The sequence below is a fragment of the Phyllostomus discolor genome, chromosome 5 (assembly GCF_004126475.2).
Source record: "Phyllostomus discolor isolate MPI-MPIP mPhyDis1 chromosome 5, mPhyDis1.pri.v3, whole genome shotgun sequence".
Lineage (NCBI taxonomy): Eukaryota > Metazoa > Chordata > Mammalia > Chiroptera > Phyllostomidae > Phyllostomus > Phyllostomus discolor.
Genome location: NC_040907.2, coordinates 103,058,633 through 103,130,721, shown reverse-complemented (window position 1 = coordinate 103,130,721; position 72,089 = coordinate 103,058,633). Strand labels below are relative to the sequence as shown.

Below are 72,089 nucleotides of genomic sequence, written 5' to 3'. Positions count from 1 at the left end.
TCCACCTCAGAATTAGGTTATGGTGTCACAATCACTGACTGGGTGTGGGTCCCAGCCCTGCCATTTACTGGCCCTGAGACTTCTCAAGCCCTCTGTGAAGCTTCCAACCTAGGCTTCTGTGAAGCAAGATGAGTACTGTATGAAGAGCCCTAGAGTGCTTACTGTACATGCTGGATCCCCCCTAAGCAGTACAGTAGAATCCCTAACTCCCCCACTGTGCCTGGAATTCAGACCAGGTACCAGGTCTTGGGGTACCACCTGTCAAATAGAAGCATTGTGAATTCCAAGGGTATGTTCCAACCCTCATGGTCTTGGACAAATTGGCCCACTCGACACAATCCATCTGGCTAGGAGAGTCAAAGATTGTATGTGATTTGACCTTAGTTAAATCACTACATAGGCCTGGATTCACTGACATGATTTGCTTTCAATCTCAGGGACCCTTTTCAGGTAATATCCTTTTTTTCTTTTTTTCAGATTTTTTTTTATTGTCGTGCAAGTACAGTTGTCTCCATTCCCCCCACCACCACCACTTTCACCCACTTCAGCCATCCCCACCTCCAACCCTCAATCCTACCCCTCTTTGGCTTTGTCTGTGGGTCCTTTTTACATATTCCTTGAAAACCCTTCCCTCCTTTCCCCCCATTATCCCCACCCACCTCTCCTCTGGTTACTGTCAGCTTGTTCTTAGTTTCAGTGTCTCTGGCTATATTTTGCTCACTTGTTTGATTTGTTAATTAGGTTCCACTGATAGGTGAGATCATAAGGTACTTGTCTTTCACTGCCTGACTTATTTCATTTAACATAATGCTCTCCAGATCCATCCATACTGTCACAAGAGGTAAGAGCTCTTTCTTTCTTTCTGCTGAGTACTATTCTATTGTGTAAATGTACCACAGTTTTTTGATCCACTCATTTACTGATGGTCACCTAGGCTGCTTCCAGCACTTGGCTATTGTAAATTGTGCTGTGATGAATATTAGGATGCATAGGTTCTTTTGAATTGGTGTTTCAGGATTCTTAGGGTATACTCCAGAGGTGGAATTGCTGGGTCAAAAGGCAGTTACATTTTTAGTTTCTTGAGGAAATTCCATAGTGTTTTACACAGTGGCTGAACCAATGTGCAATCCCACCAACAGTGTACTAGGTTTCCCTTGTCCCACAACCTCACCAGCACTTGTTGCTTGTTGATTTATTAATATTAGCCATTCTCACTAGTGTGAAGTGGTATCTCATTGTGGTTTTCATTTGCGTCTCTCTGATAGCTAGTGATGCTGAGCATCTTATCATATCTCTGGGTCCTCTGTATGTCCTCCTTGGAGAAGTATCTGTTCAGTTTCTTTGTCCATTTTTTAACTGGGATGTTTGTGTTCAGTGAAGTGGTGTGAGTTTTTTACACATTTTGGAGATCAAACTCTTGTCTAATGAATACTTTGCAAATACACTTTTCCAAATGGTTTGTTCCCTTTTCATTTTCTTGATGTTTTCTTTAGCTATGCAGAAGCATTTTATTTTGATGAGATCCCATTTGTTTATTCTTTTCTTGATGTCCCTTGCTCTAGGTGACATATCAATGAAAATATTGCTGCATGGAACATCTGAGATTTTCCTGCCTATGTTTTCCTCTAGATCTTTTATGGTGTCACAACTTATATTTAAGTCTTTTATCCACCTTGAATTTATTTTTATGTATGGTGTAAGTTGGTGATCAAGTTTCATGTTTTTGCATGTAGCTATCCAGATATCCCAACACCATTTTTTGAAGAGGCTATTTTTACTCCATTTTATACTTCTGCCTCATTTGTTGAATATTGATTGACCATAGAGAACTGGGTTTATTTCTGGGCTTCCTATCTCTTCCATCGATCTATGTGTCTGTTCTTATGCTAGTACCAGACTGTTTTGATTACTGTGGCCTTGTAATATAGTTTGATGTCAGGCATTGTGATCCTTCCTACTTTGTTCTTCTTTCTCAAGATTGCTGTGGCTCTTTGGGATTGTCTCTGGTTCCAAATAAATTTTTAAAATATTTGCTCTATATCTGTGAAATATGTCATTTGTATTTTACTAGGGATTGTTTTGAATCTACAGATAGCTTTGGGTAGTATGGACATTTTAATGATATTAATTCTTCCAATCCATGAACATGGTACATATTTCCACTTGTTTGTGTCTTCCTTAATTTCTTTCTTCAGTGTTGTGTAGTTTTCTGACTACAGGTCTTTTACCTCCTTGGGTAGGTTACACCTAGATACTTTAGTTTTCTTGTTGCTATATCAAATGGGGCTTTTTTTTTTATTTCTCTTTCTGGTGTCTCATCGTTTGTGTACAAAGATGCCTTCCATTTCTGAATACTGACTTTGTATCCTGCTGTTTTACCAAAGTCATGTATTAGGCTGAATGGTTTTTTTGGTGGAGTCTGTGGGATTTTCTATGTACACTATCATGTCATCTGCAATCAATGACAGTTTTACTTCCTCTTTCCCATTTGAATGACCTTTGCTTCTTTTTCTTGTCTGATTGCTGTGGCTAGAACTTCCAATACTATGTTGAATAAAAGTGTTGAAAGGGGCCATCCTTGTCTTATTCCTGATCCTAGTGGGAAAGCTTTTAGTTTTTGCCAGTTGAGTATGATGTTGGCTCTAGGTCTCTCATGTATGGCCTTTATGTTGAGGACTGCTCTCTCTACTCCCACTTTGCTAAGTGTTTTTATCATAAATGGGTGAACTACCTTATAAAATGCTCTTTTAGAATCTATTGATTTTTGTCAATAGATTTTTGTCTTTCCTTTTGTTTATAAGATATATTACATTTATTGATTTGTGAACATTGTGCCATCCTTACATCTGATGTCTCCTAGATGCCACCCCAAGGGTGGGGGGATGATGTCACCCTGGGGGGGTGAATCCTAATTGTTCATGGCGTATAACCTTTATAATGTATCGCTCAATGCAGTTTGCCAATATTTTGTTGAGAATTTTAGCATCCATATTCATCAGCAATATTGGCCTGAAGTGTTCTTTCTTTTTGTGTCTTTATCTGGTTTTGGGATTAGAATGATGCTGATTTCATAAAAGAGGTTGGGAGTCTTCTGTCTTCTTGGATTTTTTGGAGTAGTCTGTTAAGGATAGGGGTTAGCTCTTCCTTATATATTTTGTTAAATTCTCCTGTGAAAACATCTGGTCCAGGGTGTTTGTTTGCTGGGAGTTTTTAAATTATTGCTTTTATTTCATCAGCTGATATTGGTCTGTTCAGGCTTTCTGCTTCTTAATTCAGCTTTGGAAGATTATATTTTTCTAGAAATTTCTCCATTTCACCTAGGTTTTCTTTTTTATATTTTTTGAAAGATTTTATTTATTTATTTTTAGAGAGCAAGGGAGTGAGGGAGATAGAGAGGGAGAGAAATATGAATGTGTGGTTGTTTCTCACATGGCCCCTGTGGGAGACCTGGCCCACAACACAAGCAATGTTTTGACTGAAAATCAACCCAGCAACCCTTTGGTTCCAGTCTGCTCTCAGTCCACTGAGCTACACCAGGCAGGGCATTTCACCTAGGTTTTCAACAATCCTTTTTAAAAACATCTTTTTAAATCCTTATTTAACAATCCTTTGTATTTCTGTGGTACCAGTTGTAATCGCTCCTCTTTCTTTTCTCATTTCATTTGTTTTGGACCTTTCTCTTCTTTTCTTGACAAGTCTGCTTAAAGGTTGGTTGATTGGGTTTTTTTTTAATCTTTTCAAAGAATTAGCTCCTGGATTTATTGATCCTTAAAATTATTCTTTTATTCCCTATGTTGTTTAATTCTCCTCTTATCTTGGTTATTTCCCTCCTTCTCTTTGATATGGCTTTGTTTGTTGTTGTTCCTACAGTTCTTGTAGATGTAGGGTTAGTTGTTTATTTGAAATTTTCTGTCTGTTTTTTGGTGGGCCTGTACGGCTATGAACTTCCCTCTCAGAGCTGCCTTTGCTGTGTCCCAAAAGCTTTGGACTGTTGTGAGTTCATCTTCATTTGTTTCCAGAAACTTTTTGAATCCTTCCTGGATCTCATTCTTGATCCCATTCATTGTTTAATAGCACACTATTCAATCTCTATGAACTGGAGTGTTCTTGTATGTTTTTCTTGAGATTGGTTGCTATTTTCAGGCCTTTGTGGCCTGAGATGATGCTTGATATGATTTCAGTTTTGTAGAATTTGTTAAGGTTTGTTTTATGTCTTATCATGTGGTCTATCTTTGAAAGTGCTCTATGTGCATTTGAGAAGAATGTGTATTTTGCTTCTTTGTGATGAATAATTCCATGTATATCAGTTATGTTCATTTGATCTAGGGCATTGTTCAATGCTGCAATACCTTTACTGATATTTTGTTTGGGAGATCTACCCATTTTTGACAATGAGGTATTAAAATCCCCTAGTATAAGTGTGTTGCTGTTGATATTTTTCTTAAAGTCCTTCAAGATTTTCCTTATGTATTTGGTTCTCCTATGTTGGGTTCATATATGTTTATCATGTTTATGTCTTGTTGATGGATTCTTTCCTTGAGTATAATGAAATGCCCTTCTGAGTCTCTTTTTATGGCCTTTGTTTTGAAGTCTATTTTGTCTAATACAAGTATTGCTACCTTGGCTTTTTTTCCCCTGTTCATTTCCCTGTCCATATTGGAATATTTTCTAGAACCTTTCACTTTAAGTCTGTGTAGGCCTTTTGTTCTGAGGTAGTTCTCTTGAAGGCAGCATATGTGCGGGTTATGTTTTCTGATCCATTCAGCTACTCTATGTCTTCTAATTGGAGCATTTAGCCCATTAACATTTAAGGTTATTATTGATAGGTACTCATTCATTGTCATTTTATTCCCTTCATACCTGTATTCCTCTCTCTCTCTCTCTCTCGTTTTCTTCCTTTCCTTAAAGCAGTCCCTTTACCATATCTTGTAGTGCTGGTGTGGTGGATGTCTATTCTTTCAAACTTCTTTTGTCTTGGAAACTCCTCATTTCACCTTTCATTTTAAATGATAGCCTTGCTGGGTAGTTAGTCTCAGTTGCAGCCTTTGCTTTTCATTACTTGGAATATTTTTTTGCCATTCCCTTCTGGCTTGCAGTGTTTCCATTAAGAAGTCAGCTGCTAGCCTTATGGGGGTCCCTTGTATGTTACTTCTTGTTTCTCCTTTGCTGCCCATAAGATTCTATTTTTGTCTTGAAATTTTACCATTTTAATTAGGATGTGTCTTGGAGTGGGCCTCTTTGGGTTTCTCTTGATGGGACCCTCTGTGATTCCTGAATTTGTTCGACTTTTTCTATCATCAAGTTAGGAAAGTTTTCTGTCATTATTTTTTCAAACAGGTTTTCTATCCATTTCTCCTCTTGTTCACCTTCTGGTATCCCTGTTATATGGATATTATTCCTTTTCATGTTGTTCTGCATTTCCTGTAACCCCTCTTTGTTCTTTTTGAGTCTTTTTTTTCCTTTTCTTGCTTTTTCTGTTTTTTGTTCTACCTTGTCCTCCAGCTCACTGATTTGATCCTCTGCTTCACCTAGCCTGATTCTGAATCCTTCTATGGTGTTCTGCAATTCAGAAATTGTATTCTTCATTTCCTCTTGGCTCTTATTGATGATTTCTATTTCCTTTTTCATGTTGATATAGATTGAAGTATAGTTTGCATAATTTGAATTATAATTTGCACTAAGCTCCTCATAGTTTCTTTGTGTTGTTGGTAATTATCAGTGCGCTCATTGAGCTTCTTTATAACCATTGCTTTGAACTCAATATCTCATAGTTGACTTGCTTCTATTTCACTTAGAATTATTTTTGAGGCTTCTTCCTTTCCTTTCTTTTGGGGTTTGTTTCTTTGTCTTTCCATTGTTCCTGAGACTCTAATTGTTAGCCTCTGCTTCTCAAATTGATCTGTCTAACTCTCTAAGTTTGTGGTGTGAACTTCTACGGTAAGAGACCTGTGAGATTCAGTGGTGCAGTCTCCTTGATCTCCTAAACTTGCTACTCTAGGGGTGCAATTTTTGTTGGCTGTCTGAGTGTAATTGGGTTTTGATTGTTTGGTCATTCTTTGATGGATCCTTCCCTCCAGCTGGTTGACTGAGGGTGACTCCACCCACCACATCTTATATGCTGTTGTGCAAATGCTACCAGAGGAAAACCACAAAGCCCAGGGAACAAACTCGCATTTGCAAACTCCCCCACTCCCAATTTCAGTGTCAACAGCAAATTAACCAATATTAATAAGGGTGTAAAGAGATTAAGACTATTATGAAAAAGAAGAGAAGTAAACTATAGTATAAATTCTAGTGACTTAATGTGCACAACCTGTTGAACATGAAATGAATGTTGAAAAGCTATGCAAGAAAGAAAATATTCTCCTGGCAAGATGGAGGCACAGGTAGACACACTGTGCCTCCTCGCACAACCAAAATTAAGGACAACAAAAATTTAGAAACAAAAAAAAAACAACCATATTTGACAGAAAATTCAACTGTACAGAAGTCTGACAACCATTCATCCAGACCGGTATGAGGGGCGGAGTCAGCGGCTGGAAGAGAGGGGTTGCAGCAGGAAAAAGCAGCAGTTGGTGGTCCCGGGTGTGCAGGCAGTGGCTGGCAGACCCTAGGCATAGGGTGGCAATGGGCAGATCCACTTAGACACACAAAGCCATTGGCTGACTGGAGACACACATTCTCAAGCAGATAAACCAGGCAAAAAAGGGGAGCGGGACAGACCACCCGACCCAGGGCCCCAGAGCTAGGAAATAAAGCCTAGAAGCACCGATTGAAAACACATGTGGAGGTTGAGGTGCCAGGAGAGACTCCCAGCCTCACAATTCCTTGGAGAGACTCACAGGGTCCCAGAACACACACAAACCCACCCACCTAGGAACCAGCACCAGAAAAGCCCAGTTTGCTTGTGGGAAGTGGTGGAGGGACTGAAATGCAAGAGTGGAGCAAGCACCATTGTTCCCTCTCTGACCCTGCCCCCACATACAGCATCACAACCCATTGACTGGGTTGCCCTGCCCTGGTGAACACCTAAGGCTCCACCCTTCATATGTAACAGGCACTGCCAGACCAAAAAAAAAAAAAAAGGCTCAAATGGAAAAGCAGATCAAAGCCCCAGATCCAATACATCTAAGTGACTAAGAGATAGCCAACCTATCAGATTCACAGTTCAAAGCACTGATGATCAGGGTGCTCACAGAATTGGTTGATTTTGATTGCAAATTAGATGAAAAAATGAAGGCTACACTAAGTGAAATAAAGGAAAATGCACAGGAAACCAATAGTGATGGGAAGAAAACTGGGACTCAAATCAATGGAGTGGACCAGAAGGAAGAAAGAAATAACCAAACAGAAAAGAATGAAGAAACAAAAATTCAAAAAAAAAATGAAGAGAGGCTTAGGAACCTCCAGGACATCTTGAAACATTCCAACATCTAAATTATAGGGATACCAGAGGGGGAAGAGGAAGAGCAACAAGTGGAAAAGTGATCTGAACAAATAATAAAGGAGAACTTCCTCAATCTGGCAAAAGAAATAGACTTCCAGAAGTCCAGGAAGCTCAGAGAGTCCCAAACAAGTTGGACCCAAGGAGGAACACACCAAGGTACATCATAATTACATTACCCAAGATTAAAATGAAGGAGAGAATCTTGGAAGAAGCAAGAGACAAGGGGACAGTCACCTACAAAGGAGTTCCCATCAGACTGTCAGCTGACTTCTCAAAAGAGACCTTGCAGGCAAGAAGGGGCTGGAAAGAAGTATTTCAAGTCATGAAAGGCAAGGACCTACATCCAAGATTGCTCTATCCAGCAAAGCTTTCATTTAGAATGGAAGGGCAGAGAAAGTCCTTCTCAGATAAGGTCAAGTTAAAGGAGATCATCATCACCAAGCCCTCATTATATGAAATGTTAAAGGGACTTATCTAAGAAAAAGAAGATAAAAAATATGAACAGTAAAAAGACAGCAAACTCAAAGTTATTAACAACCATACCTAAAACAAAAGCAAACTAAGCAAACAACTAGAACAGGAACAGAACCACAGAAATGGAGATCACATGGAGGGTTATCAACAAGGGACTGGGAAGAGGAGAGAGGGGGAAAGGTACAGAGAATAAGTAGCATAGATGGTAGGTAGAAAATAGACAGGGGGAGGTTAAGAATAGTATGGGAAATGTAGAAGCTAAAGAACTTATGATACATGGACATGAACCAAAGGAGGATAATGTGGGTGGGAGGGGGTGTGCAGACTGGAGGGGAATGAAGGGGGGAATGAGACAACTGTAATAGCATAATCAATACAATATATTTTTAAAAAAGAAAATATTGCTAATCATGGAGAAGACCACAATGGATTTTGTCTCAGTAGCCTCTAGTGTTTACTACTGTTTTTTCTTTCTGGATCTACCTCTGGAGATATCAGATGTTGACAGCCTGCACTGAGACTTTGAGGGTTCCACTGTTTGTGGCTGTCTCCTTCAGTTGTTAATCTAGTCATTCTGCACTCAGCCGTCATGTTTAAGCCCCATAGGGTGGGGCAGAATCTCTCCTAGGGTGAGGGTTATTTTTTCTGCATACTTCTGCTGCTTATATGGGAGTTGTTTGTCTGAGCAGGATGGCTGCTGTCTTAGGGGTGATGTCTCAGCACCAGGATCCTGGCAGGTGCTCTCTCAGTTCTATCTCCAAAGCCTCTGTTCCCAGTCTCTCCTCAAGCATCTCTAGTTCACTCTATGCCACCCATTTGCCAGAGATCTGCCATCTGTGGCTACCTCCATCAGTTGTTAATCTAGTCACTGTGCACTCAGTAGTCAGGCTTAAGCACCACAGAGCCAGGGCAGAGTCTCTCCTGTGAGTGGGGCTGTTGTTTCCCCTCAGGCTGTTACTGCTCAGAGCAGAGTTCTCTTCCTGCTGATGCAGTATGGGGGATGACTCAGCACTGAAATCCCTGCTGCTACTCTCTCTGCTGTCTCCCCAAAGTTTCCATCTCCTGTCTCTCCTCAGGCATCTACAGCTCACTCTGCCTCCACCTTTTCTGGAGCCCAGGGCAAGTGGCTAGAAGTGAAGATTTCTGCATTAGTCCTTTAAATGGCTCTCTGTGTCTCCAACAATCCTTCTCTGACAGACACCAGCCCTGCTGCTTTTTGCCTCCAGTTGTTATCTATGTACTTTTGGGGGCTCTGGTGCTCTAGGCTGGGGATCCCAGCTTATGGTTTAGACCTCATTCTTCTCAGAGGGATCCAATCAGCTGCTTAGTATCCCTTTGGTACTGCCACCTGTGGGCACCTGACCAGCCTTCTTGAGTCTCCACCACACTCCTTACCAAACAGGATGTGCTGAAGCTGATTCTTCTATCTTTCCAAGACTATAAGTCTCTCTCACTATTGCTCACTTGTTTGTCCTGTGTGGTTTCTCCACAATTTATTTTTAATTCCAGATTGGTCCTACGAGGAGGTTAGTGTGGCTTCCATTCACTCCTCTGCCATCTTGCCTCCCAATTTCAGCAATGTTTAACTAATACTATAGCTACTTTGAACCACCTAGCATCTTAAGAATATAAATTATCAGTACAGAAGGCCTAGTTTTTCCCACAAGTGGTAAGGTTTCTTGGGTTCCTGCTTGAACTTGGCAAAAGGAGTCTTATTGAAAGCAGAAAAGAAAACATAATTCAAGTGAGAATTCCCAATACCAGGAAACAATTAAGAGGATTCCTGGGAATGGCAGGCTACTACAAACTTTTGGGGTCATTGTTAAACTTTTATATAAAGTTCTGAAAGGAAAACCTTTAAAGTGGATGAAGGAGTGCACTCAAGCTTTTGAATCCCTGAAGGCATACCTGGCTTCTGCTCCAGCCTTGAGTCTTCCAAACCTACTAAAGCCCTTTTAATTATATGTTCATAAAAGCCAGGGTATTGCCCTAGGAGTCCTCATCCAAATGCTTAGTGATGTTCAATAACCCATTGCATACTTGTCAAATAAAGTAGATCACAATGTCCAGGGGTGGCCAGCTTGTTTGAGAGCTGGAGTAGCCACCTGTGTGGGCGTTTACAGGAAACTGAAAAGTTTTCCATTGGACAACTATTCACTGTTTATAAACTTCACTGAGTGTTGGGCCTACTGGAGCAAAAAGGAAATTTGTGGCTCACTGCTGGAAGAATGAGCAGGTACCAAACAATTCTTGGTAATGCCAGTGTCTCCCTCAAAGCTGTAAGTAAGTTAAATCCTGATCCCTTCTCCTAGAGCCTGACTCAGCTTTGCTGATGCATGACTGTGCTGAAATAATTGATGAAGTGTATTCTAGCAGAATTATTTTACAAGACCATCCTCTACAAGAGGCAGACTGGACTCTATATGCAGATGGAAGGAGTCATATGAACATAAGAAACAGAAAGGCTATATGTGAATTATAATTCATATATATATATATATATATATATATATATATATATACACACACACTCTTGAAGGAATAGTAGAGACCAAGACCTTAATGCCAGGAACCTCTGCTCAGAAAGTAGAACTGTTTGCATTGATGAGGGTGCTAGATTTGTCATGTGAAAAGAGAATAAGTGTGTATGTTGACTCAAGGTATGCCTTCTCAATTTTGCATGCATGTGGTTCCTTCTGGAGTGAAAGAAAATTATTAATCTCCAATAAAAAAGAAATGAAGCATGCAGCAGAAATTTTAAAATTATCAGAAGTTGTCCAGGTACCTTTACAGGTGGCAGTTATGCACTTCCCGGGACATCAGAGAGAGGACACTGAAGTGGCTAGAAGAAAAAGTCCAGCTGATCAAGCAGCAAAAGAGACTGATAAAGGAATGTTTATAATGCCTTTGGTATCCGTCCTAGACTTGTCACAATTTTCACAATCCTGAATATTAGGCTGCAGACTTAGAGAATGCTAAGGGTTGGGGTTTTGGTGAAGAAGGTTGATGTGGACACCGGCCTGCAGTGTCCACAGTATTATGGTTGAGACGAGACATTCACATGGACTACTGAGTCCTGTGGAGGAAAAGGGATGGCATGGCTACTCTCTCAAGGCAAGAGCACCTTGGGACGACCTGGCCACTCTCTGAAGAGGAGAGAGCGCTGACTGTTGCCGTGACAGCTTTTTATTGGCTTTCAATTTGCACAGGAACACAGGTAAAGCTCATTAATCATTGTCAGGCAGTAAGGATCAAACAATAGATAGCATACAAAGAACTATGAGGGCTTATTCTGAGTCACACTTTGTTAGCTAAAGGGCTACAAAACTTTGGGAAACAAACTCATTTCCTGCTCAGACCCTTATTATTTAGTTGGTGCATTCTTAGGAAAGCATGTTTCACAGGATTTTATATATTCTTTCTTAGGCCTGATCACCCTAGAGAACCCGCCCTTTCCAGCACAGGCCTGTACCACCCTCTGTCATTGTCCCAGGCTTAAGCCAGGCAGGAGAAGTAAGGGAGACTTCTTGCAGACAGAATGAGGACTCAGGCTATGTCAAAACTGAGGGGCAAGAGTCCATCACCTTCTTTTGCTATAGCCCCCCCAAGTCCTTCCCTGGGGCTTCCTGTGATTGTACCTGTCTTAGGTTGTTCCTCCCTTGAGGAATCTTACACATCATTGGCTAATCGATCAAACATTGGGGGCCAGGCAGGGTGATGTAAAAGGAGCAGAGGCGGCACCCCTGCCAGGGAGATAAGCTTTGTCTCCTTAGTGGCTTATGGTCCAAAGGTCACTCACTCAGCCTTAGCCATTGGAGGGGTGGGAGGGTACAGCTTCTGAAACCAGGCAGGGCAGTTCCCAATAGAAGGTCCTGAGAGTGTATGGGAAGAGAATAAGAAAGAAATTATACTGCTTTCCTAAACCTTTAGTAGAGCCAGTCATGAAGAATTTGCAGACACTACGGAAGAGACTCATTTGCAGACACTACGGAAGAGACTCATTAACCACCTATGTCAAACTGTGACTCACAGGTCCTGGAATTTCTAAAGCCATACAAAAATCAATTGCTAGATTTATTGTGTGCCAGAAGAACAACCCCAGAACAGATCCCCATCAAAGTAGAGAAAGAAAGCAATACCAAGGACTGCCCATTTGAGGACTGGCAAAAAGACTTTACCAGATGCCAAGGGTCTAAGGGTGGGAATATTTGTTAATCTCTCTTGACACCTTTTCAGGATGACTAAAGGCCTATTCTACTAGAACTGAGAACTCCTTGGAGGTAGTGAAAGTCTTACTGTATGAAATAATTCCTCATTTTGGCCTACCCAGCAACACCCAGAGCAATAATGAACCTGCTTTTATTTCAGAAATTACACAGAAGTTCAGTAAATATTTTAGGAATCAAGTGGAGACTTGACATGCATGGAGGTATTGGGCTTCTCAGAAGGTGGAGAAGATGAATCACACCTTGAAGAAAAATATAGCAAAGCTGTATCAAGAAATTCATTTCCATTGGGTTCAAGCTTAACCTATTGCCCTGCTCAGGATAAGGGTGGCTTCTCAAAGTGGGATTCAATGAGCCTTATGAAATTATGTGCAGGTGGCTATTTCAGGCTATGATTGGTGTGGAAGATATGTATATAGAACAAGAAGTTAAGGTAAAGAGCTATGTATAACATTTAAGTCAGATCTTTGCTATAACTAATGGCCTTGCTTTTATTAGGGACCTTTCCCCCATAAGTTCACTGTATTTATTTGAATCTGGAGATAAGGTGCCACTGAAGACTTGGAAAACAGGATCTCCAGAAAGCCAACTAGAAGAAAACTTGTCTGAACCTTGGGATGTACTCTTCACCACCCCAACCACAATGAGACTGTCAGAAATAAAACCTTGGATTCATCACATCAGAATAAAGAGTGCACCAAAAGAACAATGGACCACTGAAACACAAGAAGATCTGAAAGTCATCTTTTGAAAAACAATGACATGTACTTTTTATTGCTTTTTTTGTTTAATACCATGTTATGTAAAATTTATTCCTTTCAAACAAGATGAAAATATTTAGGTCTATTTAGGAAGAAGTGTTCTAAACATCTCTGACTTTTTTCTTGTAGGAGAAACCTATGTTGAACAAACTTTCACTTCATGTCTTATAGGTGTTTGTACTCCCATAGAAAGACTTTGAAATTATACTTTGTTTTGTGTATATCAATAAGAACATAGCCTACTCTGATACTTATTATTGGGGACTTGTGGTAACTCTAAAGCACAGGGGAATGTTTTTCTTCAAAGTCATTAATGTAGCCCCAGCTGGAGACTGTGCAAGTTGCAAAAAGTGTTTTATGTTTTCAGAAGACATGGAGGTAAATTGTAGCACCACCACTACTCTATTTTATAACTTTGGTCACATCAAATTGCTGAAGGATGGTTTCTAATATGTGGAAGGACTGTGTATTTCTATGTTCCAACAAACAGTCTGGGAGACCATACTCTCTAGGAAGACTGATGATGTTTATGCCTCAGAAGACCCATGCCACTCAGGATCTATGAGCACTCTCCCTTGCACTTGAATATAACAGTGATTCGCACCTTTTTAGCCCCACTGAATATATATTTTTGACCATGTTTGTAATTCTAGTCATGGTGTCCTCTTTGAATATAGAAATAAGTAGATTAGCCTGCACTATGGCAAAAGCTTTGATGCCACCACTCAAGCCATTGGTGCCATCAGTCAAGAACTAGGAAAAGTTAGAGAAGTGGTATTAAAAAATTGCATAGCTATATACTATAGCCTTTTAAGACATAATCATGGATGTGGAGAATTTAAAGAACTCTGCTGTTTCAAACTGACTGATAATTAGCCACTCATAGAGCATAAAGTAAAGCAAATGAATGATGTAGTGTCCAAGATAAAACAAAGAGAGGGATTCTTTAATATTAATTTGTCTAAACTAGCTTCCTAGCTGCCTGGTACTACTGGTCTTAGGGAGGCCAGTAGTACTTTGTTTTAATTCTTTTCTTTTCTTTTTTTTTCAGTATCATAGTTTGTTGTTGCATACAATGTGCCCCTTTATGTGGGTCTGCAATTAAGTGTATTTCTAACCCCCTTACCAAACTTTCTAATGCTAAGATACACACTCAACAGCAAAATGATTATTTCCATATGAAACTGATCTCAAAGAAATAATATAGCTTAAACTAACAGTAGTGGTGTGATAGGGGAACTCAAGAGTTGGAAAATTTTTAGTTTTAAGTTATAGTTAATAAGCTTAGTAATTAATGCATGTGATAACTATTGTTCCCAGAAATGGGATGTGTAACTGGACCCACTCTGACTCCAGTAGACCCACAAGCAATTTCAACTTTGTGCCCCAGAAGGACTGTGAGCAATAAAGATGGTATCTGAGCCATTATGTTCCAGGGAGAGATGTCCGCAGCCCAGAAAAAGAGTCACTGATCAATAGATGAAAGGATGCTGGGAAAATTGCTGGACTGCAGCTTCTATCTGATTAACTTTGGCCCTGAGTTCAAAACCCCCTGCTTACTTTTTTCCTGAATTCCAAACCCCTTACCTACACTTTTCTTCTCTTTATAAAAAGGGTCAACTTGAGATGAAATGTAAGATGGTCTTTTAGGGTACATAACTCACTGTATTCTCAGATCACTGCCCACCTGAATAAAAGACCCATAAAAAGAAAATCCTTGGCTCTATTAATTGTTTCTGGTACTGACAGGCAGCATGAATACCACCTTTTCTAGTTTCATTTCCTTCTCCCTGTCTGTCCCCCTCATCTCGCCTGCTCATCCACATTCAGCTAGCATCTTCTTTGTTGACTTATTGTCCACTCTCTCCTAAGAGAGGCAGGGAATCACTAGTCTGGCATATGCACTATAATTATGGCTGTTGTGTCAGTTTCCCCATCTCTGCAGGCTGTCAGCTAGTTGAGGTTGGAGAGTGAGTGTCCACTTGTCATGAGCACCATTCCTTGTATCTTTGTGGGGCACTGTGTTATAGCTTCACACATGTGGCTCACTTCACTGAAGGTCACAGGGATGATGTTTTCCTATTGTACAGATAGGACACCCTGTCTCATAGAGGGAAGCCTGTGCCCCAGCTGGGCTCTTGGAGGAGAGAAGTTCTGGCTTACTGCCCTCTGGGCCCTGGCCAGACCCAACCTGCATGAGCTGCATATGTCCTGGCACCGGGCTGCCCTCCAGTGTCATCACAGCAAGGCCTGGCCTGTGCTCTGCCCTGGACCTCCACTGTGGACATCCTGATGATGTGACAGTGTGATTTCTTGTGATGTAATTGGGTCCCCAGAGACTGGGGAGTGATCCCTATGGGTCTTCATTGCACAATGGAGTCCCTTACAAGTTTGTGTGTGCATGCATGCATATTTGTGTAAGTGGCTGCTCCTTTTGGACTTGGGGTCTTGTGCAGAGACAGAAGAGTTTGGTCTGCTTTTTAAAGAGATAGTGTCAGGTGCTGCCCAAGTGCTTTATTAACTCAGAAGCCTCGCTTGCTGGTGTGAGACCCTAACCAGTGGCCCAACTTCTCTAGGGTCACAGTTTGCTCATACTCAAAACAGGGTAACAATTCTACATCATTCTCAGACTCTGTGAGGATTAAAATGAGAGCCCACTGAGAGAAGGTGCTGGAGAGTGTTTCTGAGAAGTGAGTGGCTTGTCTGAGTAGGCTGAGGTAGAGGCAAGAGGGTACCTTAAAGTCCATTTATCCCACTGAGTGAAGAGACAGGCATTCTAGTAACATTAGAGGTGACCTTTTCTTCCCTGAATACCTCAGAAGGCAGTTGTGGAGATACTGTGTTTTGACATGGGCCCAAGAAGCCCAACCCAGGGCCAGGAGTTAGAGGGACAGTTACTCTCATGGCTGAAATCTATCTGTGTTCAAGCGTCACCTGCCGGGTGTGGGCATATCTGTGGAACTTGTCCTTTTACCTAGAGCCTGCTGAATTTTTTCAACCTAGGAAGATTGAGAGCACCCACTCTTGGGAACCCTGAGGGATTCTTTGGGAGCTGGAGAGGAGGAAGAGGCTTTAGATGCTGCCCAAGCTGCAGGGAGAGTATGAATGAGCCTCTGCCTCAGGATGAGGGATTTTCTGGGGCTCTCTAGGGGATGGAAGTTGATGTCACACACTGACTCCTTGGTCCCTGCCATGTAGGCCCCATTCACCAGTTGGTACCTCCTCCAGGAAGGCCCATTCAGTGTATCAGACGAGGTAGTTCAGGGCCCATGGTGCTCTCTAGATGCTCTGTCTCCTCTCCCAGCAGCCAGGCTGGGCATGTGGAAAAGATTAAAAACAAGAGCATTGGTGGAAAAGGCTATCTAACCCTCTGGAGTGGGGACCTTTGGATGGGTGATCCCCAGCACCTCTCAGGTCCCAGCAGTCTTATGGGAGTACTGCCTACCCTGTATGTTATCAGGACTGTCTCAGGCCCAACTGTTGTGCGAAAGAATGGAAGTAACAAAAATGATAAAAACAAGCCAGCTCAGGTTATTGTTTTTGTCTCTATGTTCTTGTTCTGCTAACTGTTGACTTTTGGCTGATCTCAATGCCTATTGTGTCATGAAATGTTAACCCTAACCCTAAACCTAACCCTAACCCATGAAATGTTAGAATAATTGGATGGTATGCCCACCCAACACCTAGTCGAGGGCTCTTCAGTTTGCACCTGAGCAGGCAGCCCCCAGACTCTGCCTATAGGACTGTGGATCAGCATTGCCCTTTCTCCCCAGGTTTCTTGGTCTGTGAGGTAATGTCCTTGACACCGGTTGCCTCAGATCTTTCTTCCCTTTTGAAATCGGAAGATTATTTCCTTGCATTCCCCAGTGTCTTTCTAAGCTGCCTCTCCCCAAGGCATGACATGGATTAGTCCAGCTCTTTAGATGTATGCGCTTTTCAGGAGGTGGAGAACACAGCACTCCTGAACTCCATATTTCCTATGACCTGGGCACATGCCCAGTATATGAGACAGCTTCGCTGCTGATCTGAGTGTTACCTGGTCATTGCCTTTCCTTAATGGGACTCCTGGAGGGTACTCAGATGGGGTGCCACCTCTGACCCCTTCCTCACCCAATACCACTGTGTGCTGGGCAGATACTCTGTGCTTCCCATTAGAGCTCTGAGACTTAGAACTTCTGCACAAAGGGGCTGGCCCACACATGCAGGATGCAGACACAGGGAGGGCACCTCAGCTTCCTCAGAAGTGGAGGATTAGTGCCCCATCATGCTACACAAAACCCCCACCTTGTGTCTGGCCCATGGCCCAGACCTCACTCACTGCAATCCTGGGACACCCCATTCTCAACCTTCTGTTTGTCCAGGGCTTATGCTTTGTCTGTCCTGTGCCCTCTTCTTAGGCTGATTATCCCATCTGTGTCCCCAGCTGTCCTTCCTCTGTGAAGCCTCCTATGAATGTGTGTAAGGAGGGGGTCAGCTTCCTGCTTCTCTGTGTCTTCTAGCTGCTTTCCAGGAAGGTGTGGGTCACCTGCTCTATCCCCAGGCCAATGCTGGCAGGTTGAATGAATGAGTGCCCAGTAGTCAAATCTCTGTCCCCTCCAAAGTCTTGCCATGCTGAACTGGTGGGCCAAAGACCTGGGGATAAGGTCAGAATAACAGAACTCATCACTGGACCAAGATCCTGGTCCCTACCTGGGAGATGAGCAGCTCAGGACTTTGTTGACAGGAGGCACATGACACTCTCTGCTCTTGGATAGTCCCAGTACCCTGAGCTCCCAGCCCAGCCTGCTCTAGAGCTCAGTTGACTGCAGGATACTCTTGATGGAATAAATTATTCACTATGTGCATATTGTTGGATGGACCATGACAATCTCCTCTGAGAAACTGGGGGAAAGCAGTGAGACTGGCCTCCAGTGGAGAAGATGGAGCTTGGAGACAGAACAATACATGTGGGGAAGGTGTACAGGCAGTCCACCCTCCAGTGTGTCCCATGAAAAACAAAGAGGTCTGTGACTCAGGATATCTGGGACTGTCATTGCCTGTCCCATTCTTGGAGATTTATATGAGAAGTTCTGAGAAGCCCTGAGATGAAAACCACACATAGGAGAAAAAGCCTATGTATCTTTGTAGACCCCAACATGTCCCAATTGACTGGGACCCCCGAGAATTTTTGGTGAGTGTGATGGTTAATTTTATATGTTAAGTTGAGTGGGCCAAGGAATACCCAGATTAACCATTATCTCTGAGTGTGTCTATGAGGCCTTTTCTGGGTGAGATTAGCATTTTAACATGTAGACTAGTAAATTGCCCTCCCAATGTGGACGGGAAGTTCCAATCTGTTGAGACCCTGAATAGAACAAAAGGTGGAAGAAGGAGCAATTACCTTTTTCCTTCTTGCCTGACTGCTGAGCTGAAACATATGATCTTTTCCTGCTCTCTGCTCCACTGGCTCTCAGGTCTTTGAACTCAACTGAACTACACTTCCAGCTCCTCTGAGTCTCCAGCTTATAGATAGCAGATTGCATGAGCCAATTCCTTATAATAAATTTCTTTCTATGTATTATGCTATTAGCTTTGTTCTTTTAGAGAACTCTAACTAATACAATGAGAGTGACACCACACCTGTTAATACCCCACAAAGACAACAATCCTGGAGACCCCCTTGGGCAGCACTGGGTTGAGGGTGTTATGGTGTTATGAGTCCAGGGGAGTCCATGCCCTGCCTGAGAAGAGCACTGCTTGTTCTGGATGACCAGTAAGGCCTATCATAGTTCCTTCTGATTCCCAACCCCAGGCTCAGGGACCATCAAGAAATCCTCATAGAACTTCATTTCTTTGCTGCTTTCTGTTATCCCCAACACAGCTTCCAGGATTAACAATAAATTTATATTTGAAAAACAGTTGTTACACAGCCAGCCCATCATAAATACCATAATTCAATAAACAGCAAAAAATTAACTCCAGACCACTGGCTATTTTCCTTTATGAAGATATATACAAAAATTTTAAGTAAATTGTTAGCAAGTAGAATTCATCAGGCATTAAGAGGATGACACCTTGCAAACAGTGTCCCTGGTGAGTTCCTCTGGTGACTAACAGTATGTACTGTTAAAAAAGGTATTAGCAGAGTCCACTCACTAATGGGTAAGATAGTAGGTAGTGAGTGGAGGGATGTGGAGGGGCTTCAGAGTGGCAGTGCTTTGACCAAGGTGGACCACATGGACATTTGCACTGTGAAGAATTCATGGGACTTCACATCTAGGAGATGTGCAGTCACTGTAGGGTGCAGCACTTCAAAAATCATTTAAGAAGAAAACCAACCAGTGGGGAAAAGATGTTTGCTGCATATATAGTAAACTGAGGATTAGCCACTTAAAAATTAATAAGAAATATTGATACAAACAACCTATAAGAAAAGTGGCCAAAGGGTAAAAAAAGAGCAATTCACTGAAGAGGGAACGTGAATGGCTAATAGAAACATGAAATCAGATGTTCAACTTCACTAGTAATAAAATACAAAGAAGAATATTTTATATTCATCACTTTGGAAAAAAACTTGTGTCTGATAATCCCAAGAGTATATAAAATACTAGGCAGTGGGAAATTTCACACGCATAGGCAGGGGTGTAAATTAATCCAATCACTCAGAGGAGCAGAGCACAAAACATGTGAATTTGAAAAAGTGCATTCCTGATGCTGAAATTCAACTGTGTGTTCATACCTTTGCATACAGCTAGGAGGCTGAATAAGGATGTCCACTGTAGTATAGTTTGTTATAGGACAAAACTGGCAATAGCTTAAATCATTAGGGAAGTAGATAAACAAGTGAGATATTTATGTTAGAATCTTTATGGAGAAGTTAAAATGAGTAAATTAGATCTATTTGTATCAATATAGATAAGATAAAAATGGGTTATAGCTTGAAGCACCTATGGACCATCACCATTCACTGGTGCTCATGGACTCGATATGCATATGGGCTTGGAAATTAGACTGCAAAGATGCCCCTGAGGCTATGCCAGCCTTTGCTTCCAATGGAGAGGGAAAGCACCTTGAGTCAGGAGGGAAGGTCCTTTGCAATATTGTACTGCCTTCACATGAATTTAAGCTTCTGAAGTATACATGAATAGGTCTCAACATTTATAAATTCTGGCACTGCTCTGTTATATTCTGTACTTTTACATAGTTATAAAACTAAGCAGGAAACAAAAGAACACAAAAGGAAACAAGTGGAATTACTTCTACTCCCAGAACAGTACAGGCCCTAGGCAGCCCATATCTCAGGCACTCACACTCATGAATTTGCCCACTGCAAATGACTGGGATGAGCCCACAAAGGCCCCTGGAGGACAGTGCTCATGAATGCCTTGGATGATAGTTCTGATCACTGCTCACTCATGCTGTGCAGGTCCTCGTTTTGGGTCCACCTGTGGCCTCTGGGAAGTCCGTCTGATCTCCAGCTTATCCTCATCTAAGAAGTTGCTTATGAACCTAGTGTCTCAGGTATCAGCCAGAGGTCAGCACTGTCCACTCCCACACACACCTGACTCCAGAACCCAGGCCAGCTCAGAGCTCCATGCAGCTCTCCATGACTCCTCCTATTCCAGGCTGGATAGGAGTTAGGTTTATACAAGAGATATAAAAATAACAGCACTCACTTATCATGTGCTTATAATTCACCAGTCAGGCACTGGCCGCTTGCTGCCATCATCTATTTTACCTCTTACAACCACCTGCTGTGGGAAAGAACATCAGAAGACCAAGACATTTCACAGAGGAAATCCATGTTTCCTTCAGCCTAGTCAAGACCCAAGAGAAAAGAAAGAACCCAGAATAGGCAGGGAGAAGGGAAAGGCTGGGAATACTATATAGTTATGACATGTTTTGATTTTCTTTTTTTAATTTTTATTATTTATTTATTTATTTATTTATTTTTATTCCTTCAGGCATCTTCTTTTTTTATTATTGTTCAGTTACAGTTATCCCAATTTCCCCCACGTCCTCTCCCTTTCCCTTTCCACCACTGGCTCCCACAGTCAATCCCCACCCTACTGTCCTTGTCCTTGGGTCATTTATACCTACCTGTTCCTTGACTAGACCCTTCTCCTTCTTTACCCTTTATCCACCACCTACCTCCCTTCTTGTTCCTTCAGTCTGCTCCTTTTTTCTATGTCTCTGGTTCTATTTTGTTCATTTGTTTACCTTCTTCATTAGATTCCACTTACAGGAGAGATCATATAGTATTTGTCTTTCACCACCTGGCTTATTTCACTTAGCATAATACTCGCCAGCTCCGTTCATGCTGTTGTGAAGGGCAGCAGTTCTTTCTTTCTTTCTGTTGCATAATATTCCATTGTGTACATGTACCACAGTTTTTTGATCCACTCATTTACTGATGGGCACTTAGGCTGTTTCCAGCACTTGGCCATAGTAAATATGATGTTATGAACATAGGGGTGCATAGATTCTTTTGAATTGCTGTTTCAGAATTCTTGGGTTATAATCCCAGCAGTGGAATTGCTGGGTCACAAGGCAGTCTCATTTTTAGTTTTTTGAAGAAATCCCATACTGTTTTCCACAGTGGCTGCACCAGTATGCATTCCCACCAACAGTGTACTAGGGTTCCCTTTTTCCCTCAACTTTTCTAGCACTTGTTGTTTGTTGAAATGTTAACGATGGCCGTTATGACTGGAATAAGGTGGTATCTCATAATGGTTTTAATTTGCATCTCTCTGATTGCTAGTGATATTGAGTACTCTTCTCTCATATGCTTATGGACCCTCTCATTTCATTTTTGGTAATGTGTCTATTCATGTCCATTGCCCATTTTTTTTAATTGGATTCCTCATCTTCCTGATGTTGAGTCATATGAGCTGTTTATATATTTTGGAGATCAAACCCTTGACTGGGTATCATTGGCAAATATGTTTTCCCACATGGTTAACTCCCTTTTCGTTTTGATGATGTTTTCTTAGGCTGTGCTGAAGCTTTTTAATTTAATGTAGTTCCACTTGTTTATTCCATCTTTTATTTCCCTTTTCCTAGAGGACGTATCAGCAAAAATACTGCTGGGTGGGATATCTGAAATTTTTCTACCTATGTTTTCCTCTAGGACATCTATGGTGTCACAGCAATCAGACAAGAAAAAGAAATAAAAGGCATCCAAATTGGAAAGGAAGAAATAAAACTGTCATTATTTGCAGATGACATGTTAGTATACAGAGAAAATCCTATAGGCTCCCCAAGAAAACTACTCGACCTAATAAGTGAATTTGGCAAAAGAGCAGGTTATAAATTCAATATTCAGAAATCAAAGGCATTTTTGTATTTATTTTTTCAGGATTACTGTGGCTTTAAAATATCCTGCTTTTAAAAAAAAATTGTTAAAATACACTTTTCTGTCTTTTACTCCCATCCCAACTAATGCATGCAGTACTCACCACCTCCCTCCCATCTCCACACCCCCTAGTTTTTGTCCATGTGTCTTCCATATTTGTTCCTCTAAAACCCCTCCCCTTCCCCCCTGAAACTCGCTCCCCTCTCCCCTCTGGTCACTGTCAGCCTGTTCTCTATTTCAGTGTCTTTGGTTATATTTTGCTTGTTTGTTTGTTTTGTTGTTTAGGTTCCTGTTAAAGTTGAGATTATATGGTCTTTGTCTTTCACCACCTGACTTACTTCGCTTAGCATAATGCTAAGTACATTTCCAGTTCCATCCATGCTATCAAAAAGGGTAGGAGCTTCTTCTTTCTTTCTGCTGCATAGAATTCCATTGTGTAAATGTACCATAGCTTTTTGATCCATTCATTTACTGATAGGCACCTAGGTTGCTTCCAGCACCGGGCTGTTGTAAATTGTGCTGCTATGAACATTGGGGTGCATAGGTTCTTTTGTATTGGTGTTTCAGTGTTCTTAGGATAGAGTCCCAGCAGTGAAATTGCTGGGTCAAAAGGCAGATCCATTTTTAGTTTTCTGAGAAAATTCCATAGTGTTTTCCACAGTGGTTGTACCAGTCTGCAATCCCAGCAACAGTGCACTAGGGTCCCCTTTTCTCACAACCTCTCCAACACTTGTTGCTTGTTGCTTTGTTTATGATGGCCAATCTGACTGGTGTGAAGTGGTATCTCATCGTGGTTTTAATTTGCATCTCTCTGATAGCTAGCAATACTGAGCATCTTTTCATGTGTTTCTTGATCCTCTGTATGTCCTCCCTGGAGAAGTATCTGTTCAAGTCCTTTGACCATTTTTCAATTGGGTTGCTTGTCTTCTTAGAGTGGAGTCGTGTAAGTTCTTTATATATTTTGAAGATTAAACCTTTGTCTGGGGTATCATTGGAAAATATGTTTTTCCATATGGTTGGTTCTATTTTTATTTTAATACTGTTTTCTTTAGCTGTGCAGAAGCTTTTTATTTTGATGAGATCCCACTTGTTTATTCTTATCTTTATGCCCCTTGCTCTAGGGTACATATCAGTAAAAATGTTGCTGCGTGAAATATCTGAGATTTTCCTGCCTATGTTCTCCTCTAGGACTTTAATGGTGTCACGGCTTATATTTAACTCTTTTATTCACCTTGAATTTATTTTTGTGTATGGTGTAAGTTGGTGCTCGAGTTTCATTTTTTTGCACATACCTGTCCAATTCTCCCAACACCATTTGTTGAACAGGCTACTTTTACTCCATTGTATGTTGCTGACCCCTTTGACAAATATTAATTGGCCATAGAGACTTGGGTTTATTTCTGGGCTCTCTGTTCTGTTCCAGTGGTCCATGTGCCTGTTCTTATGCCAGTACCAGGCAGTTTTGATTACAGTGGCCTTGTAATACAATTTAGTATCAGGTATTGTGATCCCTCCAACTTTGGTCTTCTTTCTCAAAATTGCAGCAGCTATTCAGGGTCGTTTATGGTTCCATATAAATTTTTGAAGTGTTTGTTCTATGTTGGTGAAATATGCCATTGGCACTTTAATGGGTATTGCATTGGATCTATAAATTGCTTTGGGTAGCATGGACATTTTGATGATGTTAATTCTTCTGGTCCGTGAACACGGTATATGTTTCCATTTGTTTGTCACTTCCTTGATTTCTTTCTTCAGTGTTGTATATTTTTCTGAATACAGGTCTTTTAACACTTTGGGTACGTTTATTCCTAGGTATTTTTTTTTTTTTTTGCTATATTGAATGGGATTTTTTTCTTGATTTCTGCTTCCGCTGTTTCATTCTTGATGTACAAAAATCCCTTGGATTTCTGGGAATTGACTTTGTATCCTGCTGTTTTACCAAATTCAGTTACTAGGTTGAGTAGTTTTATTGGTGGGGTTTATAGGATTTTCTATGTGCACTATCATGTCATCTGCAAACAATGACAGTTTTGTTTCTGCCTTTCAGATTTGGATGCCTTTCATTTCCATTTCTTGTCTGATCACTGTGGCTAAAACTTCCAACACTATATTGAATAGAAGTGGTGCAAGTGGACAACCTTGTCTTGTTCCCGATCTTAGTGGAAAAGATTTTAGTGTTTTCCCATTGAGTATGATGTTGGCTGTAGGTCTGTCATATATGGCCTTTATTATGTTGAGGAATGCTCCCTCTATTTCCACTTTGCTGAGTGTTTTTATAAAAAATGTGTGTTGTACCTTATAAAATGCTTTTTCTGCATCTATTGATATAGTCATGTGATTTCTGTCTTTGCTTTCGTTTATGTGATTTATTACATTTACTGATTTGCGAATATTGTACCATCCTTGCATCCCTGGGATGAATCCCACTTGGTCATGGTGTATGATCTTTCTAATGTATTGTTGGATGTGGTTTGCCAATATTTTATTGAGGGTTTTAGCATCTATGTTCATCAGCCCTATTCGCCTGAGGTTTTCTTTCTTTGTTGTTTCCTTATTCGGTTTTGGGATTAGGATGATGTTGGCTTCATTAAAGGACTTTGGTAGTCTTCCATCATTTTTTTTGAATAGTCTGTGAAGGATAGGGGTTAGTTCTTCCTTAAATGCTTTGTAGAATTCTCCTGTGAAACCCTCCAGTCCAGGGTTTTTTGTGTGTCAGAAATTTCATGATTTCTGCTTCAATTCCATCAGCTCTTATTGATCTGTTCAGACTTTCTGCTTCTTCTTCATTGAGTTTTGGAAGATTATATTTTTCTAGAAATTTTCCATTTCACCTAAGTTTTCAAATTTCTTGGCATACAGTTATTCATAGCAAATTCATACAATCCCTTGTATTTTTGTGGTGTCAATTGTAATCTTTCCTCTCTCATTTCAGATTATGTTTATTTAGGTCCTCTCTCTTTTTTTTCTTGATGAGTCTGCTTAAAGGCTTGTCAATTTTGTTTATCTTTACAAAGAACCAGCTACTAGGTCCATTGATCTATAGAATTGTGCTCTTAGTCTCTATGTCATTTAATTCTGCTCTGATTTTCATTATTTCCTTCCTTCTACTTGCTCTGGGCTGTCTTTGTTATTGTTCCTCAAGTTCTTGTAGCATAGGGTTAGATTGTTCATTTGAACTGTTTCTGTCTTTTTTATATAGGCCTGTATTGCTATGAACTTCCCTCTCAAGAATACTTTCACTGTGTCCCAGAAGTTTTGGGTTCTTGTGAGTTCATTTTTTTTTGTTTCCAGAAACTTTTTAATTTCTTCCCTAATCTCATTTTTGACCCATTCATTGTTAATAGCATGCTATTTAATCTCCATGATTTTGAGTGTTTATTTTTTCTTGGTGTTGGTTTCTAGTTTCAGTCCCCTCTGGTTAGAGAAAATACTTGGTATAATTTCATTTTATTGAATTTGTTGAGGATTGTTTTGTGTCCTATCGTGTGGGCTATCTTTGAAAATATTCCATGTGCATTTGTGAAGAATGTGTATTTGCCTTCTTTGGGATGAAGGGCTATCTCCATATATCAGTTAAGTCCATTTCATCTAGAGCATTGTTCAACGCCACAATATTTTTGTTGATATTTTGTTTGGAAGATCTGTCCGTTTTTGATAGTGGCATGTTAAAATCCCTCACTATAATTGTGTTGTCAATATCTTTCTTGAAGTCCTCTAAGATTTTCTTTATGTATTTGGGTGTTCCTATGTTGGGTGCATATATATTTACAATGTTTATGTCTTCTTGGTGGATTCTTCCCTTCAGTATTATGAAGTGACCTTCTGGGTCTCTGTTTATGGCCCTTGTTTTGTAGTCTATTTGGTCTGATATGAGTATTGCTACCCCAGATTTTTTTTCCTGTCTGTTTGCTTGGAAAATTTGTTTCCAGCCCTTCATATTCAGTTTGTGTAGGCCTTTTGTCCTGAGATGGGTCTCCTGTAGGCAGCATATGTGTGGGTCATACTTTCGTATCCACTCAGCTATTCTATGTCTTTTGATGGAGCATTTAATCCAATTGGAGATTGGATTATTAAAAGGTTATTATTGATAGGTACTTATTCATTGCCATTTTCCTACCTGTGTTCCTCTCTCTCTCTCTCTCTCTCGTTTCCTTCCTTTCCTTAAAGCAGTCCCTTTAGTATCTCTTGCAGAGCTGGTTCAGTGAAGGTGTATTCTTTTAAACTTCTTTTGTCTGGGAAGCTCCTTATTTGGCCTTCTGTCTTGATTGAGAGCCATGCTGTATAATGAAGCCTTGGTTGAAGGCCTCTGGTTCTCATTACTTGGACTATTTCTTGCCATTCTCTTCTACTTGGAGGGTTGCCACTGAGAAGTCAGCTGCTAACCTTATTGGGGCTCCCTTGTATGTTGCTTCCTGTTTCTCCCTTGCTGCCTTTAAGAGTCTCTCTTTGTCTTGAAATTTTGCCATTTTCATTATGACGTGTCTTTCAGTAGGCCTCTTTGGGTTCCTCTTGATTGGGACTTTGTGTTTCCTGGATTTGTGTGTCTTTTTCTCTCATCAAATTAGAGAAGTTTTCCATGATTACTTTTTCAAACAGGTTTTCTATTCCTTGCTCTTTTTCTTCTTCTGGTGTCCCTGTTATAAGGATATTATTACATTTCATATTGTCTTGCATTTCTCTTAATCCCTCTTCATCCTTTCTGAGCCTGTTTTCCTTTTCTTCCTCATTTTGTGTGTTATTTTTACATTGTCATCCAGCTCTTTCAACCCATCTTCTGCTTCATCAATCCTGCTTTTGATTCCTTCTGCTGTGTTCTTCAGTTCAGAAATTGTATTCTTCATTTCATCTTACCCTTTGTCAATAGTTTCTATTTCCTTTTTCATGTTGATATAGTTTGCAGTGAGTTCATTGTAGCTTCCCTGTAGTTTCTGGTAGCCCTGTGAGCTCATTGAGCTTCTATATAACCATTGCTTTGAACTCAGTATCTGATAGCTGAGTTGCCTCTATTTCATTTAGCCTTCTTTCTGAGGCTTCCTCCTTTCCTTTCATGTGGGTTTTGTTTCTTTGTCTTCCCATTGTTTGTGAGACTCTTCTTGTTAGGCTCTGCTTCTTAAATTGATCTTTTCTGGCACCCTGGCTTTATGGTGTGAAGTTCTGTGATAGAATACCTGTGAGATTCAGTGCTGCAGCCTCCTTGATCTCTGGATCTCACTGGGCTTGGGCTGTCATTTAAGTTGGCTCTATGTTTATTTTGGGGTTTTGATTGTTGTTGGTCTTTCTTTGGTGAGTCCTTCCCACAAGCTGGTTAACTGAGTATCACTCTGTCTACCACTTCTTGTATTTTGTTTTGCTGGTGAGGGCAGGTTGTGTTGAGGCTGTTTTTTCTGTGTGTACAAGGCTTTGAGGATTCTTTCTTGCTCTTGTTCAGTTGTTTTTACTGGGTAGTTTCTCCACTATTTAGCTGTATTTCCAGATAGGTCCTGGATTGAGGTTTGTGTGGTTTCCACTCCCTCCTTCACCTTTTTCTGTTGTTATCTGTTGGTGGTTCCTTTGTTGTTGAGTTTCCTCTTCCAGTGGACATCCTGGTGTTCACCACTTCCACCTACTCTTTTTGTGATCAGTTGGAGGGGGAAGGCAAAAGTTTAATTCAGCAAGAGAGTATTCTATGATATTCACAGTGGCAGCCAGTAGAGAAGAAATAGGAGATCATTTGGCTATGTATAGTGTTAACCATGATCTTCCACCCAACTAGCCACTTTTTAGAAAGGATGGAAAGAAGATAAGACTGTTGTTGGGGAGGGAAGGATTGTAAGTTGGATCTAGAAAGCAGTGATGTTGTGGGAGGTCAGATTCTGAGGTAAGGTGAGAGTAAAGGATAGTAAATAGATGTAGTGTGTGAGAGAATAGAATTAACCACTATAGTAATGGAGTTCAGGAAATTGTGAAGTGGGCTAAGATCTGGAAGGGGTGTTGTGAAGTATTTACAATTTTATGGAACAGCTATTGTTTACAATAATATTAGAGTAACAATCATATGACAGAATCTATGTGATCTGGATAACAAGAATAGGGAGTATAGGACCTTTAGTAGTGTGCTAATGGAACACGAGTGAAATGAGGTAAATTGGCAATACATTATGAAAGAGAGAACAGGGGAAACCTGTCAACTGATACAATATAACCAGCCACGCAAAGAAGACTTTACAGAAAGAAGAGGCGACCAAAAATACTATTAAAATAAAAGATGTAATAATAATGTAGAAAATAATAATACAAACAAGCAATAACTTGCAGGTTCTCTGTAATAGTAAAGTGAAATTTGTCATACTGTCTCAGCTGTTGGGATGCACCCTCTTTGGGTCCAACTGTGGTCTTTTCACAGTTCCAGTTTTTTTGTCCCACTTGTGGGTACTTTTTTAAAAAGGAAGCATAAGAAGGAAGGAGTAAAAGATAAAATTGCAAATAAAAGAAGAAGGGATAAAACAAGAAAGGAGATAGAGAAAAAAGGAATTGAGAGATTAAAAATAATAAAAATTTAAAAATTACTTAAAAAAAAAAAACCTCTTGCTAGTTTCAAACTGGCCACGCCAGTTTTCCTGGTCTTGCTGGTTGCAGTAGGCTGAGGGGCTTTTCTCCCTTCCCTGTCCACACTCAGCATGGAGCACACTCTCCCCAGAGGTAGCTGTGCAATCCCCCCATAGCTAGCCTGGGCCTCTCCGAGGGGCCTTGGGTATGGAATCCAGGCCCTCCTCAGAGTGCACTCTCCTTGGGGTTACCGCTGTGGGCTGGGGCCTTCAACAGAGCCCACTCTCCCAGGTTGCAGGCACACACTGGTCACTTCTGGCCCCACAGTTTGGGGCACACACCCTTCCCAGTGCTATGGGGGAGTGCATGGCTTCCCAAGCCTCCTGGGAAGTGCTGCCTGGCTGGGTGGGGGGCAGGCCAGAGTGATTGCCACAGGAGAATTCCCCAAACAGTGTCTCCTTTTTCTTTTTGAGAAATTCCTCCTACTCAAACCTGCTACTCCTTAGCTCCTTACGTGACCTGGCCTCTCACAGAGCCCAATTCTCCAGCCAGACTGAAGACTATGGGGGTCAGGGCCCATCACAGTGCAACTCTCACCTCTCCCCAACCTGCATCCACAGACTCTGTGGGTACTCACAGCTCCTGTGTGTTTGCAACTTAGTCCTTATTCCCCTCTGTGAGACTTCAAGCAACCAGGTCTCTCCTGGTGCTGCTCAAACCTTGTTTGGTGGGAGTGGGAGCAGTTGACCTGGCTCTCTCCCAAGGACCCTGTGGCAGACCAGGCAAGTGCTGGGCCTGAGGCTGCAGCAGCCCCAGTCCCCGCGCTGGTCCCTGGGACCTTATTGTCCTGAAGCACACTCTCCTTACCGTCTGGTTTTTCAGTGTCCGGTACAATTTTTCGTCTCTTATTTTCATATATGCTGAGGTACTGTTGGCTGTTTGCTCTGTTCATCTGTAGATCAGCTAGGTTTTTCTCCTGTGTGTAGGGGCAAGTGGAGTCTGCTTCCTCCTACCTGGCTGCAGTCCTCCTCCTCTAAAATACTCTTTCAAAGGCATTTTTGGATACCAACAGTGAAATATCAGAAACAGAAACTAGGAAAAATTCCCAGTTACTATAGCAACGAGAAACATAAAGTACCTAAAAATGAGTTTAATCAGTGAAGTAAAAGACCTGGACTCGGAAAACTATAGAATACTGAAGAAATAAATGAAGGAAGATACAAGTAAATGGAAGTATATTTCATGTTCACGGATTGGAAGAATGAGTCATTAAAATATCCATACTACCCAAAGGAATCTAGAGATTCAATGCAATCCCTATTTGGAGGGATGGGGGGAGGATTGAATGTGGTTGGGGGGTGTGAGCAAGACAGGGGAGAGTAATGGGGTATAAAGGGGGACAACTGTAATTGAAGAACAATAAAAAGTTTAAAAATACCAATGACATATTTAACAGGTTTAGAATAAGTATTTCAAAAATTTATATGGAACCATAAACAACTCCAAATAGCCTCAGCAATCTTAAGAAAGAAGAACAAAGTAGATCGCAATACCTGATATCAAACTATATTACAAGGCCAGTGTAAACAAAACAGTCTGGTATTGGCATAAGAACAGACATATAGATCAATGGAACAGAATAGAGAGCCCAGAAATAAACCCATATCACTATAATCAAGTAATATTTGACAAAGGGAGCAGAAGCATAAAATGGAGTAAAAATAGCCCCTTTAACAAATGGTGTTGGGAGAACTGGAATTGTTCTGGAATGATACATGCAAAAAAATGAAACTAGACTGCCAACTTAATCCATACACCCAAAATGGATAAAAGACTCACACATTCTTTGTTTTTGTCTCTGACACACAGAAAACAAAATGACCTGATATCTGAGTGAATGTAAATATGTATGAGAGCCATCGTGTGGGTCTCCCAGTGCTGACCCCCTTCCCAGGGTTGGGTGTCTCCCTCCTCCTCCCTTCTCCCTTGAAAGAAAGGGCCTTGAAGAAGGGAAGGATTTGCCTTATGGTCACAAGAGGAAGGGTCCTGGCCAATGCAGTCAAGGGTGCCCCTGGATTACTAATGTGGGCACTTCAATGTGGGCACTAATGTGGGCATCCTGGGATGTCACCTACTGATACCTTGCCTGCCAACTCCAGTCTTTCTTCAAAGCTCCATGGAAGACACCTGGAGGCTCTGCTTGACCCTAGCCTTCAGCTGGTCCATTCAGGTTGCAGGGTTCAAGGCTAGAAGTATGCCCCCACAACAGTGTCAGGAGCTATACTCTAAGTTCCAAGGACCCAGCATCATAATACACTCTTCACAGGCTGTGATTCTCTTTGGATTCAAAGAAATCTGTGGTGAAGTCTGCTTCCTCCAGTTGGAGCCCTTCCATATTTGCATGTCAGAGCTGCTGTGGTGACAAAGCTGGGGCTGCCTTTCTGGGGCCTGCACTCCCTTTCTACACTCCCTCCCCCAAGAAGCTGCCATGGTGTCTGCTCACAGTTGACCCCAGAGAGGGAGGCTCAGAGCTGTTGTGCCTGCTGGGAAGAACCTGAAAGGACAGTAATGCAATCACCACCTCAAAACTATGCTGAGAGCTTTCACCATGGTATCATGTTCATGCCTTATGACCCCAGCACAGGCTAGACTTGGAGCTCAGGGCCTTCTGGGTCTGGCTCCATCCATCTGTCCAGCATTGCCCTCTGCCATGCCCCCTTAGAACATTTTTAGACAACCCATTTTTATTTCTACCTTTACATCTCTGCTCTTGCAGGTTGCCCTTTCCATTCTGCCTTTCCCTGAGCCAGAGAACATGCTCCAAACCACTTTTCCCAGGATGTCTGCCTAGCTGATTGCCCTTGCAAGATCAAACTCTCATCTCAGATAGCTCCTGTACAAGCCTGGTGTCTGACAAATACATGTTAGTATGCTCAATGTCAAATAATATATTAAAGATAGTCGTAGTCATCTTTGGGAAAACAAAATTGTACTACAAATAAATATAGGAACAGGAAAAAAGAACAGCTGAACACCAGCAGGTGCTCTACCAGTAAATGCCAATCCTTTGCAAAATCCTGTCTAAGCCTTACATTCTTATCTGTACAGGCTTGAGAGCAAACCAGTGACCTTCTGGCTTATCACCAAGAAAGGCCTGGGTAGAGCCACACAAGGTGGCTCTGGGTCCTTTGAGTATGCAACTAGTGCACCTGACCCTGGGTGGGGCACATGCCTGCAGCACAACGAAGGTGGCACAGAGGGGCTTCCCAAGCATCAGATTGACGGGGGCTGGGCTTGGTTTTGGTGTGTAAGTCTGTGTGCACATATGAAACCTCCAGAAGCACTGAGGCCCATCCTCACAGGTTGGCCCAAAAAGTCACCTCAGTGACATTATCATGAATGCACTGGTACCCCTCACTATTCTTATAGGCTGGAATATGACATGAAAACCTTGTGATTTAAATGAGGCAGTGTCCCTCTGTTGGGGCGTTTTCCCCTTTCCTTTCTTCTGTTAAGGAGGGAAAGGCTTTCTCTTCCATGCCTTCCCTAGATGACAAGTATGGGCAGGCCTGGCCTTTCTTTGCCTTGGGTGGGCTTCATGCAGCTGTTTGATAGGCTGGACTCTGAAGCCTGAAGCTGCAGAGTACATGGGTCTAGGGCCCTGGCCCTTGTGTGGTGTTGCATGTGTGAGTGTACACAGACAGTCAGGAGGTCTGCAAAGGGACCATGCTTACAGGCCAGGGAGCCTCATGAGAGATCTTTTAGTCAGGGCAGGAGTTGATTCCTGGACTCAGGTGATACAATGAGGAAAGGAGTTCAGATGCTTTGAGTGCTTAAGTGACTTGGAACAACACACCCACTCTGGGTCCTGTGCTTCCCCTCAGCAGGGGAAAAAGGGGGATAATGGCAATGGAGGTGGCCAAGGTTTATTGAGTTCCTAATACATTTCAAGGAAAATGGGAAGAATATTTTTCTTTTTTTCTTTTTTGAATATTATGGATATAGCTACTATGAACAAATATGCAGAGATTTTTCTCAAGCATATATTTTCTTTTCCCTTAGGTAATTGCATAGAGGTGGAATAAGTTTATACTAAACTTTACAAGAAGCTACTATTTTTTCAAAGTGATTGTAATTATTATTTTTTATCAGTATGATACAAGCATTACATGCTGGCTAACTTATAGTATTCTGATTTTTAAATGCCATCTCAGCTAATTGGAATATCCTGGTTTTAAATTGCATTTTTACTGATAACCATTTTATGTACCTTTTGGTCATTTTTTATATCTTCTTTTGTGAAAAGTTGTCTGGAATATTTGACTATTCTGAATCTTTGACTCCTCTTAATTGAGATATTTCTCTTCTAATTGTATTGTTATAGCTGTTTATATATTCTAGGTACAAAACTTATGTCACATATATGTATTGAGAATACTGTCTCTCAAGCTGTGGCTTGCCTCCTCATTTTCTTTTACATTTTTTAATTTTTTTATTTTAATTATTGTTCAAGTAGTTTTCTGTCTTTGACTCCCTTCCCAGCCAATTCACCCATCCATCTCAACCTCCCTCCCAACTCCACACCCCCTAGTTTTTGTCCATGTGTCTTCCATATTTGTTCCTCTAAAACCCTTCCCCTTCCCCCCTGAAACTCGCTCCCCTAGCCTGTTCTCTATTTCAGTGTCTTTGGTTATATTTTGCTTGTTTGTTTGTTTTGTTGTTTAGGTTCCTGTTAAAGTTGAGATTATATGGTCTTTGTCTTTCACCACCTGACTTACTTCGCTTAGCATAATGCTAAGTACATTTCCAGTTCCATCCATGCTATCAAAAAGGGTAGGAGCTTCTTCTTTCTTTCTGCTGCATAGAATTCCATTGTGTAAATGTACCATAGCTTTTTGATCCATTCATTTACTGATAGGCACCTAGGTTGCTTCCAGCACCGGGCTGTTGTAAATTGTGCTGCTATGAACATTGGGGTGCATAGGTTCTTTTGGATAGGTATTTCAGGGTTCTCAGGATATAATCCTAGCAGTGGAATGGCTGGGTCAAAAGGCAGATCCATTTTTAGTTTTCTGAGAAAATTCCATAGTGTTTTCCACAGTGGTTGTACCAGTCTGCAATCCCAGCAACAGTGCACTAGGGTCCCCTTTTCTCACAACCTCTCCAACACTTGTTGCTTGTTGCTTTGTTTATGATGGCCAATCTGACTGGTGTGAAGTGGTATCTCATCGTGGTTTTAATTTGCATCTCTCTGATAGCTAGCAATACTGAGCATCTTTTCATGTGTTTCTTGATCCTCTGTATGTCCTCCCTGGAGAAGTATCTGTTCAAGTCCTTTGACCATTTTTCAATTGGGTTGCTTGTCTTCTTAGAGTGGAGTCGTGTAAGTTCTTTATATATTTTGAAGATTAAACCTTTGTCTGGGGTATCATTGGAAAATATGTTTTTCCATATGGTTGGTTCTATTTTTATTTTAATACTGTTTTCTTTAGCTGTGCAGAAGCTTTTTATTTTGATGAGATCCCATTTGTTTATTCTTATCTTTATGCCCCTTGCTCTAGGGTACATATCAGTAAAAATGTTGCTGCGTGAAATATCTGAGATTTTCCTGCCTATGTTCTCCTCTAGGACTTTAATGGTGTCACGGCTTATATTTAACTCTTTTATTCACCTTGAATTTATTTTTGTGTATGGTGTAAGTTGGTGCTCGAGTTTCATTTTTTTTGCACATACCTGTCCAATTCTCCCAACACCATTTGTTGAACAGGCTACTTTTACTCCATTGTATGTTGCTGACCCCTTTGACAAATATTAATTGGCCATAGAGACTTGGGTTTATTTCTGGGCTCTCTGTTCTGTTCCAGTGGTCCATGTGCCTGTTCTTATGCCAGTACCAGGCAGTTTTGATTACAGTGGCCTTGTAATACAATTTAGTATCAGGTATTGTGATCCCTCCAACTTTGGTCTTCTTTCTCAAAATTGCAGCAGCTATTCAGGGTCGTTTATGGTTCCATATAAATTTTTGAAGTGTTTGTTCTATGTTGGTGAAATATGCCATTGGCACTTTAATGGGTATTGCATTGGATCTATAAATTGCTTTGGGTAGCATGGACATTTTGATGATGTTAATTCTTCTGGTCCGTGGACACGGTATATGTTTCCATTTGTTTGTCACTTCCTTGATTTCTTTCTTCAGTGTTGTATATTTTTCTGAATACAGGTCTTTTAACACTTTGGGTACGTTTATTCCTAGGTATTTTTTTTTTTTTTGCTATATTGAATGGGATTTTTTTCTTGATTTCTGCTTCCGCTGTTTCATTCTTGATGTACAAAAATCCCTTGGATTTCTGGGAATTGACTTTGTATCCTGCTGTTTTACCAAATTCAGTTACTAGGTTGAGTAGTTTTATTGGTGGGGTTTATAGGATTTTCTATGTGCACTATCATGTCATCTGCAAACAATGACAGTTTTGTTTCTGCCTTTCAGATTTGGATGCCTTTCATTTCCATTTCTTGTCTGATCACTGTGGCTAAAACTTCCAACACTATATTGAATAGAAGTGGTGCAAGTGGACAACCTTGTCTTGTTCCCGATCTTAGTGGAAAAGATTTTAGTGTTTTCCCATTGAGTATGATGTTGGCTGTAGGTCTGTCATATATGGCCTTTATTATGTTGAGGAATGCTCCCTCTATTTCCACTTTGCTGAGTGTTTTTATAAAAAATGTGTGTTGTACCTTATAAAATGCTTTTTCTGCATCTATTGATATAGTCATGTGATTTCTGTCTTTGCTTTCGTTTATGTGATTTATTACATTTACTGATTTGCGAATATTGTACCATCCTTGCATCCCTGGGATGAATCCCACTTGGTCATGGTATATGATCTTTTTAATGTATTGTTGGATGCGGTTTGCCAAATTTTATTGAGGGTTTTGGCATCTATGTTCATCAGCCCTAGTAGCCTGAGGTTTGTCATGGACCTATTGGCCATGGACTACTGGAACATGGTTTTCTTTGTTTTGTCTTTCTCTGGTTTGGGGATTAGGATGATGCTGGCTTCATAAGAAAAAGTTTGGGAGTCTTCCATCATTTTAGATTTTTTTGAATACTCTGTGAAGGATAGGGGTTAGTTCTTCCTTAAATGCTGTGTACATTTCTGCTGTTAAGCTGTCTGGTCCAGGGAATTTGTGTGCCAGAAGTTTTATGATTTCTGCTTCAATTTCACCAGCTCTTATTGATCTGTTCAGATTTTCTTCTTCTTCTTCCTTGAGTTTTGGAAGATTATATTTTTCTAGAAATTTTCCATTTCACCTAGGTTTTCAAATTTCTTGGCATATAGTTCCTCATAGTAATTTCTTACAATCCTTTGTTTTACTATGTATCAGTTGTAATCTGATACATAGTAAAACAAAGTTGTAATTTGGTATCAGTTGTAATCTCTCCTCTTTCATTTCTGATTGTGTTTTTTTGGATCCTCTGTGTTTTTTTTCTTGATGAGTCTGCCTAAAAGCTTGTCAATTTTGTTTATCTTTTCACAGAACCAGCTGCTAGGTCTATTGATCCTTAGGATTGTGCTCTTGGTCCCTATGTCATTTAATTCTGCTCTGATTTTTATTATTTCCTTCCTTCTACTTGCTCTGGGCTTTGTTATTGTTCCTCAAGTTCTTGTAGCATAGGGTTAGGTCGTTTATTTGAACTGTTTCTATCTTTATTTTTTTTTAAGAAAGATTTTTTTTTAAGATTTTATTTATTTTTAGAGAGGGAAGGGAGAGAGAGAGAGAGAGAAACATCAATGTGCGGTTGCTGGGGGTTATGGCCTGCAACCCAGGCATGTACCCTGGCTGGGAATCGAACCTGGGACACTTTGGTTCCCAGCCCGAGCTCCATCCACTGAGCTACGCCAGCCAGGGCTGTTTCTATCTTTTTTACATAGGCCTGTATTGCCATGAACTTCCCTCTCAAGAGTACTTTCACTGTGTCCCGTAAGTTTTGGGTTGTTGTTAGTTCATTTTTGTTTGTTTCCAGAAAATTTTAAATTTCTTCCCTAATCTCATTCTTGACCCATTCATTGTTTAATAGCATGCTATTTAATCTCTATGATTTTGAGTGTTTATTTTTTCTTAGTGTTGGTTTCTAGTTTCAGTCCCTTGTGGTTGGAGAAAAATACTTGGTATAATTTCAATTCTTGAATTTGTTGAGACTTGTTTTGTGTCCTATCATGTACTCTATCTTTGAAAATATTCCATGTGCATTTGAAAAGAATGTATATTTAGCTTCTTTGGGATGAAGGGCTCTATATATATATCAGTTAAGTCCATTTCATCTAGAGCATTGTTCAATGCCACAATATTTTTGTTGATATTTTGTTTGGAAGACCTGTCCATTTTTGACAGTGGGGTGTTAAAATCCCCTACTATAATTGTGTTGCTGTCCATATCTTTCTTGAAGTCCTCTAAGATTTTCTTTATGTATTTGGGTGCTCCTATGTTTGGTGCATGTATATTTACAATGTTTATGTCTTCTTGATGGATTCTTTCCTTGAGTATTATGAAGTGACCCTCTGGGTCTCTTTTTATGGCCCTTTTTTGAAGTCTATTTTGTCTGATATCAATATTGCTACCCTGGCTTTTTTTTTTTTCTGTCCATTTGCTTGGAAAATTTGTTTCCAATCCTTCACTTTTAGTCTGTGTATATCTTTTGTCCTGAGGTGGGTCTCTTGTAGGCAACATATGTGTGGGTTTCTTATCCATTCATGCTTTCTCATCCATTCAGCTACTCTGTGTCTTTTGATTGGAGCACTTAATCCATTTACATTTAAGGTTATTACTTATAGGTACTTATTAATTGCTATTTTCGTACCTGTGTTCCTCTCTCTCTCTCTCTCTCTCTCTCTCTTCTTTTCCTTAAAGCAGTCCCTCTAGCATCTCTTGCAGCACTGGTTTGGTGGAAGTGTATTCTTTTAGACTTCTTTTGTCTGGGAAGCTTCTTATTTGGCCTTCTAACTTGATTGAGAGCCATGCTGGATAATGAAGCCTTGGTTGGAGACCTCTGGTTCTCATAACTTGGACTATTTCTTGCCACTCTCTTCTGGCTTGGAGTGTTTCCATTGAGAAGTTCACTGATAACCTTATTGGGGCTCCCTTGCATGTTACTTCCTGTTTCTCCCTTGCTGCCTTTAAGATTCTCTCTTTGTCTTGGAATTTCGCCATTTTAATTATGATATGTCTTGAAGTGACCCTCTTTATGTTCCTCTTCATTGGAACTCTCTGTGTTTCCTGGATTTGTGTGACTTTTTCTCTCATCAAATTAGGAAAGTTTTCCATGATTACTTTCTCAAATAGGTTTCTATCCCTTGCTCTTCTTCTCCTTCTGGTGTCCCTATTATATGGGTATTGTTATGTTTCATATTGTCTTGCATTTCTCTTCACCCTTCTTCATTCTTTCTGGGCCTCTTTTTCTTTTCTTGCTTTTTCTGGGTGTTTTCTTCTACTTTGTCCTCTAACTCAGTGATCTAATCTTCTGCTTCATCAATCCTGTTTTTCATTCCTTCTACTGTGTTCTTCAGTTCAGAAATTGTATTCTTCATTTCCTCTTGGCCCTTGTTGAGAGTTTCTATTTCCTTTTTTCATGTTGATATAGTTTGCAGTGAGTTCATTGTAGCTTCCCTGTAGTTTCTGGTAGCTCATTGCAAGCTCATTGAGCTTCCTCATAATCATTGCTTTGAACTCATCATCTGATATTTGAGTTGCCTCTATTTCATTTAGCCTTCTTTCTGAGGCTTCCTCCTTTCCCTTCATTTGGGGATTGTTTCTTTGTCTTCCCATTGTTTGTGGGACTCTTCTTGTTAGCTTCAGCTTCTTAAATTGCTCTGTTCTGGCTCCCTAGGTTTATGATGTGAAGTTCTGTGATAGAATACCTGTGAGATTCAGTGGTGCAGTCTCCTTCGGGTATCCTGGTGTTCACAGCTTCCACCTACTCTTTTTTGTGAACACTGGAGGGGTAAAGCATAATGGCTTAAGATAGCAAAGGAGTATTCTGTGATATTTAGAGTAGCAGCCTATTTACAGTGGCAGAGAAGAGATAGGGGATCCTTTGACTATGTATAGTGTTAACTGTTATATTTCACCCAAGCAGCCACTTTTTAGAAAGAATGGAAAAAAATAAGGCTCTTGTTGTGGAGGGAGGGATTGTGAATTGGGTCTAGAAAGCAGTGATGTTGTAGGAGGTCAAATTCTGAGGTAAAGTGAAAGTAAAGCATTGTAAGTAGGTGTAGTGTATGAGAGAATAGAGGTAACCACTACAGTAATAGATTTGACTAAACTGTGAAGTGGGCTATGATCTGGGGGAGGGTTGTTGTGTAGAATTTACAATTGTATGGAATAGCTATTATTTACAGTAACATTAGAGCAACAATCATATGACAGAATCTATGAGAGCTTGATAGCAGGAATAGGGAGTATAGAACCTTGAGAAGTGTACTAATGGAACACAAATGGAGTGAAGGACAGTAAATTAGCAATACACTATGGAAGAGAGAACAGGGGAAACCTGTCCACTGATACAATATAACCAGCCCAGCAAGAAGACTATACAGAAAGAAGAGAAATACAAAAATACTATTAAAATAAAAATGTAAGAATAATGAAAAAATAATAATACAATTATGCAATAACTTTCAGGTTCTCTGTAATAGCAAAGTGAAATTTGTCACACTGTCTCAGCTGTTGTGATGTCTCCTCTTTGGGTCCAACTCTGGTCTTTTCACAGTTCCGGAATTTTTGTCTCACTTGTGGTTATTTAAAAAGAAAAAGGAAAAGAAAAAAAGCAGAAGAACGAAGGAAGAAGAGATAATTTTGCAAATAAAGGAAGAAGGATATAACTCGAAAGAAGGGAAGAGAAGCAAAAGAAATTGAGAGTTATAAAAATAAGAATTATTAAATATTACTTAAAAAACAAATTCAAACAAACAAACAAAAAATTTATTGTTTGTTTCAAAGTGGTCAAAACTGTTTTTCTTCTCTTGCTGGTTGAAGCAGGCTGAGGAGCAATTGGTTTTTCTTTTCTTCCTTCCTATTCAGCACTCAGTCAGCCTGGGGAGTACTCTCCCCAGTGCTAGCGGAACACTCGGGCCAGAGCCAGTCTGTTGCCTCTTAGAAGGGCCCTGGGCCCTGGGTGTGGGATCTGGGCCCTCTTAAGTGCACTCTCCCAGGATTTATGGTTGTGGGCTTGGACCCTCCTGCAGAGCATGCTCGCTTTCCCCGGGTTTACGGGTGTGAGCTCCAGGTCTCCTGTGAATTGTGCACTTCCCCCAGGTTCACAATCCAGGGCTCCAAGGGCGCCTGTGGTGCACGCACTCTCCCCAGGTTTACAGCTGTGGGCTCACAGTCTTCCATGAAGCACACTCTCCCTGGGTTGCAAGCATGGACTCACAGCCAGGCCACCCAGGCCGCCCTTGGTTGCATGGGATCATCAGGCACACACTCTTCCCAGAGCTATGCGTGGGTGCTCACAGCCCCTGTATATTTGTCACTCAGTCCTCACTCCCCTCTCTGAACCTTCAAGCAACCAGACTTCCCCGGTGCTGCTCAATCCTTGTTGGGCTGGGGAGGGAGCAGTGACCCTGCTCTCTCCCAAGAGCCCTGTGGGAGACCTGGTGAGCACCAGGCCTGAAGTTGCAGCCTCCCTGGTCACCACACTGATCCCTGGACCTCTGTTATCCTGAAGCATTCCCCTTACCATCTGGTTTTTCAATGTCTGGTACAATTTTTGATCTCCTATTTTCATGTATGCCATGGTACTGTTGGCTGTTTGCTCTGTTCCTCCATAGATTGGATAGGTTTTTCTCCCATGTGTAGGGGGAAGTAGAATCTGATCCCTCCTACCATGCCGCCATCTTCTCTCCTTGCCCCCTCATTTTCTTAATGGTGCTTTTCAAAAGCCAAAGTTTTTAATTTTGAAGTAGTCTTATTATTTTTAATTTTTAGTACTGTATTTATTTTTTATTGTTGTTCAAGTACAGTTGTCTGCATTTTCCCACAACTCCCCCCCTCCCCAGCCAAACCCACCTCCCTCCATTGCTTTTACCCTCCCCCTTGGTTTTGTCTATGCGTGTGTCCTTTATAGTAGTTCCTGAAAACTGTTCTCCCTATATGTCCTCCCACCTCCCCTCTGGTTACTGTCAGATTATTCTTAATTTCAATGTCTCTGGCTATATTTTGCTTGCTCTTTTCTTTTGTCAATTAGGTTCCAGTTAAAGGTGAGATCATATGGTATTTGTCTTTCACTGCCTGGCTTATTCCACTTAGCATAGTGCTCATAAGATCCACTCATGCTGTCCTAAAAGGTAGTAGATCCTTGTTTCTTTCTGTGGTGTAGTATTCCATTGTGTAAATGTACCACAGTTTTTTGATCCACTAATTTACAGATGGCCATTTAGGTTGCTTCCAACACTTGGCTATTAATATTATTTTTGCTGCTATGAACATTGGGGTGGATAGGTTCTTTTAGGTTGGTGTTCTTAGGATATAATACCAGAACTGGAATTGCTGGGTCAAAAGGCAGTTCCATTTTTAGTTTTCTGAGAAAATTCCATGCTCTTAACAGTGGCTACACCAGTCTGCATTCCCACTAACAATGCACTAGGGTTCCCTTTTCTCCACATCCTCTCCAACACTTGTTGTTTGTTGATTTGTTTATGATGGCCATTCTGACTGGTGTGAAGTGATATCTCATGTGGTTTTAATTTGTATCTCTCTGATGGCTAGTGATGCTGAGCATCTTTTCATATGTCTCTGGGCCCTCTGTATGTCCTCCTTGGAGAAGTGTCTGTTGAAGTCTTTTGCCCATTTTTTAATTGGAGTTTTTGTCTTCCTGGAGTGGAGTCATGTGAGTTCTTTATATATTTTGGAGATCAAACCCTTGTCTGGGTATCATTGGCAAATATATTTTCCCACACTGTTGGCTCTCTTTTCATTTTAATGCTGTTTTATTTAGCCATACAGAACCTTTTTAGTTTGACGAGGTCCCATCTGTTTATTCTTATCTTTATGTCTCTTGCTATCAGTGAAGATGTTGCTGCATGGAATATTTGAGATTTTCCTGCTGATGTTTTCTTCTAAGACTTTTATGGTTTCGTGACTTATATTTAAGTCTTTTATCCACCTTGAGTTTATATTTGCGTATGGTGTAATTTGGAGGTTGAGTTTCATTTTTTTACATGTAGCTGTCCAGCTTTCCCAACACCATTTGTTGAAGAGGCTATTTTTACTCCATTTTAAGCTTCTTCTTTCTTTGTGAAATACTAATTGACCATAGAGACTTGGGTTTATGTCTGAGCTCCCTGTTCTGTTCCATTGGTCCATATGTCTGTTCTTACATCATTACCAGGCAGTTTTGATTGCATTTGTTTTGTAATACATTTTGAGATAAGGTATTGTGATCCCTCCTACTTTGTTCTTCTCTCTCAAAATTGCTGCAGCTATTCGGGGTCATTTATGGTTCCATATAAATTTTTGAAGTGTTTGTTCTGTATCTGTGAAATATGCCATTGGTACTTTATTAAGTATTGCATTGAATCTATAAATTGCTTTGGGTAGTATGGACATTTTGATGATATTAATTCTTCTGATCCATGAACATGATACATGCTTTCATTTGTTTGTGTCTTCTTAATTTCTTTCTTCAATTTTGGGTAGTTTTCTGAGTATAGGTCTTTTAAGTCATTGGTTAGGTTTATTCCTAGATACTTTATTTTTCTTGTTGCTATATCAAATGGAATTTTTTTCATGATTTCTGGTTCTGATATTTCATTGTTGGTGTACAAAAATGCTTTTGATTTCTGTATATTGACTTTGTAGTCTGCTGTTTTGCCAAATTCACTTATTAGGTCGAGTCAGTTTTTGTTGGAGTCTATAGGTTTTTCTATGCACACTCTCATGCCCTCTGCAAACAGTGACAGTTTTGCTTTCTCCTTTCCAATTTGGATGCCTTTTATTTTTCTTTCTTGTCTTATCACTGTGGCTAGAACTTCCAATACTATTTTGTATAAGAGTGATGAAAGTGGACAACCTTGTCTTATGCCTGATCTTAGGGGGCAAGCTATTATATTTTGTACATTGAGTATGAGGTTGGCTGTAGGTTTCTTGTGTATGGCTTTTATTATGCCAAGGTAAGCTTCCTGTACTCCAACTTTGCTGAGTGTTTTTATCAGAAATGGGTACTGTACTTTATCAAATGCTTTACCAGGATCCATTGATATGGTCATGTGATTTTTGTTTTTCATTTTGTTTATGTGATACATTATGTTTATTGATTTCTCATATTGTACTTTTCTTGCACCCCAGAATAATCCCACTTGGTCATAATGTATGATGTTTGTAATATATTGCTGAATGTGGTTTGACAATATTTTGTTGAGGATTTTAGTGTCTATGCTCGTCAGCAATATTGGTCTATAGTTTTCTTTCTTTGTTGTGTCTTTATCTGGTTTGGGGATTTGGATAATGATGGCTTCAGAAAAAGAGTTTGGGAGTGTTCTCCCTTCTTGAATTTTGTTGGCATAGTCTGAGAAAGATAGGGGTTGACTGTTCCTTAAATGTTTTCTGAAATTCTCCCATGAAACCATCCAGTCCAGAGCTTTTGTGTGCTGAAAGTATTTTTATTACTGCTTTGATTTACTAGCTATTATCAGACTGTTAAAGCTTTCTGCTTCATCTTGATTTAGTTTTGGAAGACTATATTTGTCTAGAAATGTTTCCATTTTACCTAGGTTTTCAAATTTCTTGGCATATAGTTGTTTGTAGTAATTTCTTCCAATGCTTTGTATTTGTGTGGTATCATTTGTAATGTCTCCTCCTTCATTTCTGATTTCATTTATTTGCATCCTTTCTCTCTTTTTCTTGATGAGTCTGCTTAAATGCTGGCCAATTTTGTTTATCTTTTCAAAGAAATGGTTCCTGGATTTATTTATCTTTTGAATTGTTCTTTTAGTCTCTATCTCATTTAATTCTGCTCTGATCTTGGTTATTTCCTTCATTCTACTTCCTCTGAGCTTTCTCTGTTGTACAAGAACTTCCTCTAGTTCTTGTAGATTTGTGGTTAGGTTGTTTATTTGAAATATTTCTGTCTTTTTTAGGTTGGTCTATATCACTATGAGCTTCCCTCTCAAGACTGCCTTTGCTGTGTCCCATAAGTTTTGCGTTGTTGTGAGTTCATTTTCATTTGTTTCCAGAAACTTTTTTATTTCTTCCTTGATTTCATTATTACTCATTCATTATTTAATAGTATGCTATTCAATCTCCATGATTTTGAGTGCTTTTGAGGTTTTTCATTGATGTTGGTTTCTAGTTTCAGTCCCTTGTGGTTGGAGAAAGTGCTTGATATGATTTCAATTTTCTTGAGTTTGTTGAGGCTTGTTTTTTGTCCTATCATGTGGTCTATTTTTTTAAATGTTCCACATGCATTTGAAAATAATGTGTATTTTGCTTTTTGGGATGAAAGATTCTCTCTATATAAGTTAAGTCCACTTAATCTAATGCATCATTCAGCTCCATAATATCCTGATTGATATTTTGTTTGGAAGACCTATCCATTTTTGACAGTGGAGTGTCAAAAACTCCTAGTGTAAATGTGTTGCTGTCTATATCTTTCTTGAAGTCCTCCAAGATTTTCCTTATATATTTGGGTGTTCATATGTTGGGCACATGTATGTTTATAATGTTTATGTCTTCTTGATTGATTATTCCCTTGAATATTATGAAGTGTCCTTCTTCGTATCATTTTATGGCCTTTGCTTTAAAATCTATTTTGTCTGATATAAGTATTGCTATGCCAGCTTTTTTTCCCCTGCCCATTTTCTTGGATTATTTGTACACAACCCTTTATTTTCAGTCTATGTAGGTTTTTTTCTTTTTTTCCTGAGGTGTGTCTCTTATAGGCATCATGTGTGCAGGTCTTGTTTTTTTTTTTTTTTTTTTTTTTTTTTTTTATCCATTCAGCTACCTCATATCTTTTGATTGGAGCACTTAATCCATTAACATTTAAGGTTATTATTGATAGGTACTCATTCATTTCCCCCCTTTGTACTTGTGTTCCTCTCTCTCTCACTCATGTTCATCCTCTTCTTATAGCAGTCCCTTTAGCATATCTTGGAGCACTGGTTTGGTGGAGGTGTATTCTTTGAGTCTATTTTTGTCTGGGAAACTCTATCTTACCTTCTATTTTGAGAGCTCTGTTGGGTACAGTATTTTTGGTTACAGGCCTTGCTTTTCTCTACTTGGACTATTTCTTGCCATTCTCTTCTGACTTGTAGTGTTCCTGTTGAGAAATCAGCTGATAGCCTTATGGGGTCCCTTTGTGTGTTACTTCTTGTTTCTCCCTTGGTGCATTTAAGATTTTGTTTTTGTCTTTAAAACTTGGCATTTTGATCATGGTGTGTCTTAGAGTAGGCCTCTTTGGGTTCATCTTGATTGGGACCTTCTGTTCTTCCTGAACTTGCTTGGCTTTTTGCCTCACCAGGTTAGGGAAGTTTTCTGGCATTATTTTTTTCAAACAAGGTTTCTAACACTTGTTCCTTTTCTTCTCCTTCTGGTATTCTTATGATTTGAATATTGTTGTGTTTCATGTTATCTTGGAGTTCTCTTAAACTATCTTTATCTTTTTTTAGTCTTTTTTTTTATGCAGGTACACTACTTGGGTGTTTCTTTCTACCATGTCTTCCATCTCACTAATTCAGTTCTCTGCTTCATCCATCCTGCTTGTAATTCCTTCTAGTGTAATTTTTTTTTAATTTCAGAAATTGTATTCTTTATTTCTTCCAGGTTTTTGTTTATATTTTCTATTTCTTTTTTCATATTGTTGTTGTTCCCACTCAGTTTTTTGTAGTTTTCTGTGAGTTCCTTGAGCATCCCTACAACAATTCTTTCTAATTCTATATGTGATAGTTCACTTGCCTCTATTTCATTTAGCTCTTTTAGTAGAATGTCTTCCATTCCTCTTGATTGTGAGTTCTTTCTTTGTCTGCCCATTTTAGGTAACTCTTTTTGTTTGTTTCTGCAATCCTTGATGCTCTGCTTTGCCATCTGTCTTCATAAGGTGAATTTCTGTGGTAGTAGTTCTGTGGGATTCAGGGCAGCAATTTCTTTGATCACTTGTCTGGGTGCTGTAGGGTTGCCCTTTCTTCCATTTGTGTGGGCTCTCTTCTTTTACTTGGGCTTTACCTGTTGGTGGCTCCTTTGTTGGTAGATTCTCTCCTCCAGCAGGTTTACTGGTATTCACATCTCCCACCTTGTCTTGTATGTGGTCAGGGGTTGGGCAAAGGTGAAATGGAGTAATACAGGGAGAGAGTATTCTATGGGATTTAAGGTACTAACAGGTAGAGAACAGATAGGAGGTCTTTTGGAGAAGTACATAAATAACCATGATATTTCACCCAATCAGTTGCTTATTATAAAAGATGAAAAAGAGATTAGACTCTCTTAAGAGAGGGAAGAGAATGTCAGCTGACTTAAGAAAGCAGAGTGCTTAGGTTAGATGATGAGATATAATAAGAGTAAAGGATAGAAACCTGGAATAGTGTGTGAGAGAATAAAGTTAACCACAACAGTAATAAAGCTCAGGAAGATGGTGAAACGGATTAAAACCAGGGCAGGGTGCTGTGTGGGATTTGGAATAACAATATTATGATAATAAGAACATAACCTGAATAAAAAGTAAAAGACCAAGAGTAGTGTTATTGGAATACAAGTGAAGTGAAAGAAGAAAAATTAGAATGCAATATGAAAGGGAGAATAAATAAAACCAATCAAACAATGAAATCAAACAAACCAAACAAAAAAAAACTAAATTGAAAGAAAACAAAAAATAAATAAGTAAAATAATAATAAATTAAAATAAAAAATAAAATGCAAGTTCTGAAGGATAACAAAGTGGAATTTGTCTCAGCTGTTGGTGTTAGCCTTCTGACTTCTTTTCGGATCTATCTTTGTATTGTCTTACACTTGAAGAAAAACCCTCCTGCTGACTTCAAACCTGCCAAGCAGGTTTTGCTGTTTTTCCTGGATGCTGCATGCAGAGAGGAGCTGGGCTCCATCTTTTTTCTTTTCCTGTGGTTGGGGAAGATGGGGGCTCATTCTGGGCTACAAAATTCATAGGTGTCCAGTTTCCATTCCACGCCCTCAGAGCATTATGTGGCCCAAACTGCTTACTGCACATATGTGCCAGGTCGGTGCCTGTGGTCCATCTTGTACATGGCTTGATTAGTCCATGATGTGCACTGAGTGGGAGAAAATCACACCCATCCTTCTCCCTCTTTGTTGGCTTAGGCCTGTACATACAAAGTCCATTCAGGGATGTTTAGTTCCCCTATTGAATTGTTTCTCTGGGTGCTGCCACCTCCCTGAGCCCCTGCTGCCCACCTTTGATCAATATGTGAGGTGCTCTGAGTGGGACCAAATTGCACCCCTTCTCCCCCCTCTTTACTGGCCTGCTGCTACATGCAAGTGGTCCTTACACAACAGCTTAAAGCCTTTTTTGAGTGAATTCCCCTTGTTTGTGGCAGGCTGTTCCTATTCAGTGCTCAGCTTTCCACACAGACCAACTCTCTGACCAGTCCAGACTATCTGGGCCATGGCCAGTCACAGCCCATCTCTTCTCCTATCTCTAGATATCACCCAGTTCCACAATTTCTCTGGTGCTGTTCCAGCCAGTGACTGTGGTCCCAGATGTGGTATGTTGCCAGCTGTGTGTCTCTTACTGTGTCTTTATTCCTCCAGAGACTTTAAGCACCCTGGTGTCTCCTGGTGTGAGTCTGTGAACTAGCCCCTGGGAGAACTCTCCCATGGGAGAGGAGGGAGCTGCCAAGTCACAATTACTGACCTGGCTCTCCTTCAAAGCTGCTGTAGCAGCTGAGGTCTCCAGTGCAGGGCCAGGGGACCCTCCTGTTGGCCTGCAAAATCTCCTCACCATCCATTTTTAAATATCCTCTGCAACCTTTGGCTCCCAAACTTAATGTCAGCTGGAATTCTGTTGGCTCTTCACTCTGTTGCTCAGAAGATAGGCTAGGTGTCCCAGTTGGGTGCGAGTAAGTGGGTTCAGTTCCCACCTACCTCACCACCATCTTTGTAATGTCTGATGAAGTCTTGTTTATTAATACTTTATTTTGTAGTTCTAGTGTTTTAGACCTTATCTAAAAAATGGGATGCAACTCAAGTTTACAAATGTTGTCTCCTATGTTTTATTATAGAAGTTTTAGAACTTCAGCTTTTCTTAGGTATAAGATTCATGTGAGTTAATTTGTGGGTGTGGTGAGAGGTCAAGTCTCAAAAACTGAGATCTACATTTTCTATATGCCTAATCATTTAATCCAACACCATTTGTTAAAAATACTATTCTTTTCTTAATGAATTGATTTCTTTGTCAAAATCAATTGACCATTAATTGGATCTCTTCAGGACTCTATTTTTTTCTTTTAATCTATATGTCTATCTTTATGCCATTCTGTATTGTTTTGATCACTGTGGCTTCATAATAAGTCTTAAAATCAAACAGTGTAAGTCACCAAATTTGTTCTCTTTCAAGATATTGACCAATCTATGTTCTTTGTATTGTTATATACATTATAAAATTTTAGAATCAGTTTGACAATATCTATTAAAAAGAGCTTATTGGTATTTTGATTGAAAATACATTAAAATTATATATTAATTTGGGAAGAATAGCTATGTTGACAATATTGATTTTCCAATCCATAAAATAAATTCTTTTACATATTTAGGTCCTGTTTAATTTTTTAAAAATGTTTTATAGTTTTCAGTCTATGGTTTCAAACTATTTCATTGTTTTGAATGCTATTGTAAAGGGTATTTTTTAAATGGGAAGAATTTTTTGAATCTGGTCCTATTTAACCTTGACATAGACAACATTACTTCCATTTATCAGATGGGAAAAGTTGAAGTTTGCCAAGGCCAAGGGACCTTCCAGAGGTCACACATAGCTGCAAGTCTCAGAATCACTTGGGTACCACCACCTTCCATTAGTGTGGAGACTCCTGCCTCCAGTAAGTCAGGGGAACTGCTGCGCAACTCAAGACTTATTCCTTCTGTCATGAGATGTACCTGGGGGCATGGTTTACCAGGATAGGCCAGCTGGCCCTGAAAAAGGCTGGCCTGGATTGGTACACCCATGGTAGGGATGACTGGGTCCTAACCCCACAGGGAGATTACTCAGAGAGACCCCCTCACAGCCCAGCAGGAATCATGAGACATAGGATTATTCCCTTTTTCTTTGGTAAAATTTACAAACAAACAAACAAAAACACAGCACATTTACTATGGGAAACATCATGTGGCCACCAGGAACAACTTAGGAGCCATGACTTCCCCATGGGGTAATGTGCAGAGAAGGTGGTGGCCACAGGGCCTGGAATGCAGACTTCAAGAACCCACCCTGGGCAGGTGTGCATGTGTGTGTATGTAAGAGCTTGGGCACAATAATAGGTATAGGGGACTGTAGGGGTGGCAGAGCTGTACTACTCTTTTTTATCTGAAAATGTTGTTAATGAAGGGACATGATAAGTAAATGACATGCATGATCTGGAGTTGGATCCTGAATTAAGAAACAAACAAACAAACAAAAAAACCCTGTGCTATACAGGTCAATGTCGGGACATGTGTAAAAACTGAATATGGAATGAATTTTAGAAAACAGTTTTGGCACCAGCCAGTGTGGCTCAGTTGGTTGGGCATTGTTCTGTGATCTGAAAAGTCACTGGTTCAATTTCTGGTCAGGGCACATGCCTGGGATGCAGGTTTGGTCCCCTGGGGCATGAGCTGAAGGCAACCAATTGATGTTTCTCTCTCACATTGATGTTTCTTCCCCTCTCATTCTTCCTCCATTTCTCACTCTCTAAAACAAAAAATAAAATAAAAGATTTTTGAAAAAGAAAACAGTGTTGTATCATTGTTAAATTGCCCGGTTTTGATAATGATGCTGCATTCATGCAAAAGAATATCTTGTTAAGAATTGTTGAATTTAAGGGTAAACAGAAACATATGGTACTCTTCTTGTAACTTCTCTGTTGGTTTGCAATTATTTTCCAATACAAAGTTAAAAAAGCAAAATGCCTTTTTGTCATTACAATGCTATTTGTATAATTAACAAGGAAGGGAAGGAAAATAAGTCCTGATTTGGGCATTGACAACTGAAGGTCTGAGGACCCCTCAGGGGGTAAGGAAGAGGCTGCACCTTTTGACCCAGGTGTCTAGTTGGTCTTCCCAGAGTATTGAAGGCTTGTTCAGGGAGGTTTAGGGCTGCAGAGCCTTTGAAGCGTAAAATGGAAGGTGGCGGGAGGTCAATTGAAAATCAATGTGCACTAAAATGACAGCAAACTCACAATTATTAACAACCACACCTAAAAGAAAAACAAAAAGAAAAACAAACCAAGCAAACATCTAGAACAGAAACACACAACAGCAAAAATGGAGGTCACATGGAGGGTTATCAACAGTGGAGTGCAAGGAGGAAAGAGGGAGGAAAAGAGAATAAGTAGCATAGATGGTAGGTAGAAAATAGACAAGGGGGACTTCCGGCCAAGATGGAGGCATAGATAGACACCCTATGCCTCCTTGCACAACTAAAATAAGGACAACAAAAATTTAGAAACAAAAAAATAACCAGTACTGACAGAAAATTGAACTGTATGGAAGTCCAACAACCAAGGAGTTAAAGTAGGCACATTCATCCAGACCAGTAGGAGGGGCAGAGTCGGGCAGCCAGATGGAGAGGGGTCACGGAAAAAAAGGTGATGGTTGGCAGACCCCAGATGCAGGGTGGCAGTGGGCAAACTCAGCGAGGCAGTGGATAGTAAAGGGGCATGGAGCGCAAAGCGGCTGTCAGACCAGGTGGTCTCACATTCGTGAGCAGATAAACCAGGAGAAGCTGGGGAGTGAGAGAGACCACACAACCCAGGGCTCCAGTGAGGGGAAATAAAGCCTCAAAACACTGATTGAAAACACCTGTTGGAGTTGAGGTGCCAGGAGATACTCTCAGTCTCACAGGAGAGTTTGTTGGAGAGACCCACAAGGTCCTAGAATGTACACAAGCCCACCCACATAGAAATCAGCACCAGAAGGGCCTAGTTTGCTTGGGGAAAGCAGTGGAAGGAACTGAAATCTAACAGAGAGTGGAGCTAGCACCTTTGTTCCCTCTTGGATTGGACCCCTGCCCCCCCAAACAGTGTCACAGTACAGTGACATGGGTTGCCCCACCAGGGTGAATACCTAACAGGTGCGTCAAGACAAAATAAAATGGCCCAAACAAAAGAAAAGATGAAAGCCGCAGAACAAATACAACTAAGAGATACCCAACTTATCAGATGCACAGCTCAAAACACTGGTGATCAGGATGCTCAAGGAATTGGTTGAATTTGGTCACCAATTAGATGAAAAAAATGAAGGTTTCACTAAATGAAATAAAGGAAAATGCATAGGGAACCAACAGTGATGGGAAGAAAACTGGGACTCAAATCAGTGGAGTGGACCAGTAGGAAAAAAGAAACAATCAAACAGAAAAGGATGAAGAAACAAGAATTCAAAAAAAAAAAAAAATGAAGAGAGGCTTAGGAACCTCTAGAACATCTTTAAATGTTCCAACATCTGTATTATAGGGGTACCAGAAGGGGAAAGGAAAGAGCGGCAATTGGAAAAGTGATTTGAACAAATAATAAAGGAGAACTTCCCCAATCTGGCAAAGGATATAGACTTCCAGGAAGTCTAGGAAGCTCAGAGAGTCCCAAAGAAGTTGGACCCAAGGAGGAACACACCAAGGCACATCATAATTACATTACCCAAGATTAAAATGAAGGAGAGAATCCTAGAAGCAGCAAGAGACAAGGAGGCAGTTACCTACAAAGGAGTTCCCATCAGACTGTCAGCTGATTTCTTGAAAGAGATCTTGAAGGCAAGAAGGGGCTGAAAAGAAGTATTCCAAGTCATGAAGAGCAAGGACCTATACTTTCATTTAGAATGGAAGGGCAGATAAAGTGCTTCTCAGATAAGGTTAAGTTGAAGGAGTTCATCATCATGAAGCCCTTATTATATGAAATGTTAAAGGGACTTATCTAGGAAAAAGAAGATAAAAAAACATGTACAGAAAAATGACAACAAACTCACAATTATCAACAACCACACCTTAAACAAAAACAAACTAAGCAAACAACTAGAACAGGAACAGAACCACAGAAAGGGAGATAACATGGAGAGTTAGCAACAGGAGAGGGGGAGGGAAAGAGGGGGGGAAGGTACAGAGAATAAGTAGCATAGATAGTAGGTAGAATACAGATGGGGAGGTTAAAAATAGTATGGGAAATGTAGAAGCTAAAGAACTTATAAGTATGATACATGGACATGAACTAAAAGGGGGAATGTGGGTGGAAGAGGGTGTGCAGGGTGGAGGAGAGTGAAGGGGGGAAATGGGACAACTGTAATAGCATAATCAATAAAATATATTTTAAAAAAGAAAATATACAGGGGGAGGGTAAGAATTGTATGGGATATGTAGAAGCCAAAGAACTTATGAGTCTGACACATGGACATAAACTAAAGAGGGGGAATGTGGGTGGGAGGGCTGTGTAGGGTAGAAGAGAGTGAAGGGGTGGTGGAAATGGGACAACTGTAATAGCATAATCAATAAAATATATTTTTTTAAAAGAAAATCAATGTACAAAACCAGCAAGTTAGCTGTAAGATAGAGAGGCTTCCTGAGACAGTCTGCCCCTCCCCACCCTGGCAGTCTCAGGGCTGCTGGGGAGTGTCAGGTAATGGGCGTCTGGCTGGGCCAAGAGTCTGCAGAGCTTTCTCATTCCCAGGCCCCAGTGGGCCTGGCTCTTCAGCAGCGGTTAGACATCCTGTGTTTGCTCCTGGCTATCAGGCCACTGCAAACAAGTCTCACCTGCTTGGCCTCAGGTTGTACATTAGCAAGATGGGTCAAGCCTACGGATCTTACTCACCTCACAGAGTTTGAGGTTAAAAAATTTCCAGGTGGGAATGAGGCTGGGAATCCCTGGGCAGAAGCTATTGTGTTGTCTGTACCTTTGGGCCCTGGAAGTGCCTGTCCCATCTTAGGTGCTCATCAAATACTCGGTGGGTCGATGTGTATATTTAGCAAATATTTATTCAGTGTCTGTGCCAGGATTGGGACTGGGGCCAGTGACCAACTGCCCCTAGGAGCTGGTATTCTAGTGAGAGAGATAGACCCTGAACTAGAACAATCTGGGCAGCATGAGGAGCCCCTGTCCCATGAGGTGCCAGTGGTGTGTACACTGTGTGAACCAAGGAAAAAAGTAGGGGGACAGGCACAGCCTCATGGTGTTGGCAACCTCACAGTCCTACAGGCTGCACATGCAGAAGGGCTGGTCTGTAGTCATCTTGAAATTCTTAATGATTTTATTTTTGTACTTGTGTTCTCTAAGTGATGTCCTGGGAAAGCAGAGTTCACATGATCAGGGGACATACATGAATATGTGTGCAGCCCCATTCACATATACCTTCATGAAATCTCATGAGCACACAGTGCTTGTGGACTGTGAGGGGCCAGCAACTCAGGGAAAACACGGAGAGTTTGTCATGTTGACCACTGAGTAAGGGTGTGGGTGAGACAGCCCCAAGAGGTCACACTTTCTGTTATAACCAGGATGTGCTGGACAGTGGCATTCTAAGAACCACAAACAAGGAGGCCTATTATATCCTGTCTCACTCACATCACCTCCCTATATCAACCAACCACTTATAATGAAAATGATGACACAATTGGAAAGGGAAAGAGAATGACCTTCCTTCTTTCCAGGACAGTAAGCTAAGATTAACAGTGTTAGTGGAATAAACCCTGGAGTCAAGACATAAAATGAAAACAGCTAAGTAAGTTGTGTGGAGCATTTGTACTGTTCTGATGAGAAAAAAGTACATATGCATGTATGAGTTATAGTAATTTTGGTGATTCACATGGCTTAAATGCTATATTTGCATTCAAAACTGGCATTGAACAATGGAAAGGTAAAGGGTAAAATTCATGCTAAAATTTTTAATTTTTCTTTACTTAGTTTTACATTACATAGCAAATTAAAATACTATGAAAAAAAGGAAGACAGAAAAAAAGGAAACTTCACCCTTCAGTACCTTTAACCTCACATTTCCCCTGCCCTTTGAAAGTAGGGCCCATGCCTGATTCTGTACTGGGCCTGGGTGAGTATCCTAGCATGGGCACAGCCCTTGTAAAGAGCAGGTGGAATGATGTAAGGGGAGGCAGGTGGTCAGAGAGGAAGCTGTGAGAAGGGGCCATGTGGTCTGGGGAGAGGTGGGCTCCCCACCAGGCTTGGTCTCTGTAGGGAAGAGGGGCAGGATGGAAATGGATCACTCAAGTCATGCTATTTAGTATCCTCTAGGAATAGCTTGAGAGTGGGAGTGGAGGGCAGAAAGGAAGCAAACCCTTGCTTGGTGTAAATCAGACCAGCTTTATGCCTTGGGCTTCCAATGTAACGTTTCACTTGAACAAGATTCTGAAGCCAAGAAATGTTTGGAGAACTGTGGAGTAGGTGGTCTTTGGGCCTACTTCACAACTGACCTTGATCCTTGCCAACCTTTGCCCCAGAGCTATGTGGAGGTAGGGAGATCCCCCTCTCAACAGACATCTGCTGGAGCTCTGGTAAGGGAAACATTTGATTTCACTGCCCCTCGCTGTTGTTCACGATGTTACCCAACCCCCAGCCTAGAGGCAGTCTTGCCCCCCAGTGGAATCTGCCTGCCAAGAAGGTCCAATGTCTTTCTTTTCACTCATCAGCCCTGCTGTGCATGCTAGTTGGAAGATGATGGCCTGTCTTGTGTCTGGGGAGTGCTGCCTTACACTTGAAAGCATGGATGATTAAAGCCTAGACTGGTGGTGATGGAAGCAGCTCCATTAGCTTTGGGGGCAGGTGTCACATGGCTTTATCCCTAGTGAGCTTGCTCAACAGGCTCCTGGGGAGGCACCCATCGCACACACATGCACAAACACACATGCTGCCCCAGGACCCCTAGTGATGCTAACAGCAGCTCTGTGAGGTCAGCAAGGTGAGACTTGGCTGGAGGGTTATGGAAGTAGGAATCAAGTGAACTCAGGCTTCCTGTGTGGTCATGCTGGACTGGGCTGTCTAAATGTATAACCTCACTTATTTAATCCACACATGCATTTTCAGAACCATCACCATATCAACTTCTGTTTCCAGTGTATTGACTCTGTGCCAGGGATTTTCCATGTTTCATCTCAGATTTTCACGTAACTTGAATCTGACCAAGGGGAGGTAGGCACAGAGCTCATGTATGTGTGCTCTGAAGCCAGACTTCCCAATCTGTTCCCAACCACCCTTTGGGACCCTAAGCTTTCATCCCCTCCTTGCTTCACTTCCTGCCTTTCTCACCCACTGTGCTTCCTGAAAACCCTTCTCAAATAAGTGCCTTGAACCAAATCCTCATCTCAGCATCTGCATGTTTGGGAATCTGAACTCAGACATCTAAGCCCCTGCTCTTCAGAGGAAACAGGCCCAGTAAGTGTGTCAAGGCCTGAGGTATCCATGAGAGTCCTCAGCATAGCTAGTTTTGATCCCTGACCCTAAGCCCAGGTCCACCCTTACTAAGCAGAGTTGCCCAGGGTGTTCACTTACCTACAGTCCTATTGTGTTATCAGAACAGAGTTGGCAAATTGTTTTTTCAACAACTTGGCCCATTCCATCACTAGATCTTGCCTCTTAATGCCACAGGTAGATGCCACAACCACTAATTAGGGGAAAATGAGGATTTTCAATAAAGATTTCTAAGAAATGTGGACATAGATTCTGTGGTATTGGTGCTGGAGGGTCTTGGGTTTAGCCACTCTGGGTGCCCAGATCACAGAAGGAGTGGGCGCTTAGGGCTGCTCATGGACCTTGGGTATGATGGCTTTGGGGGATAGGCATTGCTCAGGGACATGACAGAGGGTCACAGAGCCTGCAGAATGGAAAGAATGGTTAAAGATCTCCAGACTCCTAGATTTGGTGAAGGTTTTTTTTTGTTGGTTTGTTTTTGAAGTCTCCAGTGGCCTGGCCTGGACTGAAAAAGCAAAGGGAAGAGGAGGAATAATGAGTTGGAGTGTATCAACACCCACCGGACTCTAGCCAGATACCAGGAAACCATTTTTAAACAAAGCACCATGGAATTTTAAACTAATTACTGAAACACATGACATTTTAAAAATAATACTGATATTGGGATATAACTCATACCATACAAATTGGTTTTTAGTATTCACAGACTTGTACAACCAGCAGCACTAATTCCAAAACATTTTCATCAGTCCAAAAAGAAGCACTGAACACATTAGTGGTCATTCTCCATTCCTACCTCCTCCAGCCCCTGCCAAATACTGATCTAATTTCTGTCTCTATAGATTGCCTAATTGGATTTTTGTGCATACCTTTTTCGCTTAGCAAAGAATAAGTGAAAAACCTGTCTAATTTGATGAGGCCCCATTTGTTTATTAGTCCCTTAATCTCCCTTGCCCTAGGAGATATATTGGTGAAGATGTTGCTGGGTGGGATATCTGACATGCCTATGTTTTCTGCTAGGACTTTTATGATGTCATGGCTTATATTTAAGTCTTTTGTCCATCTTAAGTTTATTTTGGAGTATGGTGTAAGTTGGTGGCCTACCTTCATTTCTTTTGCATGTGCCTGTCCAGATCTCCCAACACCATTTGTTGAAGAGACCATTTTTACTCCATTTTATGCTCTTGCCCCCTTTGTTGAATATTAATTGACCATAGGGACATGGGTTTATTTCTGGGTTCTCTATTCTGTTCCATTGATCTATGTGTCTGTGCTTATACCCGTACCAGACTGTTTTAATTACAGTGGCCTTGTACTATATTGTGATATCAGGTATTGTGGTCCCTCCTACTTTGTTCTTCTTTCTCAAGATTGCTGAAGCTATTTGGGGTCATTTATAGTTCCATGCAAATTTTTGAAATATTTGTTTATAACAGTGAAATATATCATCAGCATTTAAAGGAATAACATTGAATCTGTAGATTATTTTAAGTAGTATGGACATGTTGAAGATATTAGTTTTTCAACCCATGAACATGGTATATGATTCCATTTATTTGTGTATTTGTAATTTCTTCAGTGTTGTGTAGTTTTCTGAGTACAGGTCTCTTACGTCCTTGGTTAAGTTTATTCCTAGCTACTTTATTTTTCTTGTTGCTATAGCAAATGTTTTTTTTTTCCTGATTTCTGGTTCTGATATTTCATTGTTGGTGTACAAAAATGCCTTTGATTTCTGAACATTGAGTTTGTATCCTGCTGTTTTGCCAAGTTCACTGGTTAGGTTGCATAGTTATTTGGTGGAATCTATAGGGTTTTCTATGCACACTATCATGTCATCTGCAAGCAGTGACAGTTTTGCTTCCTCCTTTTCTATTTGGATGCCTTTTATTTTTCTTTCTTGTCTTATCACTGTGGCTAGAACTTCCAATACTATGTTGTATAGGAGTTATGAAAATGGACACCCTTGTCTTGTTCCTGATCTTAGAGGGAAATCTTTTAATTTTTGCCTGTTGAGTATGAAGTTTTGGCTGTAGGCTTCTTGTACATGGCCTTTATTATGCTGAGGTAAGCTTTCTCTACTCCCATTTTGCTGAGTGTTTATCAGAAATGGGTGCTGTGCTTTATCAAATGCTTTTTCAGCATCTATTAATATGGTCATGTGACTTTTGTTTTTTGTTTTGTTTATGTGATATATTATTGTGCTTATTATTGATTTCTGATATTGTACCATCTTTGCATCCTTGGAATAATCCCATTTGGTTATAGTGTCTGATGTTTTTTGTGTATTGCTGCATGCAGTTTGCCAATATTTTGTTGAGGATTTTAGTGTCTATGTTCATCAGCAATATTGGTCTGTAGTTTTTTTTTTCTTTGTTGTGTGTTTAGCTGGTATTGGACCTAGGATATTACTAACCTCATAAAAAGAGTTTGGGGGTTTTCCCTCCTCTTGAATTTTTTGGAATAGTTTGAGAAAGGTGGAAGTTAGCTATTCCCTAAATTTTTAGTAAATTTTACCTGAGAAACCATCCAGTGCAGGACATTTGTGTGCCAGGAGTTTTGTGATTACTGCTTCAATTTCACTAGCTGCTATTGGTCTATTCAGTCTCGCTGCTTCTTCTTAATTCAGTTTTGGAAGATTGTATGTTTCTAGAAATTTGTCCATTTCACCCAGGTTTTCAAAATTTTTGGCATGTAGTTGTTCATAGTAATTTCTGCCAATACTTTGCATTTCTGTGGTATTGGTTGTAATCTCTACTCTTTTATTTCTGATTTTATTTATTTGGGTCCTTTCTCATTTTTTCTTGATGACTCTGGTTAAAGGCTTGTTGATTTTTGTTTATCTTTTCAAAGAAGTATTTTCTGGATTTATTAATCATTTGGATTGTTCTTTTAGTCTCTGTGTTATTTAATTCTCCTCTGATCTTATGTCCTTCTTTCTACTCACTCTGGGTTTTGTTTGTTTTTCCTCTAGTTCTTGTAGATTTAGGGTTAGGTTGTTTATTTGACATGTTTCTATCTTTCTTAAGTAAGCCTGTATTGCTATGAACTTTCTTCTCATGATTGCCTTAGCCATGATTCCCATAGGTTTTTGGCTGTTGTGTGCTCATTTTCATTTGTTTCCAGAAACTTTTTGATTTCTTCCTTAATCTCACCATTAACCCATTCATTGTTTAATAGTATGCTATTTATCCTGAATGAATTTAAATGTTTTTGAGTTGTTTCCTTGAGATTCATTTCTAGTTTCAATCCATTGTGATCCAGAAAAATGCTTGGTGTAATTTCAATTTTCCTGTATTGTTGAGGCTTCTTTTGTGTTCTACCATGTGATCTGTCTTTGAAAATGTCTCAAGGGAATTTGCAAAGACTGTATATTTCACTTCTTTTGGGTGAGAGTTTCTGTATCTATCAGTTAATTCCATTTGATCTAGGTTGTTGTTCAGTGCCACAATATTCTTGTTGATTCTTTACTTGGGAGATCTGTCCATTGTTAACAGTGGGGTGTTAGAATCCCCTGCTTTAAGTGTGTTGCTGTCTATATATTTCTGGAAGATTACCCTTATATTTGAGTGCTCCAATGTTAGGTGCATATATGTTTACAATGGTTATATCTTCTAGATGACTACATCCCTTCAGTATTATGAAGTGTCCTTCAGTGTCTTTTGTGGAGAGGCTCCACCCACAGGGCACCTCCCCACTGCCACGACTGAGAATAAGTCTACCAAGACATCATCTGCTTGGGGAGGAAAGGTGGCCAATCTCTCAAAGGAGAAGGGCCGAGAGCCTTTTCCTCAATGGGCTTTTATTGGGTTCATTTTGCACAGGAATACAGATAAAGCTCATTAATCATTGTCAGGCAGTAAGGATCAAACAATAGAGAGCATACAAAGAACTCTGAGGGCCTATTCTGGGTCAGGGTCTGTTAGCTAAAGGGCTATAAAACTTGGGGAGACACTCATTTCCTGCTTGGACCTTTATCACTTAAGTAAAAGCATTCTTAGCAAAGCAGGTTTCACAGGAATTTATGTATTCTTTCTTAGGCCTGATCACCTGGTGAACCCACCCTTTCCAGCATAGGTCTGCACCTCCCTCTGTCATTGTTTCAGGCTTAAGTCAGGCAGAGGAAGTAAGGCAGCCAAGAGATTAGGAGACTTCTTGCAGACAGAATGAGGACTCAGGCTATGTCCAAAATGAGGGGCAAGAGTCCATCCCCCTCTTTTGCTATAGTCCCCCAAGTCCTTCCCTGGGGCTTCCTGTGATTGTGCCTGTCTTAGGTTGTTCCTCCCTTGAGGAATCTTACACATCATTGGCTAACCAATCAAGCATTGGGGGCCAGACAGGGTGAAGAAAAAGGAGCAGAAGTGGCACCCCTGCCAGGGACATAGGCTTTGTCTCCTTAGTGGCTTCTGGTCTGAAGGTCGCTCACTCAGCCTTAGCCATGGGGAGGTTACAGCTTCTGAAACCAGGCAGGATGGTTCCCAACAGTCTCTTTTTATTGCCCTTGTTTTGAAATAACTTTTGGTGATATAAGTATTGCCACCCTGGCTTTTTGTGTATGTGCATTTGCTTGGAATATTTTTTCCCATCCCTTTACTTTCAGTATATGCAGATCTTTTGTTCTGAGGTGGGACTCTTGTAGAAAGCATATATGCAGGTCATGTTTTATTATCTATTCAGCTACCCCAAATCATTTGATTGGAATATTTAATTCATTTATATCTGTTATTATTTATAAATACTTATTTGTTGGCATTTTTTCCATGCCTGTCTTTCTCTCTCTCTCTCTTGCTTTTTCTCTCTCCCCCTTTCCCTGTCTGTCTTTCTCTTTCTTCTTTTTACAGCAGTCTGTTTAGTATCTTTTGCAGTGGTGGCTTGGTGGAGACATACTCTTTTCTCCTTTTGTCTGGGAAGCTCTTTCACCATCTATTTTAAATGAGAGCCTTGCTGGATGGAATAGTCCTGGTAATAGATACTTGTTTTTCATGATCTGGAATATTTCATTCCAATCTTTTCTGGCTTGTACTGTTTCTGTTGAGAAATCTGCTGATAGCCTTATTGGAGCTCCCATGTATATTATGTGTTTATCCCTTGCTGCCTTTTGGGTGATGTTTTCTTATCTATTCAGTTACCACATGTTTTTTGATCAAATCATTTAATTCATTTACATTTAAGGTTATTATTATTTTCTGAAGTATAATCTATTGATTTGCTATTACAGTTTTCACAGTTTTCCCTGTTTATCCCCTCTATGCCCTGCACCCCCAACCCTACAGTATTCCCCCCACCTTAGTTCATGACCATGGGTTGTAGATGTAAGTTCTCTGAGTTCTCTGTTTCTTATACCATTTTTGACCTCTCCCTGTCTTGTTAATGACTACCAGTTATGCTCCTTCTTCCCTGTACATTTTATCCACATTCCTCCATTCCCCCTCCCCACTGAAAACTCTCCATGTGATGTCCATTTCTCTGATTCTATTCCTGTGCTAGTTGCTTACTTAGTTTTTGTTTTATTTGTTTGTGCTTTATTTCAGGTTCATTTGTTAATAGTTGTGAGTTTATTGTCATCTTACTTTTCATATTTTTTGTGTTGTTCTTAGATAAGTCCCTTTAATATTTCATATAATAATGGTTTAGTGATGATGAACTCCTTTAACTTGACCTTATCTGGGAAGCACTTTTTCTGCCCTTCCATTCTAAGTGATATCTTTGCTGGACAGATTAATCTTGGATGTCGGTCCTTGTCTTTCATGACTTCAAAAACTTCCTTGGACCCCTTCTTATTTGTAAGGTTTCTTTTGAAAAATCAGCAGATAGCCTTATAGGCACCTCTTTGTAGGTAACTCTCTCCCTTCTTTTGCTGCTTTTAGGATTCTCTCTTTATCTTAAATCTTGGGTAACTAAATGATGGTGTGCCCTGGTGTGTTTCTCTTTGGGTCCAACTGCTTTGGGACTCTCTGAGCTTTCTAGACTTCCTGGAAGTCTATTTCCTTCAGCAGATTAGGGAAGTTTTCCTTCATTATTTTTTCAAATAAGTTTTCAGTTTCTTGCTGTTTTTCTTCTCCTTCTGGCACTCCTATAATCCGAATGTTGGAATGTTTCAGATTGTCCCCATGATTCCTCATTCTCTTGTCATTTTTTTTTAATTCTTGTTTCTTCATTCTGTTCTGGTTGGATGTTTATTTCTTCCTTTTGTTCCAAATCATTGCTTTGAGTCTTGGTTTCCTTCCTGTCACCGTTGGTTTCCTGAATATTTTTGCTTTATTTCATTTTGGGTATCTTTCACTTGTCTTTTCATTTTTCAACCAAGGTCAATCAGTTCTGTGAGCATTTTGATTGCCAGGGTTTTAAATTCTCCATCAGATACGTTGGCTATCTCCTCATCACTTAGCTCTCTTTCTGAGGTTTTGCTCTGTTCTTTCATTTTGGCCCTATTTCTTGGTTTGAGGCCCCTGTTGAGTTGTAAAGGGGTGGGGCCTTAGGTATTCACCAGGGCAGGGCAACCCTCCTTGCTCTGTTGTGGGGCTGCTTGTGGGGGAGGGGCCAGAGAAGAAACACTGCAGCTCCCTTGCTCATCTCTATCCCACTTTTCAATGATCCCTTGTGTGAGACTGGGAGTTTCTCCCACCGAAGCAACCGCTGTACTCCACAGCAAGCTCTGAGTCTCAGTTTCCCCTTAAGTCAGGCCCTCCCATACAGCCTGCAGCCTCAGTGCAGCTAGCCCCTCCCAAATGGTTCGGAGCCTTGCCCAGGTTCTCAGCCAGCCCCATCCTTACAGTCTTTAGCCTTTGGTGGGTTTTCTCTGTCTGCTGCCATACTGGTCTGGTTGTTCTGTTTGACTATTTCTTTAATTCTGTGGTTGTCAGAGTTCCATGAAGTTTGATTTCCTGGCACTTTTTTTTTTTATTGATTTTAGATTGGTTGTTATTCTCCTTTTGGTTGTGGGAGGATGCAAAGGGTTTCTACCTATACCTCCATCTTGGCCAGAACTCTGTGTGTTTGTTCTTATACCAATACCAGACTGTTTTGATTATAGTGGTCTTGTAATATTATGTGATATCAGGTATTGTGATCCCTCCTACTTTGTTTTTCTTTCTCAAGGTTTTTGAGGCTATTCGGGGTCATTTATAGTACCATATAAATTTTCAAAATATGTGTTCTAAACCTGTGAAATGTGTCATTGGTATTTTAAAAGGGATTGCATTGAATCTATAGATTGCTTTGGGTAGTATGGACATTTTGATGATGTTAATTCTTTCAATCCATGAACATGGTGTGTGCTTCTATATATTTGTTGTTCCTTAATTTCTTTCTTCAGTGTTGTGTAGTTTTCTGAGTACAGGTCTTTTAACCTTCTTGGCCAGATTTATTCCTAGGTACTTATTTTTCTCATTGCTATCACAAATGGGATTTTTTTCCTAATCCCTATTTCTGAATATTGACTTTATATCTCACTGTTTTGCCAAACTCACTTATTAGGTTGAATAGTTTTTGGTGGAGTCTATGGGCTTTTCTATGTACACTGTCATGTCATCGGCAAACACTGATAGTTTTGTTTCCTTTTTTCCAATTCGGGTGCCTTTTTTGTTTGTTTGTTTTCTTGTCTGATCACTATGGCTAGAATTCCCAATACTGTGTTGAATAGAATTGGTTAAAGCAGGCACACTTGTCTTGTTCCTGATCTTACTGAAGAAGATTTTTAGTTTTTGCCTGTTGAGTACAATGTTGGTTTTGGGTTCTAGTATATGTCCTTTATTATGTTGAGGTATGCTTCCTCAACTCACACTTTCCTGAGTGTTTTTATCATAAATAGGTGCTGTACCTTATCAAATGCTTTTTCCACATCTATTGATATGTCATGTGACTTTTTTCTTTCCTTTCTTTATGCGAGGTATTACATTTGTTGATTTGCAAATATTGTAACATCCCCTACTATAAGAGTGTTGCTGTTTATATGTTTCTTTAAGTTCCCTGAGATTTTCTTTATATATTTGGGTGTTCCTATGTGGGTTGCATTATATTTATAATGTGTATGTCTTCTTGATGGATTCTTCCCTTGACTGTTATGAAGTGTCCTTCTGTGTCTCTTTATATGGTCTTCCTTTGAAGTCTATTTTATCTGACATAAGCATTGTTACCCTGGCTTTTTTTTTTCCTGTCAATTTGCCTGGAATATTTTTTCAAACCCTTCACTTTCAGTTTGTGTAGGTATTTTGTTCTGAGTTGGATCTCTTTCAAGGCAGTATATGTGTGAGTCATGTTTTCTTATCCATTCAGTGACCCTACATCTTTTTATTGAGGCATCTAATCCATTTACAGTATTATTGATAGGTACTTAATCATTGTCATTTTTTGCTCTTTGACCTTGTGTTCCTCTCTCACTCTTTTTCTTCATCTTCTTAAATCAGTTCTTTTAGCATATCTTGCAATTTTGGTTTGTTGTGGTTGTATTCTTTTAGCTTTCTTTCATCTGAGAAACTCCTTATTTTGACTTCCATTTTAAAAAGTGACCTTGCTAGGTAGTGTAGTCTTGGTTCCATATCTTTGCTTTTCATTACTTGGAATATTTCTTGCCATTCCTTTCTGACTTGTAGCGTTTTCTGTTCAGAACTCAACTGCTAGCCTTTTTGGAGCTCCCTTGTATGTTACTTCTTGTTTCTCCTTTGCTACCTTTATGATTCTTACTTTGTCTTTGAATTTTGCCACTTTAACTATGTGTCTTGGAGTAGGCTGCTTAGGGTTTATCTCATTTAGGAACCTCTGTGCTTCCTGGAGTTGTATGACTTTTTCTTCATCAAATTAAGAAAGTTTTCTGTCATTACTTTTTCAAACAGGTTTTCTATCCCTTGCTCCTCTTCTTCTTCATCTGTTATCCTTATTGTACTGATATTATTGTGTTTCGTGTTGACCTGCTGTTCCCATAACCCCTCTTCATTCTTTTTTAGTCTTTTATTCTTTTCTTGCTCTTTTTGGGAATTTTTTTCTACCTTGTGCTCCAGCTCACTGATTCAATCCTCTGCTTCATCTAGTCTACTTTTGATTCTTTCTACCATGTTTTTCAATTCAGAAGTTGTATTCTTCATTTCCTCCTGGCTCTTGTTGATAGTCTATGTCCTTTATCATGCTGATGTAGTTTGCGGTCAGTTTCCTTATAGCTCCCCTGTAGTTTCCTATAATTCTCACTGAGCTCATTGAGCTTCTTTATAACCATTATTTTGAATTTAATATCTAATAGTTTATTTTCCTCTATTTCATTTATCAGTCTTTCTGGGGATTCCTCTTTTCATTTTGATTGGTGGATTTTTCTTTGTCTTCCCCCCCTTTTTAAGGTTCTTCTTGTTTGCTTCTGCTTCTTTTTCTAATTTTAATATATTTTATTGATTATGCTATTAAATTGTCCCATTTTTCTCCCCTTTATTCCCTTCCACCCTATACCCCACCTCCCACCATCATTTCCCTACCCTTGGTTCACATCCTTGGTTCACATACATATAAGTTCTTTGTCTTCTCCATTTCCCACACTATTCTTAACCTCTCCCTGTCTATTTTGTACACACCATTATGCTTCTTATTCCCTATAACTTTTTCCCCATTCTCCCCCCTCCCCCACCCTTCTGGTAACCCTCCATGTGATCCCCATTTTTGTGAATCTGTTCTTGTTCTAGTTATTTGTTTAGTTCATTGTGTTTTGTGTGTGTGTGTGTGTGTATGTTTGGGGGGGTTGCTTGTTGATAGTTTTTAGTTTGTTGTCATTTTACTGTGACTGTTTTTTATCTTCTTTTTCTTACGTAAGTTCTTTTAACATTTCATATAAGAAGGGCTTGGTAGTGATGAGCTCTTTTAATGTGAACTTATTTGGGAAGCACTTTATCTGCCCTTCCATTCTAAATGATAGCTTTGCTGGCTAGAGTAATTTTGTAGGTAGGTCCTTGCATTTCATGAGTTTGAATACTTCTTTGTAGCTGCTTTTGCCTGCAAGGTTTCTTCTGAAAAATCTGTTGGAAGTCTAATGGGAATTCCTTTATAGGTAACTATCTCTTTTCTTTGGCTACTTTTAAGATTATCTCTTTCTTTTAACCTTGGGTAATGTAATTATGATGTGCCTTGGTGTGTGCTTCCTTGAGTCCAACTTCTTTGAGACTCTCTGAGATTTCTGGACTTCCTAGAACTCTATTTCCTTTGCTAGATTAGGGAAATTCTCCATTTTATTTGCAGATAAGTTTTTAATTTCTTATTCTTCCTCTTCTCCTTCTGGCACACCTGTGATTCAAATGTTGAAATGTTTAAATTTTACCAGGAGGTTCCTATACCTCTCCTCATGTTTTTTTCATTCTTGTTTGTTCATTCTGTTCTGGTTGAATGTTTATTTCTTCCTTCTGGTCCAAACCATTGGTTTGAGTCCTGGTTTCCCACCCAACACTGTTGGTTCCCTGTACATTTTCCTTTATTTCACTTTTCATAGCGTTCACTTTTCCTTTATTTTGGGACCATACTCAACCATTTGTGTAAGCATCCTGATTACCAGTGTTTTGCACTCTTCATCTGATAGTTTGGCTTTCTTTTCTTCAATTAGTTGTACTTTTTCTGGAGCTTTGATTTTTCATTTGGGCCATATTTTTTTTTTTCTTATTTAGCACATCTGTTACTTTCTAAGGGGTGGAACCTTAGGCACTTGACAGAGTGGGACAACCCACATTACTGAATTGTGGTTCTGTCTCTGGGGGAGGGGTCTGAGAGGGTACAATACACTTCTTAGCTCTCGGCTGGCTTTCAGTCACTTCCTCCACTATTCAAAATCAAATTGGGCCCTTTTGGTGTTGATTCCCCAATGGGTTGTTTTCTGTACATTCTAGGACCCTGTGGATCTCTCTATTGAACTCTCCTGTGAGGATGGGAGTTTCTTCCGCCACCTCAACCACCACAGGTTTTTTCAGTCAGACGTTTTGGGGCCTTATTTCCCCACACTGGAACCCAGAGTTGCATGATCTGTCTCACTCCCCAGTTGTTCCTCCTGATTTATCCACACACAAATGTGGGATGGCCCACTCTGCCAGCCACTGCCTAGCCCACTCCAATAGCCGCCACCTTAACCTGTGTCCTCTCCACCCATCTCCACCTCTTGTACTGGTCTAGATGAATGTCTCTTCTGTAAGTCCTTGGTTGTCCGACTTCCATACAGTTGAATTTTCTGTCAGTTCTGGTTGTTACTTTGTTTCTAAATTGTTGTCCTTATTTTGGTTGTGTGAGGAGGCACAGTGTATCTACCTACACCTCCATCTTAGCTGGAAGTCCTGTTTTTTCACTTTCTTGATGATGTTCTTTGATGCTCAAAAGCTTTAAATCTGATTAGGTCAAATATATGTTTTCATCGTTGTCTATGTAGTCAGTGTTATAACCAAACATCCATTGCCATATCAAAAGTCATGAACATTTACCTTTTATGTTTTCTTCTAAAAGTTTAATGGTTTTAGCTCTTATATTTATGTTTTTGACTCATTTTGAGTTCATTATTTTTGCATATAATGTGTGGTGAAGATCCAATTGCATTCATTTGCGGTGGAAATCCACTTGTCCCAGCACCATTTATGAAAGAGACCATTTATGAAAATTATTTTTCCTTCATTGAATGGACTTGGAACCTCTAACAAAAGCCTGTTGAGCATAGACTGAACTGTCAATTTTATTCCATTGGTATGTGTATCTATCCTAATGCCAGTCCCACACTGTTTTTGCTTATAGAAGTTTTGCAGTGACTTTTGGAATCAAGTATGATTCCTCTGACCTTGTTTTTTTTTTTCAAGATTTTTTTTGACTACTTGAGTTCCCTTGCACTTTCATGTGAATTTGAGGATACCCTTTTTCATTTCTTCAAAAAATCTAGTTGGGAAGCTTCTGGCAAAAATGCTTCATTCCCTTGCACAACCAAAAGAAGGATAATAACCAATTTAAAAACAAAGGAAAACCAGAACTGCCAGAAAATCATTTGCATGGCAGTCCAACAGCCAAGGAGTTAAAGAAACAATAATCCATACTGCTAGGTGGGCTTGGAGAGAGGCAGCTGAGATGGAGAAGACACATGGCAAGGCAAGGGAGCAGACAGCACCAGGTGATCCCACATTGGTAGGCAGATAAGCCAGCTGGGCGGGCAGCGAGGCAAGGACAACAGGAGACAAAGACAGACTTTGAAACCCAGGGTTTCAGCAAAGGAAACTAAAGACTCAAAACCCATGGCTGTTTAAAAAAACCCAACCTCTGGAAAGAGACTGTGTTCACCAAGTCTCCCTATCAGGAATTCACCGGATATCTTGTAAAAACCCGCACCAGAATTTCTGTGCAGAGGACCCAGGCTCCATCTGTGGCCACCACATAATTTTTGTACAAGGAAAATAAAGTGAAATAAGCTGTTAAAAATAAAAAAAGAAAAAGAAAAAATTTGTGGGGGCTTTGGCAGTGGGAGAAACTACCAGCCTCACAAGAGAGTTTGTTGGAGAGGCCCACAGGGTCCTAAAATCCCACCCACTTGCAAATCAGCACCTGAAAGGGCACAATCTGTTTGTGGGAAGTGACAGAAAGTGAGAGGAAAGCAGAGCAAGTGCCATTGTTCCCTCTCTGACCCCTCCCCCAGAGACAGTGCCACAACACAACAAAGAGTGTTGTCCCACCCTGGCAAATATCTAAGGCTCTGGCTCTTACAACATGGCAGGTACTCTGAAACAAAGAAATATGGTCCAAGTGAAAGAACAGATCAAAACTCCAGAAAAAGAATTAAGCAACAAGGAGATGGACAACCTGTCTGATGCTGAATTCAAAATACTGGTAATCAGAAAGCTCACAGGTTGATTGAGCTTGGTCACAAAATGAAGGAAGAAATGAAGGCGACACAAAATGAAATAAAGGACAATATACAGGGAACCAACAGAGTGAAGCAAAGAAAACTGGGACTCAAATTAATGATTTGGAACAAAAGGAAGAAACAAGCATCCAACCAAAACAGAATAAAGAAATAAACATGCAAAAAAAAAATGAGGAAAGGCTGAGGAACCTCCAGGACAACTTAAAGTCTTCCAACATTTAGATCATGGGGTTGCCAGAAGGAAAAAAACAACAGTAAGAAATTGAAAACTTATTTGAACAAATAATAAAGAAAAACTTCCCCAATCTGGTGAAGAAAATAGACTTCAAGGAAGTCCAGGAAGCCCAGAGAGTCCCAAAAAAATTGGACTCAAGGAGGAACAAACCAGGACACATCATAATTAAGTTACCCAAGATTAAAGATGAGGAGAGAATCTTAAAGCAGCAAGAGGAAAGGAGAGAGTTATCTACAAAGGTGTTCCCATAAGACTGTCAGCTGATTTCTCAAAAGAAACCTTAAAGATAAGAAAGTGCTGGAAACAAGTATTCAAAGTCATGAAAGACAAAGACCTACATCCAAGATTACTCTATCCCACAAAGCTATCATTTAAAATGGAAGGCCAGATAAGGTCAAGTTAAAGTAGTTCATCATCACCAAGCCCTTATTATATGAAATATTAAAGGGACTTATCTAAGAAATAGAAGAAGATCAAAACTATAAACAGTAAAATGACAACAAACTCATAGCTATCAACAACTGAACCCAGAAACCAAAACCAAAACAAACTAAGCAAACAACTAGAACAGGAACAGAATCACAGACATGGAGGTCACATGGAGAATTATCAGTGAGAGAGGGAGGGGGAGAATTGGGGGGGAAGGTACAGGGAATAAGAAACATGATATATAGGCACAGAATAAGGTGAGATTAAGAATAGTATAGGAAATGGAGAAGCCAAAGAACTTATATGCACAACCCATGGTCATGAACTAAGTGAATGGAATGTTGGAGGGAGGGGGATTCAGGGAGGAGGGGGGATAAAGGGAAGAAAATAATTGGGACAACTGTTAATAGCATAATTAATAAAATATACTTAAAAAGGTAGTTGGAATTTTGATAGGGTTCATGTTGTATTTGTAGATCACTTTAGGTAGTATTGACTTCTCTCCTATGAGGATCTTTAAAACTGAAAGCAGGATAAAATGCTATCAAAAGACCAATTTACTGGAAATTATCTTTCCAAGCCAATTTTTAAAAAATCAATTTTCCAAAGACAGAAATGCCAGATGATCAACTTTCCAACTTTCTTAATTTAAGGAACATTTGCTTCTTTGATTATAGTAAAGTTTGCAACTATTGGATAATATTTGTTTTAAATTTGGTTTCTAAAGACTTTTGTTAAATTTTACCTGGCTCGCTGTTGTTTTGTTTTATGGCAGCCCCTAAGGAGGAATCAGCTAGTTAGATGATAAGCACAGGGAGTAGTCAGGCTTTCTGTGAGCACATCCCAGCCCCAGGTCTGGGCTAGGTGGCCACCCTCCTAGTCAGCACAGTATCAGGTCAGAGGATGGGCTTATACTTTGTGATTTCTTATTCTTTATTTGTCTTTGGAAATGCCCCTTACTTTCTCAAAAGCTCAGCCATGCATTTAAATGTTAGTTGTTATATTTTGCTCAGTTTTTCTAAGTTGTGTATGTGTGGGGAGGTTGGAGGGGAGAGGTGATATGCGTGAGAGGATTTTCAGGGTCTCCAGGATACAGCACTATTGAAATGGAGCCTTCTTGTGTGCTTTTTGTAGAAAAGTTAGCAGGGGCCTGCAACAGGAAACCCACTCATGACTGTCAAACAGTGCCTGGGTTGGAGTTGGTTCTTCTTCCTTCTGCCACCTGAGCTGATGCAAAAGGATCTTCTTTTAAATATTTGAGTCTTCTCTGTTGTTCACACAGTGGCTTTAAAAGAGGGGTAAGTGTGAGCCTCTGAGGCCCCAAAAGTCTCTAGGTGTCTTACTCTATTCATTGCCAGACCCTGGGAACTTCCAACATTCACTTCTAGTGTATTCTCATAGCAGTTGTAACCACACAATACTGGTTAATGCCATTTGTTGATGGGGTAACTGAGGCCCAAAGTGATAAAAGGGCTCCCACCTTCATCTAGCTGCATCAGCAGAGATGGAACACTTGCTCATTCTCCTAACTTTTAGTCTGATAGTCCCCACAGTGGTGCATGGTTTTACATCTCACACTCTGGCACAAGTTGGCCTATGAGGCATAGAGCAGGGGTTCCCAAGCCTGAAGAGCAACAGCTGATGCTCTGGCCCAATTTGCAGGGCCATCTCCTCACTGAAGGCAGATGCAGTGGAGGTGCCTCCTACAGGCCAGGGAAAGTGGGTGCTGGGAACTTCTGTGGGAAATTTGAAGCCAGGACACATGGATGTCTAGTAAAGTGGCACAGCACTGGGCTCTTTCTAGACCTGTATCCTGGCATATAAAACAGGATCATATTGCCTGCCCTGTGCCTTCTCTTAAGTTTAGACTTTTCTGGGCCTGGTTTCTCAAGGTGCTGAGGTGTCAGTGCAGAAACTGTGAATGTCAGGAGGGGGAAGCAAGGAGCAGATGTCATGAGCAGTACCTAACAGAAACCCCCCAGAATTATGGGGGTGGGTCAGAACTGGAAGGGGCCATGGTGTCAGGAGTAGCCAGTAGTTTTGACCATGTTCATACACTCAGGTAGCGTGGTTTTGCCTGCCTGCAGTGCTGTGTTGAGAAAGATCTCGAGACTCATCTGGCATCAGTGGGAGGGGGACTCCATAGGGAGGCAGGTCTAACTTTGGTGTCAGTGCTGGCTTTGCCACCCACCTAATCTCCACAGATAGAGTCTTTCAGTGGAGGTACAGTTAAAAGGACAAGGGCCTTCTAGCCCTTGGGATTTACTGGGGGACCCAGACTCTTGTCCTCAGACTTGCATACAGTGGAACTACTCAAGCCCATTCCTGTACATCTTCTAAGTACAGCAAATTCTGCCATGCGGGATCCACCCTAGGAGTACAGGTTAATATGCTGTTACATACTGCATGAGGCAACCTGCTGATGAAGCATTATGATTCTAGCTTGCAGGCAACCCTGCCTCTGAACTTATTGCCCAGAGGGTCCCATTAGCTTGACTGGGCAGGCTGATTACCCCTTGGGAAAGCCTGGCTGGATCGAAGTTATGTGCCAGGAGTTCATGGGCATGGCTTCCTCTGAGGCTACCTTAGTCATGTACTCTGGGACATAGAGCAGAGCCATGTCCAGCTAACAGCCCAGAGCCAGGTGAATATAGGATTTAGTTAGAGCCCCTGCCCCACAGGAGTGCTAGCCCTGGCCTGCCATGACCTGCTCTGACCTACCTTGCCTCACCTACCCCTACCTAGGACTATAGTCTTTTTATGCCACTTCTCCAGCCTCTGACTTAGTTGCTTCGGTCATTGTTTTAGCCACTGAACTTCATCTTTGCCTTGAGCGAGCTCATATGACATGCATCACAGACTGTCTTTGTGAGTGGCCAACATTCCAGGCCATCTCACCTGGCATGAGAAGAGAGCTCTCACAAATGTATTGGCCTGCAGGCTTAATCTTGTCCAGAACTATTGATGGTGGGTCTCTGTGGCTTGCAGAGCAACACAGGCTGTATTAAGCTTCCCTACTAACCACATTTTCCACAGTTGAAACTGCCTTTTTCTTGAACCTATTTGGGTAAAATGAAAAAGTGGTGGCTTGTTTGCTGGTGGTGATACAGGCAGTTCTGGGGGACCCTGACCACCTCCTTGTCCCTCAGAACTGCCTTATGGTCATCACTCCATAGCAGCCCCCAGGATGGGGAGTGGGCACAGA

General features: G+C 40.5%; 2 long non-coding RNA genes across 3 annotated transcripts; both read right to left on the bottom strand.

The window, feature by feature from the left end:
* Positions 1-38,579: 38,579 nt before the first annotated feature.
* LOC118500770 lies at positions 38,580-39,532 on the bottom strand. Its single transcript, XR_004903354.1, has 2 exons — positions 39,482-39,532; positions 38,580-38,740 (listed from the first exon to the last, which is right to left on the bottom strand). It is a non-coding gene; the product is annotated as an uncharacterized LOC118500770 (long non-coding RNA).
* A 932-nt stretch (positions 39,533-40,464) lies between these two features.
* Positions 40,465-61,177, bottom strand: LOC118500771. 2 transcript variants are annotated; one of them, XR_004903356.1, is made up of 4 exons: positions 61,142-61,177; positions 59,456-59,459; positions 55,075-55,080; positions 40,465-40,664 (listed from the first exon to the last, which is right to left on the bottom strand). It is a non-coding gene; the product is annotated as an uncharacterized LOC118500771 (long non-coding RNA). The 2 variants fall into 2 exon arrangements; XR_004903355.1 differs by lacking the exons at positions 55,075-55,080; positions 59,456-59,459; positions 61,142-61,177 and adding exons at positions 49,823-49,833; positions 49,966-49,972; positions 51,776-51,789.
* Between the last annotated feature and the right edge of the window lie 10,912 nt (positions 61,178-72,089).